General features: G+C 39.1%; 3 protein-coding genes and 1 non-coding gene across 4 annotated transcripts; 1 reads left to right on the top strand and 3 right to left on the bottom strand.

Annotated features, from left to right (window-relative positions):
* Positions 1 to 9,998: 9,998 nt before the first annotated feature.
* On the bottom strand, positions 9,999 to 11,046 carry LOC118909870 (olfactory receptor 4S2-like). The gene has a single exon (XM_036880649.2). It carries the CDS (start codon positions 11,044 to 11,046, stop codon positions 10,108 to 10,110), a length of 939 nt encoding a protein of 312 aa, XP_036736544.2. The 3' UTR covers positions 9,999 to 10,107.
* A 16,363-nt stretch (positions 11,047 to 27,409) lies between these two features.
* LOC118909895 (U2 spliceosomal RNA) lies at positions 27,410 to 27,598 on the bottom strand. The gene has a single exon (XR_005023764.2). It is a non-coding gene; the product is annotated as a U2 spliceosomal RNA (small nuclear RNA).
* A 904-nt stretch (positions 27,599 to 28,502) lies between these two features.
* Positions 28,503 to 29,276, bottom strand: LOC118909884 (olfactory receptor 4Q3). Its single transcript, XM_036880659.2, has one exon. The coding sequence runs from the start codon at positions 29,274 to 29,276 to the stop codon at positions 28,503 to 28,505; it is 774 nt and encodes a 257-aa protein (XP_036736554.2).
* A 30,051-nt stretch (positions 29,277 to 59,327) lies between these two features.
* Positions 59,328 to 60,729, top strand: LOC118909848 (olfactory receptor 11H12-like). The gene has a single exon (XM_036880609.2). It carries the CDS (start codon positions 59,782 to 59,784, stop codon positions 60,727 to 60,729), a length of 948 nt encoding a protein of 315 aa, XP_036736504.2. The 5' UTR covers positions 59,328 to 59,781.
* The last annotated feature ends 11,360 nt before the right edge of the window (positions 60,730 to 72,089 follow it).

The raw sequence follows: 72,089 nt of genomic DNA, 5'->3' as shown, positions 1-72,089 counted from the left end.
CCTCAAGACAAATGCTGGGCATAGAAGCCACAGGGCATAAATATGCAAAGAAGTAAAAAGCTAACCTTTTCAAACAATAAGGCTTCTCTCTCACTTACCAACTTTACATTTCCCTGTATGGCCCCGGAAGATGACTGGTTAGCCAGAGACGGGTAAGATTCCTCAAGGGAGGAACAAGCTAAGACAGGCACAGTCGCAGAGGGGCCATCAGGTGAGAAATTGGGGATCAACAGAGGTGAGGCTTAGAACCTAACCCCCCCTGTTCTGAGAGAAGTCTTCTGCATACGTGGATGTTTTATTGCCCTTGTCTAGCTTGGACTAACACACAGTCTACAGGCACACACCTGATCATCTACATTTGCTCTCTTACTATGTTTTCTACCTTTATTTTGTATCTACCTACCACTTCAGCATTTTATTAAAAATAATAATAAAGAGAGAAATATGGTATCCACATATAAATCAAGTATAAAAATCAAATGAGTATTCATATTTGAACTGACTGTTTATAGTTCATAATGCATGAGCAAAACCGAAAGTTTCTGTGATGAATGCCCTTGTAGTGTTCACCATGTAACTTATTCTCTATGTAAGAATTTGTTCTCCATGTAAGAACTTGTTCATTATGCTTCAGAAGTTTGGAGACTGACAAAAATTAGGCTTGGGGTGGATTAATGATTGTGCATTGAGCATTGACCCCCCTATACAGAATTTTATTGTTGTTAACAACCATTTGATCAATAAATATCATAGATGCCCTCACACACAAATATATATATATATATATATACACACACTTCCAATTGTAAAATAAATAAGTAACCGTGATGTAATGTATAGCATAAGGTATATAGTCAAAATATTGGAACAATTGGTATGGTGTAGCTGGTACCTAGAATTATCATGTATATAAATGTTGAATCACTGTGTTGTACACCTGAAACTAATGTAATACTGTGTGTCAACTACCCTTCAATAAAAAATAATTATCTAAAAAAGAGAAAAAAAACCATAATGAGATGTCACTTCAGACCTGTTAGGAGGACAATTTTCAAAAAGACAAAAAGGCAACAAGGGCTGGCAAGGGGTGTTGAGAAAAGGGAACATTGTTGGCAGAAATGTAAACTGGTAAAAAAAGGTACACACTTTCAATTATAAGACAAATAAAGTCTGATGATTTAACATATAACAAGGGGACTATAGTTGATAACACTGTATTGTGTAATTAAAATTTGCCGAGAGTAGAACTTCAGTGTTCTCACAAAAATAAATAAATAGTATATGTTATTTAACTTGATTACAGGAATCCTTTCACAATGTATCCACATATCAAATCATCACACTAAATTCTTGATATACCACTGCCCCCTTTTACTTAAATACTTTTTGCTTTCTGTAAGAATTTACATTGCAATGTCATGCTTTTATTAAAGATCTACCATAAAAAAGCACCAAGCCAAGATGGTCTCACAGGGACAATCTCACAGAGACCATTTGAGGGTTCTACCAAACCCTTAAAGTACAGTTAATGCTCTATCGATTCTTTCAGAGCAGCAAAATGAAGGAAATCTGCATATTATCATGTAAAGCAAGTTTAACATTGATACCTAAACTTTATGAAGGTTACACAAAGGACTAAAATTAGAAAATTATGACCTATGACTATTTATGCAAAAATCCTAAGTAAAATAATTAATTTTGGTTAAGAATTAACCACATTAAGAAAGTAATCACCATGATAAAGTGAGATTTATACCAGGAACACAATTATGGGTCAGGATTAAGAAACCTATTAACATAATTCAACATATTAATAGGCCTAAGGAGAAAATATGTACAATTTTCCACATAGATACTGAAAACTTTAGATAAAATCTCTCATTCATTTTTATAGAGCTAGATAAGCATATAAAATGTTCATTTGGAAAAATTAACACTCTAAAATAGCTAGAAAAACACTGAAAAAGATCTTGAGTGAATAACTCTATCAAATATTAAGCTACAAAGCTTCTACAATTTAAAACAGTGTGGTACTGATATACAAATAAACCGGTAAACCAATTGGAATAGAATAGGAAGCCCAGGAATAGACCCAATTATTCGTAGAAATTTTGTATAACTAAAGATGATATCTCAAATCACTAACAAAGATGGACATTTTACCAAATGCTATTGAGAAAGCAAATTTTTTCAGAATACATTGTTTACCATGAATTTGCCATTGGTTACAAATTGTTGTACATAGGTAATGGTGATATAAGATCTGTGAAGCAGTGATCTATGTATTTTAAGATTTTTTCCACTTTTTTGTGGTAAAATACACATAATGTAAAATTTACCATCCTAACCATTTCTAAGTGAACAGTTCAGTGATATTAAATACATTCATAATGTTGTACAACTGTCACCATCACCCATCTCCACAAATACTTTTCATCTTGTAAACCTGAAACTTGGTGCCCATTAAATAATAATTCCCCATTTCTTACTCCCCTCAGCCCCTGGCAACCACCATTCTATTTTCTGTGTCTATGACTTTGACTACTGTGCTAAGATGTTTATTTGCCAGTTGTTCCTCATTTAAATATAGCTATAAACTATTCTTATTAATTTGGGTATGTTCTTCCAAAAAAAATGCTATTGCTTAACGAAATGTTTATAAAATCTGGGTCTCTTGGTTCTTCTGAAAAGCTCAACAACTTTGCCTAAATGTCCCTGGGAAGTGTTTCCTGTCTCCTGTTTCCCAGTGTTCCAGAAAGCCCAACCTTCCAGAGACTAGAAGCTGGAATTCACAGCTGAAGAAACACAAATGACTAATAAACCTATGAAGTCATGTAATTTTTTTTATCACTAGTAATCAAAGAAATGCACATCTAAGCAGAGATCCCCCATTTTACTCATTAATTTGCAACAGAGAAATAAATAACCTGCAATTAATAATTTATAAATGGTGTCAGCCCACACTTTCCCTTGCTGCTATGGGCTGAGTTTGAAATTGTGTACCCTGTAGCTCAGGATGTTCCTACCCTTTGTCAAAGAAATTTATCTTCTAGAAATATATTCTAAACAATCATCTTGGATATACGAATACATTCTGACAGGTTGCTGATGGCAAAGTTGTTATTTGTGATGTATATATTTGTGATACATAGAAAATAGCCCTATTTATGAGTTCAATGGTTTATCAGTATACTGAAATACTATACAGCCATTAAACATAATTTTATAAAATTTAAAGACATGGAATATTGTTAGTGATTTACTTGTTCACTTTTAAAGCAACCTAAATTTTATTTTACAATTTTATAGGGAGAGAGCCTTGCTTTTTACAGTTTTTAAATCAGTTTAATATGTGTGATAGTTAAAAACATCAAACAAAGTGTTATAATCAAAAAATAGTAAACTTCTTCCCTATCCTCTGCTACTTTTTAAATGATTTCTTCTGGTATTAACTCTGCATTTCTAAATAAAATACCCACATTGTTATTTCTTTTATATTCTTTTTAAATATTATCATCTGACTTCCTGTCATAGAAGAATAAGAATTTAGCTCTTTTTTATAAGAAAGGTTATAAAATATAACCCTTTCCAAAGTCTCTCCATCCTCCCAATATAATCACATCAAAATGTTAATTTAAATAAGTAGTAAGATTAACATTATTATGATATATTTTTCTCTGTAAAGCCAAGTATTGAATGATGGTTATACTTCCTTTTTTGAATGCTTTTTTCTTTTTCTATGTCAGAAATGTTGTGTTTCTTTTGGAAAACATGCTGAAAATCTTCCATTTGCCCCACCAATTCCTCACCCCTCCTCCTCCTCCTGCATTCTGCCCCAGAGGCAACCTTAGCAGATTTCATCAATAGGGCCCCCTGCATCTGGCTTGTGGTTGGTCTCAGCCAGTGGAATGCCTTGGCAGAAGACTCAAGGAAGTAGAATAATTTGGGTTACTTATTCCCTTGACTTCCTGCCAAGTGTCCTTCCACTGAGGATCATTGCTTCTGTCAAACAGCAACATTAAATTTCTCTCCGTTTGGGTTTCTGTACCTACTCCCTCCCCAAGTCCCTTCAGGCATGATGGTGTCCACAACTTTGCTGCTTCTAACCCCTGATTTTGGCCCTGGACCATATGGCTCCTCTGTACCTACAATCTGATAGTCTTTGTGAAGGACTGTCCTTGAATTATCATATTTTGAGTGTGCCATCAATTTTCTGGTGTAAACATAGATAAGTTTCTATAAACATATATTTAAATACATCTACTTGTTCCATTCTATTGACTACACCTTTATAACTGAGATGCTCCAACATCATCTTAGATAATATACACTTTCACCCCCTCTCCTGTTGTCTGAAGCCTTCCTTTCTGGGGCATCTATTCTGGTCTCATTCATCTCCATTGCCCACTGTGTCTTCTGCACAGCTGTCATCTTACATGCTTTGGCCAGCCCCTGCACTGATTTCTTGATCCTACCTCTTCTCTTTTTTGTTTGGTTGGGACACATCCTTCCACACTTTGAAGAAAGGGTACTTAAGAAATAAATTTTATGAGTCTTGCATGACTGAAAATGTTTTGTTATGCCTTCATGCCTGACTGATTATTTTGTTCTGTATAGGATTCTAGGCTGAAAATCAGTGTCAGGCACTTTTCCACTGTATCATAGTGGAGAGACTTTGGAAAGGGTTATATTTTATCACCTTTCTTATAAAAAAGAGCTAAATTCTTACTCTTCTATGACAGGAAGTCAGATGATAATATTTAAAAAGAATATAAAAGAAATAACAATGTGGGTATTTTATTTAGAAATGCAACACTGTTGCTGTTGAGCCCTCTAATGCCTTCTGGATTTTGTTCATTTATTCGTGTCCTTATGTTTCTTCTCTCTCTCTTAATAATTTTATAATCTCCTCAATCTCTAGAGAAATGATATTTCATAATAATGTGCCTTAGTACTGTTTTCTCATCATTATGGACACTGAATAAATAAATCTTTTGTTATCTGCAGACTTAAACCTTCCTGCTGTGAGTTTTCATTGATTTTTAGATTCTGATCCACTGTCTTCTCTGTTCTCTGAAATAGATAAGAGTTGAAAGTGTTACCTCTTTGCTTGATTCTTTGTATTTCCTGTTTTTTCTTTTCTGTTTTCCATTTCTTTGATTTTTTAGATTCTACTTTCATGAAGACGGCTCAACCTTCTGTTCATCTAATTTTATTATTCTTTTTTTTCATTTAGTATGCAAAAATAACTTTTATCCTGTTTATTTCTTTAAAGTATGATATTTTAATTTCAGAATTGGAAATATTTTCTCTCAACAATGTAAAGACATGTATGGTTATGTATTTTTTCCTGTGTTACCTGTGATTCCACTAGATTCCTTTCAGCTCTCCTAAGCCTCACTTTTTCCTTCAAATATCTTATGGATATTAAAGAATTAGACACCAAAAAATTGAGCAAAAGCTCTAGATCAATAGAGTAGTATTTACTGATTGCAAGGCTTCTGATTAGGGTTCCAGTAGACACACAGCCACTCCATTTGTGATCTCCACAGGAAGAATATGAAAGACTTTTCTCTAATATTATTCATTTTCTTAATGCAAAGATGCCAGTATTCTGTTTGTGGAGCTTATGCCTCTGTGAGTATCTGGCAGTGATGGGTGGAAAGAGAGGAATGAATACCAAACCATACCTTCCTCTTTTTTTAAAAATTTTTTATTAAGGTATGATTGATATACACTCTTGTGAAGGTTTCACATGAAAAACAATGTGGTGGCTACATTTACTCATATTATAAAGTCCCCACCCATATCCCAATGCAGTCACTGTCCATCAGTGCAGGAAGATGCCACAGATTCACTATTTGCCTTCTCTGTGCTACACTGTTCTCCCCATGACGCCCCACACCATGTGTACTAAACATACTATCCTCAATCCCCTTCTCCCTCCCCACCCACCATCCCACATCTCTCCCCTTTGGTAATCACTAGTTCACTCTTGGAGTCTCTGAGTCTGCTGCCATTTTGTTCCTTCAGTTTTGCTTCATTGTTACACTCCACAAATGAGGGAAATCATTTGGCATTTGTCTTTCTCCACGTGGCTTATTTCACTGAGCATAATATCCTCCATCTCCATCCATGTCGTTGCAAATGGTAGGGTTTGTTTCTTTCTTATGGCCGGATAGTATTCCATTGTGTATATGTACCACATCTTCTTTATCCATTCATCTACTGATGGACATTTAGGTTGCTTCCATACCTTGGCTTGTAAAAAGTGCTGCAATAAACATAGGAGTGCATATGTCTTTTTGAATCTGAGAAGTTGTATTCTTTGGGTAAATTTCAAGGAGTGGGATTCCAGGGTCAAATGGTATTTCTATTTTTAGTTTTTTGAGGAACCTCCATATTGCTTTCCACAATGGTTGAACTAGCTTACATACCCACCAGCAGTGTAGGAGTGCTCCCCTTTCTCCGCATCCTCGCCAGCATTTGTTGTTCTTAGTCTTTTTGATGCTAGCCATCCTTACTGGTGTGAGGTGATATCTCATTGTGGTTTTAATTTGCATTTCCCTGATGTGGAACATCTTTTCATGTGTCTGTTGGCCATAAGAATTTCTTCTTTGGAGAACTGTCTCTTCATATCCCTGTCTCTTCATATCCTCTGCCCACTTGTTAATCAGGTTATTTGCTTTTTTGGGTGTTGAGGAATGTGAGTTCTTTATATATTGTGGATGTTAACCCCTTGTCAGATATGTCATTTACAAATATATTCTCCCATACTGTAGGATGCCTTTTTGTTCTGTTGATAGTGTCCTTTGTTGAACAGAAACTTTTTAGTATGATGTAGTCCGATGAGTTCATTTTTGCTTTTGTTTCCCTTTCTCAAGGAGACGCGTTCAGGAAGAAGTTGTTCATGCTTATATTCAGAATATGTTTGCCTGTGTTGTCTTCTAAGGGTTTTATGGTTTCATGACTTACATTCAAATCTTTAATCAATTTCAAATTTACTTTTGTGTATGGGGATAAGCAATAATCCAGTTTCATTCTCTTGCATATAGCTGTCCAGTTTTGCCAACACCAGCTGTTGAAGAAGCTGTCATTTCCCCATTGTATGTCCATGGCTCCTTTATCATATATTAATTGACCATATGTGGTTTGGTTTATATCAGGGCTCTCTAGTCTCTTACATTGGTCTATGGGTCTGTTCTTGTGCCAGTAGCAAATTGTCTTGATTACTGTGGCTTTGTAGTAAAGCTTGATGTTGGGGTGCATAATCCCCCTGCTTTATTCTTCCTTCTCAGAATTGCTTCGGCTATTCGAGGTCTTTTGTGGTTCCATATGAATTTTAGGGCAATTTTCTCTAGTTCATTGAAGAATGCTGTTGGTATTTTGATAGGAATTGCACTGAATCTATAGACTGCTTTAGGCAGGATGGCCATTTTGACAATATTAATTCTTCCTATCCATGAGCAAGGGATGTGTTTCCATTTATTGGTATCTTCTTTAATTTCTCTCATGAGTGTCTTGTAGTTTTCAGAATAGGTCTTTCACTGTCTTAGTTAGGTTTATTCCTAGGTATTTTATTCTTTTTGATGCAATTGTGAATGGAATTGTTTTCCTGATTTCTCTCTCTGCTAGTTCATTGTTAGTGTATAGGAATGCAACAGATTTCTGTGTATTAATTTTGTATCCTGCAACTTTGCTGAATTCAGATACTAGATCTAGCAGTTTTGTAGTGGATTATTTAGGGTTTTTTATGTACAATATCATGTCATCTGCAAACAGGGACAATTTAACTTCTTCCTTGCCAATTTGCATGCCTTTTATTTCTCTGTGTTGTCTGATTGCTGTGGCTAGGACCTATTTTAAACAGAAGTGGGGAAAGTGGGCATCCTTGTCTTGTTCCCAATCGTAAAGGAAAAGTTTTCATCTTCTTGATGTTAAGTATTATGTTGGCTGTGGGATTTTCACATATGGCCTTTATTATGTTGAAGTACTTGCCCTCTATACCCATTTTGTTGGGAGTTTTTATCATTAATGAATGTTGAATTTTGTCAAATGCTTTTTCAGCATCTTTGGAGTTGGTCATGTGGTTTTTGTCCTCCTTTTTGTTGATGTGGTGGATGATGTTGATGGATTTTCAAATGTTGTGCCATCCTTGCCTCCCTGGAATAAACAAACCATCCCTTTCTCTTCAAGTCCCTATTACCAGCCCTGAAGCTCTTCATCTCCTTTACCTCATGTCCTGGTATCCCAAACACGTCAGGAATTTTAGGAGTTAAGTCTGTGTACTTCTCCTCTCAGTTGGTACTTTAGAGTTAGCCTTCTCTAGTCCACCAAATCAGTTCCCTCGCCTTTGTCTTCTCTTTGCCAAACATTTGCCGGAAACATTTTTCTGCATCTAACTTCTGCCCTATTTTTTTTGTCACTGTGAATATAAACTCTTTTCTCATCTGTTGCTATTATTATCATTATTATTACTATTATTTCAATTCAATCTTAGCAGAAAAAAGAAAACTAACATAGACTGTCATTTTAAACATCATTTCAGTGTATTTATTTTTTATTTACAAAAATCAGGTTTTTTCAAAAAGGATAAAATAATCCTTTTTGCAGAGGAAAGGTAATATGAAAAATAATTATAGGAAAATGCAACAAAATGTTAATGGTGGTTATGGATGGGAGGGCTAAAGTGCAGAGAAACCATTTTAAAGAGTTTTCAAAAGCCCCACATACCATCCACTGTTAACATCATATTGTCCACCTCCAGCTGCAAAGGAGAGATTTGTAAATGCAATATTTTAGTGGGGTCACCGTAAATAATACCAAGTCTCTGTTATAAGGAGAAAAAGGAACAGTGGATATTGGGGTAACAACCAGTAGGCTCTATAACAAGTGTATTATTTATTCAGCTCTGTGCCATATGTTAGAGTAGAAAAGTAGTAAGGTACATTACTTAGATCATTAATATGTCATTGAAATAAGACAAAATCCATTTTTTAAGAAAACCAGGAAGCAAATATATGTCTGATACCATTTCATAAACTATATATAGGAGTGCTTAAGGCATACAGAAACTAAATGTTGGATGAAGATAATCAGGGCAGAATTTTTGAAAGATAGGAGCCATGAAACAAGGCCTAAAAAGTTCCTCAGAATAAAAATGCCTTTTCTTAAGTATTGAGAATACCCAGCATCTATTCTCCAACTTTACTAAGAACACAACAAAAAAAGAAATGTGTTTAATCCATGCATTCCTTTTTAAAAATTGATAATAATTTTAACTAAAAATGTGTAATTGATAGTAGTTCGAATGTCAATTCACTTTAGTTGCTTTAATTAATCTATTCTGTGTATGTAAAAAAGAAAGATAGATTACTTTCACTAAAAATAATATAATACTGGATGACTGAGAGCGTTCAAATTCTCTAGTAAGGTCTTTAGAAAAATTGCTCCCCACCAAAATATGTAAAATGTCCTGTTTTTTTCCCCCTGTAAAGAAATCATCCTTTGGGTAGTTCATCAATTTATACTAACTTCTTCATTGCACAAGTGAATATTCTATGTCTGCATTTTCTGCATTTGTTATGTCATATTATAATGATCTCCTAATGAATATATTTCTCCTAGTAGATTACGCACTACTGAGAAGAAAAAAATGAAAGAAGAAAGAAAAGAAGGAAGGAAAGGGAGGGAGGGAGGGGGGAAGAGGAAAAGGGGACAATAAGGTAGCTCCTGGGAAGCTGGGCTTCTTTTTTTTAGGAGAGATGATCTGATTCCTAGAAGTATCTTTCTCTTATAACTCCATTCTAAATTATGGAATTACAGCTTTAAAAATTTTTGAATTGAATTGAAGGGATCCAAAGCAGTTAAATGAGATACTGAGGAGGAGTGTTTACCATCCCATTCCAAAGAGAGAGTAAACCTTACCAGTATGGAGAGACTTACATTTAACTCACCTGAAGGTAGAGAAATGAAATAGCCTCAAATTATTCCCTGCCTAAAGAAAAGTTTGTGATAGTTGAATTTTAGAGACTATTCCTTAAAATGATTAATAAGTTAGGGACCATTGAGATATCCGCTAATTCCCTGACTTTGCATTCTCACAAACTACCCCTTCTGCTTTTCCTTCAGGGAGAACTTGCGACTCCATAGCCGTTTCATGGCATTCATTACATCCTCATTCCTCAGAGTATAGATGAGTGGGTTTAGCATTGGGGTGATGGTAGTATAGAACACAGACACAGCCTTATCCAGTGGGAAAGTCGTGGATGGACGGAGATAAATAAAAATACAAGGGACAAAGAAGAAAGTTACTACAGTGAAATGAGACCCACATGTAGAGAGAGCCTTGCGCTGACTCTCTGCAGACTGCTTCCGAAGACTGAACAGAATGACTGTGTAGGAGGCCAGGAGAATGAGGAAACACCCCAGAGAGATGAGACCACTATTGGCAACCACCAACACATTTACCAGGGTTGTATCAGCACAGGCAAGTTTTAGGACTGGATGGACATCACAAAAGTAGTGGTCGATTACCTGAGCATTGCAGAAAGGCAGCTGAAAGGTCAGGAGGGTCTGAACAAAGGAATGACCCAGGGCCCCTATCCAGGAGAGCAATGCCAGAACAATGCAAACGTTGGCACTCATGATGGTAGTATATCGGAGAGGATGGCAGATGGCAGCATAACGGTCAAAAGCCATAACAGTCAAAACAAAAATCTCAGAACAACCAAAAAAGTGGAACGTAAACATCTGAGTTACACAGCCCCAGTAGGAAATGGTCTTTTTCTCAGAAACAAAGTCTGCAATCATTTTGGGTGCTGTGGCTGAGGAATAAGCAATGTCCACAAAGGAGAGGTTACTGAGGAAGAAATACATGGGTGTATGGAGCCGGGGATCAGAAAACACAGTAAGCAAAATGAGCAGATTTCCTACCATGATCAAAATGTAGAAGAGAAGGAATAGGGCAAAGAACAGCAGCTGCATTCTGGGATCTTGAGAAAGTCCTAGGAACATAAACTCAGTGACATTGTTGGCCACTTCCATGGGGACCCAGGTGGGACTGGTTGAATGGCTCTGGTTCTCTGCAAAAATAAATAAATGTTATATTTGGTAGTGCCTAACAGGAACAATCTTATAAAAAGATTTAAGTTATGTTAAATTTAGCAGAGGAAATTCATGTTTCTTAAACATAGTTAATAGATATTTTTCTTACCATTAATTTTTCTTTCCACATTATTGACTCACATTTGATTGTTACACTTAGACAAATAGTTCCTTTCTCCCAAACAAGAATCTATAGAATATAAGGGGGTTTTTCTAATTGGATTTAAAGTTTCCCTCTAATCCTCCCCAAATCCTTTTTCTTTCTCTTGTCTTATCAAAAATTCTTTTGGGGATGAAAAAGCCTAAGTTAAGTATTCAATGGATAAATTAATTTTTGAAACTGAAGATAAAAGCAAGAAGTCAGAATCTGAGATTTGATGTCAAATTTCTTAGGTTAATATTTTAATATAATATACACAGAACAACTTTAGAATAGTGTTCCACTTAAGTGAGGAAGACTCAGTTTCTATATTAGAAGTTTCAATACAATTAAAAATTAAGTCACTTCTATTGGCTAAGAACAACATATTCAGTGGTCTTTTCTTACCAACAACCCATGCTTATGAATTACATTAGGAGAGTTTGAGTCCTAAGCCTTGGCCTGTATGTGAAAATTCCATGTTGTTTACCAGGAAGGAATACATGAGTGGGCAACTTTACCAGAGAAATACTTTTTCTTATCTTGCTCTAAATAATTTAAAATTTAAAAAAAAATGGAGGTTATCATCCTCAGTTCCTTCACCCTGAAAAAGCCCTCTGTCCCTGTTATCATAGCTAAGAATCAGGAATAAAATTTCCCACACAGATAATGCTGTAAGTGGCAGTTAAAAGTAAGTGTCTGGAAGATGGCGGTGTGAGTAGGACAGTGGGAACCTCCTGCCAAAAACATATATATTTTTGAAAATACAACTAATACAACTAATCCTAAAAGAGAGACCAGAAGACACAGGAAAACAGCCAGACTACATACACATGTGTGAGAGCCCAGCGCCTGGTGGAAGGGGTAAGATGCAAGCACCGGCCTGGTGGGACCCGAGTGTTCCTCACCCCAGCTCCCGGCGGGAGGAGAGGAGTCAGAGCGGGGAGGGAGAGGGAGCCCAGGACTGCTAAACACCCAGCCCTAGCAATCCACACCAGAGCACAGACACAGTGCATATGTGGAGAGCTGGAAACTAGGGAAACAGGGCAGCAAGACCTCTGAGCGGGTCCCGAAGCTGATGCCCTTGTGACAGAGAAAAGCGAGTGCTTTCTGAAAGTCTTAAAGGGACAGGGATGCAACAGCTGGATGGAAACAACCCAGATCACAGTCCAGAAGCTGGAAATTCCAGGGAAACCCGGGTGCACTAACCCCCTTGACAACAGCTCTGAGACCCCTCATGGAGGTAAACAGCCAAACAGCCCCCCCGTCCATTACCCCTCCGGGGAGTGCCATAGCAGAGAAGCAGCCTGTGGCTGGCCATGCCCTCAGCAAGGGAGTTTCCTACATACCAGCTGGGCAAGAACAAAAGACCCAGTCTACACGCAATTACCCAACACAAGCCACTAGGGTTCGCAGTTGTCCCAGTAAAGAAATGCCAGTAGAAAGTGGAAAGTTTGGCCCTCCCAGCTGACAGTCAACAGCACCTATCAACATGAAAAGGCAAAAAAATTTGATCCAGACAAGACTAACCCAGACAGCTTCAGCATCTGCTACATCTTCCCCTGAGAAGGAACCTGGGGAGATAGATTTAACCAGTCTTCCTGAAAAAGAATTCAAAACAAAAGTCATAACCATACTGATGGACTTGCAGAGAAATATGCAAGAACTAAGGAAGGAGAATACAGAAATAAAACAAGCTCTGGAAGGAATTTAAAACAGAATGGATGAGTTGCAAGAGACCATTAATGGACTAGAAAACAGAGAACAGGAACTCAGAGAAGCTGATGCAGAGAGAGATAAAAGGATCTCCAAGAATGAAAGAATTCTAAGAGAGCTGAGTGACCAATCAAAATGGAACAATATCTACATTATAGGGGTACCAGAAGAAGAAGAGAGAGAAAAGGGGAGAGAAAGTGTCTTTGAATAATTGCTGAAAACTTCCCCAAACTGGGGGAGGAAATGGCCTCTCAGACCACAGAGGTACACAGAACTCCCATGACAAGGGAACCAAGGAGGGCAACACCAAGACACATAATAATTAAAATGGCAAAGATCAAAGACAATGACAAAGTATGAAAGGCAGCCAGAGAGAAAAAAAAGGTCACCTACAAAGGAAAACCCAACAGGCTATCATCAGACTTCTCAACAGAAACCCTATAGGCCAGAAGAGAATGGCATGATATACTTAATGCAATGAAACAGAAGGGCCTCGAACCAAAACTACTGAATCCACCACAAATATCATTTAAATATGAAGTAGGGATTAAACAATTCCCAGACAAGCAAAAGTTGAGGGATTTTGCCTCCCACAAACCACCTCTACAGGGCATCTTACAGGACCTGCTCTAGATGGGAGCACTCCTAAAAAGAGCACAGAAAAAAACACCCAACATATGAAGAAGGGAGGAGGAGGAATAAGAAGGGAGAGAAATAAAGCATCATCAGACCGTGTTTATAATAGCTCAACAAGCGAGTTAAGTTAGACAGTAAGATACTAAAGAAGCTAACACTGAACCTTTGGTAACCACAAACTTAAAGCCTGCAAAGGCAATAAGTACGTACCTTTCAATAATCACCCTAAATATAAATGGACTGAATGCACCAATCAAAAGACACAGAGTAATAAAATGAATAAAAAAGCAAGATCCATCCATATGCTGCTTACAAGAGACTCACCTCAAACCCAAAGACATGCACAGACTTAAATTCAAGGGATGGAAAAAGATATTTCATGCAAACAACAGAGAGAAGAAAGCAGGTATTGCAATTCTGGTATCCGACAAAACAGACTTCAAAATAAAGAAAGTGACAAAAGACAAAGAAGGACATTACATAATGATAAAGGGCTCAGTCCAACAAGAGGATATAACCATTATAAATATATATGCACCCAATACAGGAGCAACAACATATCTGAAACAAATACTAACAGAACTAAAGGAGGAAATAGAATGCAATGCATTCATTCTGGGAGACTTCAACACACCACACACTCCAAAGGACAGATCCACCAGACAGAAAATAAGTAAGGACACAGAGGCACTGGACAACACACTAGAACAGATGGACCTAATAGACATCTACAGAACTCTACATCCAAAAGCAACAGGATACACATTCTTCTCAAGTGCACTTGGAACATTCTCCAGAAGAGACCACATACTAGGCCACAAAAAGAGCCTCAGGAGAGGGTGGAGCCAAGATGGCGGCTTGAGTAGAGCAGCGGAAATCTCCTCCCAAAACCACATATATCTATGAAAATATAACAAAGACAACTCTTCCTAGAATAAAGACCAGAGGACACGGGACAACATCCAGACCACATCCACACCTGCGAGAACCCAGCGCCTCGCAAAGGGGGTAAGATACAAGCCCAGGCCCGGCGGGACCCGAGCGCCCCTCCCCCCAGCTCCTGGCGGGAGGAGAGGAGGCAGAGGGAGAGGGAGAGAGAGCCAAAGACTGCTGAACACCTAGCCCCAGCCATCTGGACCAGAGCGCAGACACAGTGTATGTGCAGGGCCCTGGATACTAGGGAAACAGGGCAGCAAGAACAGTGAGCAGGTACCAGAGGCCTGGCGCCAGAGGACAAAAGAAAAGCGAGCGGCCATTTTTGTTGTTGTTGTTGTTGTTTTGTTGAGGTGAGTGCTTTTTGGAAGTCTTAAAGGGACAGGGACCCCAATATTAGGAAAACAGGGCAGCAAGACCGGCGAGCGGTTATCGTAGGCTGGTGCATGAGAACAAAAGAAAAGCGAGCGGACATTTTTTGTTGTTGTTGTTGTTGTTGTTTTGTTTTAGCGAGTGCTTTTTGGAAGTCTTAAAGGGACAGGGACCCCAATACTAGGAAAACAGGGCAGCAAGACCGGTGAGCTGGTGCCTGAGGCTAGCGCAGGAGAATAAAGAAAAGCAAGCGGCCATTTTTTATTTTTAATTTTTTTTATTTTTTTATTTTTATTTTTATTTTATTTTTGGGGGAGGGGTTGTTGTTTTGTTTTCGTGGGTCCTGTTGGAAGTATTAAAGGGGCAGGGTGGAACACTTAGTCCACAGTTAGGGAATCCAGCGATCTCAGGGAACTCTAATCCCCTGGGCTGCAGGGAGCACGGAGGCCCCATACAGACATAAATAGCCTCCCTGCCGCTCCCCCTCCAATGCGACTCCACCACGTTGGAGGAGCAGCCAGAGCCAGGCCACGCCCACAGCAACAGCGGAGATAAACTCCATAGCAGCCAGGCAGGAAACAGAAGCCCTGTCTGCGTGCACCTACACATCACAAGCCACTAGAGGTCGCTGTTCTCCCAGGAGAGGAAGGCCACAAACCAACAAGAAGGGAAGTTCTTCCAGCTGTCACTCGTCCCAGCTGTGCAAACTATTCCTATCACCATAAAAAGACAAAATTACAGGCAAACCAAGATCACAGAGATACCAGAGAAGGAGACAGACCTAACCAGTCTTCCTGACAAAGAATTCAAAATAAAAATCATAAACATGCAGACAGAGATGCAGAGAAATATGCAAGAGAAATGGGATGAAGTCCGGAGGGAGATCACAGATGCCAGGAAGGAGATTGCAGAAATGAAACAAACTCTGGAAGGATTTATAAGCAGAATGGATAAGATGCAAGAGGCCATTGATGGAATTGAAACCAGAGAACGGGAACGCATTGAAGCTGACACAGAGAGAGATAAAAGGATCTCCAGGAATGAAACAATAGTAAGAGAGCTGTGTGACCAATCCAAAAGGAACAATATCCGTATCACAGGGGTACCAGAATAAGAACAGAGAGGAAAAGGGATGGAAAGTATCTTGGAAGAAATAATTGCTGAAAACTTCCCCAAACTGGGGGAGGAAATAATTGAACATACCACGGAAATACACAGAACCCCCAACAGAAAGGATCCAAAGAGGACAACATCAAGACACACAATAATTAAAATGGCAAAGATCAAGGACAAGGAAAGAGTTTTAAAGGCAGCTAGAGAGACAAAGGTCACCTATAAAGGACAACCATCAGGATAACATCAGACTTCTTGACAGAAACCCTACAGGCCAGAAGAGAATGGCATGATATATTTAATGCAATGAAAAAGAAGGGCCTTAAACCAAGGATACTGTATCCAGCATGACTATCATTTAAATATGATGGCGGGATTAAACAATTCCCAGATAAGCAAAAGCTGAGGGAATTTGCTTCCCACAAACCACCTCTACAGGACATCTTACAGGGACTGCTCTAGATGGGAGCACTCCTAGAAAGAGCACAGCACAAAACACCCAACATATGAAGAATCGAGGAGGAGGAACAAGAAGGGAGAGAAGAAAAGAATCTCCAGACAGTGTATATAACAGCTCAATAAGCAAGCTAAGTTAGGCAGTAAGATACTGAAGAGGCTAACCTTGAACTTTTGGTAACCACAAATTTAAAGCCTGCAATGGCAATAAGTACATATCTTTCAATAGTCATCCTAAATGTTAATGGACTGAATGCACCAATCAAAAGACACAGAGTAATAGAATGAATAAAAAAGCAAGACCCATCTATATGCTGCTTACAAGAAACTCCCCTCAAACCCAAAGGCATTTACAGACTAAAAGTCAAGGGATGGAAAACATATTTCAGGCAAACAACAGATGAAGAAAGCAGGGGTTGCAGTACTAATATCAGACAAAATAGACTTCAAAAAGAGAAAGTAACAAGAGATAAAGAAGGACACTACATAATGATAAAGGGCTCAGTCCAACAAGAGGATATAACCATTCTAAATATATATGCACCCAACACAGGAGCACCAGCATATGTGAAACAAATACTAACAGAACTAAAGGGGAAAATAGACTGCAATGCATTCATTTTAGGACACTTCAACACACCACTTACCCTAAAGGATAGATCCACTGGGCAGAAAATAAGTAAGGACATGGAAGCAATGAACAACACAGTAGAGCAGATGGACCTAATAGACATCTATAAAACTCTACATCCAAAAGCAACAGGATATACATTCTTCTCAAGTGCACATGGAAAATTCTCAGGAATAGACCACATACTAGCCCACAAAAAGAGCCTCAGAAAAATACAAAATATTGAAATTCTACCAACCAATTTTTCAGACCACAAAGGTATAACAGTAGAAATAAATTCTACAAAGGAAACAAAAAGGATCACAAACACATGGAGGCCTAACAACATGCTCCTAAATAATCAATGGATCAACGAACAAATTAAAATAGAGATCAAGGAATATATAGAAACAAATGACAACAATAACAGAAAGCCCAACTTCCGTGGGACGCAGAGAAAGCAGTCTTAAGAGGAAAGTACATTGTGATCCAGGCACATTGAAGAAGCAAGAACAATCCCAATTGAATAGTCTAACATCACAATTATCGAAATTGGAAAAAGAAGATCAAATGAAGGCTAAAGTCACCAGAAGGAGGGCCATAATAAAGATCAGAGAAGAAATAAACAAAATTGAGAAAAACAAAACAATAGCAAAAATCAATGAAACCAAGAGCTGGTTCTTTGAGAAAATAAACAAAATAGATAAGCCTCTAGCCAAACTTATTAAGAGAAAAAGAGAATCAACACAAATCAACAGAATCAGAAATGAGAATGGGAAAATCACGACAGACTCCACAGAAATACAAAGAATTATTAAAGAATACTATGAAAACCTATATGCCAACAAGCTGGAAAACCTAGAAGAAATGTACAACTTCCTAGAAAAATACAACCTTCCAAGACAGACCAAGGAAGAAACACAAAAGTTAAACAAACCAATTACAAGCAAAGAAATTGAAACTGTAATTTAAAAACTACCCAGGAACAAAACACCCGGGTCAGACGGATTTACCTTGGAATTTTATCAGACATACAGAGAAGACATAATACCTATTCTCCTTAAAGTTTTCCAAAAAATAGAAGAGGAGGGAATACTCCCAAACTCAATCTTTGAAGCCAACATCAACCTAATACCAAAACCAGGCAAAGAACCCACCAAAAAAGAAAACTACAGACCAATATCCCAATTAAAAAATGGGCAGAGGAACTGAACAGACACTTCTCCAAAAAAGAAATACAGATAGCCAACAGACCCCACCAAAAAAGAAAACTACAGACCAATATCCCTGATAAACGTACATGCAAAAATACTCAACAAAATATTAGCAAACCGAATTCAAAAATACATCAAAAGGATCATACACCATGACCAAGTAGGATTCAACCCAGGGATGCAAGGATGGTACAGCATTCGAAAATCCATCAACATCATCCACCACATTAACAAAAAGAAAGACAAAAACCACATGATCATCTCCATAGACGCTGAAAAATCATTTGACAAAATTCAACATCCTTTCATGATAAAAACTTTCAGCAAAATGGGAATAGAGGGCAAGTATCTCAACATAATAAAGGCCAGAAATGCAAGGAATCCAGATTGCTAAAGAAGAAATTAAACTTTCACTATTTGCAGATGACAAGATATTGTACATAAAAAACCCTAAACACTCCACTCCAAAACTACAAAGGAAAAACTGAAGGAACAAAACAGCAGCGGAATCACAGAACCCAAGAATGGACTAACAGGTACCAAAGGGAATGGGACTGGGGAGGATGTGTGGGTAGAGAGGGATAAGGAAGGGGGAGGAAGAAGGGGGGTATTAAGATCAGCATGCATGGGGGGGTGGGAGAAAGGGGAGGGCTGTACAACACAGAGAAGACAAGTAGTGATTCTACAACATTTAGCTATGCTGATGGACAGTGACTGTAAAGGGGTTTATAGCGGAGACCTGGTATAGGGGAGAGCCTAGTAAACATAATATTCTTCATGTAAGTGTAGACAAAAGATAACAAAAAAAAAGAAATAAATAAATAAAAGGGGGATTACTCCATGATATGATAAAGCTAACTGCAAATCAATGATTAATGCATGTTTTAATATCCTTAATTTTGATCGCTTAAAGTGTGTCAGATAATCGGCTATGGAGGTACACTTTTCTGATAATATTCCTTTCTCTTAGAAAAAAAAGCAGTTCCTGTGTGGTGACCTCCAATAAGTTCTACACAATGGTATAAAGGGCATATCAAATTGTGGGCAAAGGGTTTGTTTGTGTTTATACAGAGGATCAAAGCCTAATTTGGCTACCCAGAAAATGAACTACGATACGATATGAAGAAGAACTTCCAACATCAGCACTCTCAGGAAGAATCATACCAGAAGATGATCATCAAGAAAACCTCAACAAAGATCCAGGCAATGCTGCAGTTGTAACTACATTCATCCCACCATTTCCTGGACTTGCCATTGGAATGAAGAAGGAGATATCTAAGCTGGCCTGTGCATACAGTAAAACAACAAATTTGACTGGATCTACACTGTTGTATCTCAACAAAAAATTAGAAGTGCAAGTTGTAGCGCTCCAAAATCTTACAACTACAGACTATCTACTGTTTAAAGAACATATGGGATGTGAACAGTTCCCAGGAATGGGCTGTTTTAATTTGTCTGATTTCTCTCAGACTGTTCAAGTACAGTTGGACAATATCCATCATATCATAGACAAATTTTCACAAATGCCTAGGGTGCCTAACTGGTTTTCTTGGCTTCACTGGAGATGGCTGGTAATTATAGATCTGCTTTGGTTATGTAACGGTATTCCTATTATGTTAATGTGTGTGTGCAATTTAATTAGTAGTTTAAAACCTATACATGCTTAAGTTACTCTACAAGAAGATATGTCAAAGAAATAATCAATCTTCCCATGTTTTCTTCCATCTGCTACCTCTATAGCTCTTCTTCCTTCCTAATTACAACCCTAAAATAGAATTCGTGCCTCATATCGAATTTACCGTGTATCATAATTCCTCCAAGTGGTAAAGATACCTCAAGACAAATGCTGGGCATAGAAGCCACAGGGCATAAATATGCAAAGAAGTAAAAAGCTAACCTTTTCAAACAATAAGGCTTCTCTCTCACTTACCAACTTTACATTTCCCTGTATGGCCCCGGAAGATGACTGGTTAGCCAGAGACGGGTAAGATTCCTCAAGGGAGGAACAACCTAAGACAGGCACAGTCGCAGGGGGGCCATCAGATGAGAAATTGGGGATCAACAGAGGTGAGGCTTAGAACCTCACCCCCCCTGTTTTGAGAGAAATCTTCTGCATCTGTGGATGTTTTATTGCCCTAGTCTAGCTTGGATTAACAGTTAGTCTACAGGCACACACCTGATCATCTACATTTGCTCTCTTACAACACTAAACTATGTTTTCTACCTTTATCTTGTATCTACCTACCACTTCAGCATTTTATTAAAAATAATAACAATAATAATAATAATGGAGAAATGTGGGATACACATATAAATCAAGTACAAAAATCAAACCAATATTCATATTTGTCCTGATTGTTTATAGTTTATAATGCGTGATCAAAACGAAAGTTTCTGTGATGACTGCCCTTGTACTGTTCACCATGTAAGAACTTATTCACTATGTAAGAATTTGTTCATCATGTAAGAACTTGTTTGTTATGCTTCAGAAGATTGGAGATCGATGAGAATTAGGCTTGGGGTGGATTAATGATTGTGCATTGAGCATTGACTGCCCTATACAGAATTTTATTGTTGTTAACAACCATTTGATCAATAAATATGAGAGATGCCCTCTCAGAAAAAAAAAAGTGACCCCATTTCACAAATTATATACAGGAATGTTTAAGGCATACAGAGAAAAATATTGCATAAAACAATCAGGGGAGAACTCTTGAAAGAGGTGAATCATGAGATGGGCTCTAAAGTTTTCTTGGAATAAAAATGGCTTTTCTGAAGCATTGCAAGTTACCAGCTACCCTCATCTCTACTGGAAGCATCTCTTTTCTGCACAGATAGTACAAGTGGAGTGATTTGAGTCTAAGCACCCTCACTAACTGGTTAACTTTGTGTTAATCTGTTTATTTTCTCTGAATCTCAGTTTTCCTATCTGTACAAGATGAATGAGGTTATTTTACTTTATAACTGTTACAGAAATAACATGAGGTTATCTATGTGACTCTTTTAGTATTTATGATGTATTTCACTTTATAATTTTACTTTATCATAAATAATACAAAGTGGGACATTTCTAATAAGTAGAAATTATAATTTGATTTATGCAGCTCTTATACAAAATTTGTTTAGACAAAAATGTAGAAAATATTAAAGTTCATGAGATAATAAACTATAGTATCTTCCTTTATAGCAGTAACATTTATATTAGTTAACATTTACTAAGTACTTTATTATGTGCAGGATTGTATGCTAAACAAAAAAATGATTTCTTAGAGTCCTAATTTATCCTGTGCCTTTGATTATCCACAACTGAGGAAGCAATTTACTAGCCCTTTGTAGAGCTGAGAGATAAAGACTAGTAATTTGAGCAATTAAAGTCTTGAAAAAAAACTGCAAATGTGTAATATAATGTAGACCAAGACATATCTGTAACATCTTCTATATTTCACATAGCACCAGTCTTTATTTATCCTTAGCTTAAATATTTATTAAGCATATTCTCTGTGTCTAGTACAATGCTGTGAATATAAAAAGATGAGTAAAATCTGATTCCTGTGACTTTATTCATTCATCTAACCATTGGCAAAACAAATGAAATGCAGAGAGGAAATTGAATTATCCAGGTTTCACTGTTAGTGATAAAACTAGGACTAAATTCCTGCTAAAATAATTTTGATACACACTTTAAACTGTAATAAACTATTGTCTTAATTGCTCAATAGAATTTTTAGAACAGATGTTATAAAGTGGGCAAAGTATTTAAAGATTCCTCTTTATCCTTGAATATGACTCGAGTCAATGAACATTATCTTTCCTCTCACTGATTGCTGTCTTGTCATTCCAAATAGGACACTTACTCTGACGGTCTTCTTGAGTGTGGTCCCAAGACATGGATTTGAACAACCTGAGATCTTCTTGGATCAATAAACCTTCTGAGATAGAAATGTGATCTATATCTAGATATTCCAGTAAAAGGTTGAGATATATATAGTGATACTTCTCTTATGTATGTGTCACATTGCACAAACAGGATTATATCTACAGCCAAGAAGAGGTCCTGAGTTTGTTCATTTGTTCTGTCTCTCTCTCTCTCTCTCTCTCTCTCTTCTCTCTACTCCACTCTTTTCCTCTCTCTCTTATGATTTTTTAAGTATATAATCAATCATGCCATGGTTTCTGATCTTGGTCTGCAAGAGTGTCTATTCATATTCTGGCTGCTAAGAGAGACTGTCTGCAATCTTTATGCATCATCACACCCCCAGGGAATTGTCAGAACAGCAATTGGGTAGCATCTGGAGAGTATTGTTAGGCAGAGAAAATCCAGGTGCAATCCCATTCAGTGAGTCCCTGTAAAACTATATTGAAGGCTACTTGATAAATAACTAGTTAATGAATATTCAGGCCATTTCCTCAGTTTTGGAGAACTTACTCTAAGTTGGGACAAAAGAAGAGAGATGGTGACAGTATCACTATATTGGACCACTAACCGAACAACAAAATAGTGTATCTGCTCATAAAACTATTAATTATTTCACTTCACTTTAAAATTTGCTGAAGCTTAAGGAGACAAGCAAGATTTTAATTCAGTGGGATTGTGCAGATCCTGCCCTAGTCCTAATATGACTTCCTAAGGGATTTAGGTCAAGGAGGCCTGAGTAGCACTGTGGATTACACCTCTGAAATCTAGTATAAAATTTATCACTGAATTACAGTGTGAACTTTCAGGTCAAGCCTAAAGTTTGCCTGCTCAAATGGCTACCATAACAGGAAAAACAGAGTAACCAAATAGCATTCACCTTGATGAGAAAGATCTTCTGAGGCAGAAAGGATTACCATATTGCCGAGTAAATGCTTTTTGTCCTTGTTGGTAACTCTTTAAAGTTCTATGACTCCCCAGGTTATATATAAAGGGGCTGTTCAGACAGGAAAGAGCCAATAGTGGCAGTCCTAATTTTGCTGAGTTGCTCATTTGAAGTGAAAGACTGTCACATGCTTCTCTCTTCTTTCCTCCTCATCTTGTTCTGGTCTTTCTTTCTTTCCTAACTTCCTTCCAATGTTCCTTCTTTTATTTTCTTCATTTTCTTCCTTCAACAAACCATTTAGCCAAACAAAGACAAATACTGTATGATACCACTTATATGTGTAATCTATAAAAGCCAAACTCATAGAAACACAGAATAGAATGGTAGTTGCAGGGGTGAGGGTGCAGGAATCACACGGATGTTGTTGAAGGACACAAACTTGCAGCTATTATGAATAAGTTCTAGAGACCTAATGCACAGCATAGTGATTGTAGTTAATAATACTGTATTACACACTTCAAAGTTGCTAAGAGACTAGATCTTAACTGTTCTCATTTGAGAAAAGAAATGATAATTACATGGCATGATAGAGATGTTAGCCAAAGCTGTGGTGGTAATCATATTGCAATACAAATGTAGCAAATCGACACATTTTACACCTTAAACTTACACAATGTTATAGGTTAATTGTATCTCAATTTAAAAAAAATGCATCAAGCACTTACAGCTGGGCACTGTGCTGGATACTTCAGATACAAAGACCACTAAACAATGAGGCAGCCCAATAAGTGAGAAGAAAATTGCAGTAAATATGGTATCTGTGATGCTGACTAAAGATATCGTAACATGCCGTGAGAATTCATATGAGGGGATCAGTTAATCAGCTCTACAAGATCAGAGATGACTTCCACGTAGAATCTTAATCTGAGTATTGAATGTAAAAAACGTCAGTAAGGAAGCAAGAGGAAGAGGAAGCAGATGAAGCAACGTGTTGAGGCATAAAGGTATGGGGAAACTATAAATAGTTCAGAGGTTAATGCAATGGGAAAACCTGGAATTAGAATGGAGACTTGGTCTCAGAACAAGCCTAGCCACTTATAACTGGGCCCAAACTCTAGAGTGGTACTATAGCAAAGTCAGTAATATGTGGACTCCTAGGTAATATCCTCGATTTTCTTATCCTCACACATATCCCAAATTGCTACAGATTTCCATGATATTTGTACCAGAGTCTGAGAAAGGATAAAACTTGCAGATAAAAAACTGTATACTTAAAGGAAAAAAGTGGAAGAGATTAATAAGGATAGGAAACAGTTAACTTAAGAGATAGTAACCAGATTGCATTGTATCTACTTTACAGATTTTACTATTTCCTCTAAAAACAGAAGCTATCCAGATGCTTGTTTGTTTATGGAATAACTACAAAAAGCTTCTTGGGAACATAAAGAGTATAAGGACAATAAATCAATTACCAGCATGATAATAAATCAAAAATAGATAAGCATACTCATTAAGGAAAAACTATTAAAATCTAAGTAAATTGTGTAGTCTACTTATAACAATGTATCAGGATTGGTTTCTTCTGACAAATATACTGTGGTACTAAGATGTTAACAATAGGGGAAATGGTGTAAGGTACACAGAAACTGTACTATCTTTGCAACTTTTCTATAAATTTAAACTGTTCTAAATTATTTAAATTTTGAAAAGGATGGTATAAAAGCCTTGAAGGTATGATGTTAACCAGAACGTTTTTACAAAACACTTAAAATGTGATTTTATACATAATTTTGAGGGTGCATATATCATGAATATGGATTGTGTGTTGAAGCTGGCTCAATACGCATGGGGAAGTTATTAGGAATTTGCTGTCACATGGCAGGTCCAGAGCCAAAAGCTCTAGTTCATCTTTCTGTCCTGTGATTCTCTGATCAAATGATTGTACAATCTGCCTTTGTTTACTTCTTAATTTAACAGAACAATTAGTAATAACAGTAACATCAGCTGTAAATATTTATTGAGTTCTAACCACATGTAGACACACTTATTAAGATGTATTATTTTGTTTAGTTTTCCTGAGAACCTTTTGAAGTGGATACCACCGCTGTCATTGTACAGATGAAGGGGCATTAACAAGGTAACTCAGTTGCACTCTGGTAGGTGGTGGAGCTGGACATGATGAAGCTGCCTGACTCCAGAGTCCATACTGCTGACCACTCTACTCTAGTACTGCCAATTATCTGGACTCATGCATTGTCTTAGAATGCTGTTCACCTCCTCTGATGCATACTGAAAGACTTTACAATGAGATATTTGGGTGATCTATTGATGCTTGGTGGCAAGATGTCTGTCACATGTTTCCAGGCACATTATAGGCACCCAGCAAGTAGTTATTAAATCAGTGAGTGAATAATAAATTAACAATGAATTAATAAATGAAAAAGTATTATAAGATCCAAAAATCTGTAGGATTTATTTATTAGAGAAATATCTCCCAGAAATTGTTTTTTCTACTTTAGTAGTAAATGTTGTGATGGCCTGATGATTTCTCTCCAATAATACGTCTCAATTATTAAATTGAGAAGGGTTCTTAAAAGGAGAACTTTGGCAATGGAATGAAAGGTTTTCGGACTCTCATTGGCCCATTCACAATGTGTGCTTTGGGGCTAGACTACACAAATCTGCAGTCTTAGTTCCTGTGTGTCCTGGAAATATGAAGTCAAAAACTCTCCCATGGTTTCATGAATCAGACTTATCTTTGTCTACTTTCAACTATTTCAGTACCCCGAATGGACACAAATGCTGGAACAAAGGGGCAGACCTTCCCAAATACCTGTGGGATCTCGAGCAAAACTACAAATGGAACCCATGTACCATCTCTAAAGGCTATTAATCAGGGTAACAAAATTTAAATAATTTTTTTAAATGTCATACTCAGAGAATAATGCTATCACACTCTTATAATTACTGAAAGACCTGTTTCAAGTTTAAAATCCTTAGACTCCTTGAATTTCTACATCAGACATGGCAGTGTGGAAACAAGCTTTGGCCCTCAGTTCCCTGTCCACCTCTTCTCCTGGTTCCAAATCCCAACACAACAGGTCTCTCTGGTCTGAATGCAGACTCTGCAGCCCAGATGTCAGGTTCGTCCACACACTTTGCACACACTGCCCTTCAGCCTAAAGAGCAAATGCCAGGGGTATGACCAGCCCTCAGAAGGACAGACCCAAAGAAGAGGCTCAGACAGGCCATGGAAGTGGGCTCAGGGCATTTGAGCAGGTAACTCTGGAGAAAATACCAATCATGTCCAATCTGAAAAGCAAAAATGTTATCAGCTTATGTTTGACAAAAAGAATTTTAATATAGACGATTGATCAAGTATTGGAGCACTGAAAATGGAAAACGGAATACACAAAGTTCTTGCTTTTGTGAATATAGTGTTACCAATCCCATTATCAAGAGGACATTTAAAATGATTTCTCAAGACCTTAAGTTTTGCTATGAAAGAGGAACATTATAAAAAGGGGAAGTTGCAGCCAGCTGATACAAAAAGAAAGCTGGGAGCTTCATATCCCTGCAATGTGCGTGGCTGACCCACAGCACCACTTAAACCTTCCAGTCAATCCATATACTGCCATCTAGCGGGCAGTCTCTCCGCTCCTGCTCTTCGGAATATTCCCTGTAGGCACCTCTGTGGAAACGTAGAGAGGGAAGGAGGACAGTGTGATCTGTACCAAGGAAGCCACTCCCACCTTCATTTATCCTTCCTTTTAAGAAATCATCTAAGGTCCTACATGACCAGGGCTATTGAAAGTTACCTAATAAATCCAAATATTAGGTGGGGTTGCAGACATTTTTTTCCCCTGAGATATTGTTTACAGCTAATTAATCAAAAGAGCCTCTCCAGAGCAGATGGCTAGGAAATAAAATGAGAAAAAAAATTAAAATATTGATAAAAACCTTCATATATTATTACTTAGTAAACAGATATCTTTCCATAGCCATAAAAAGTTGCAAAGATCCTTATGTCAGAAATAACCTTAAATATAAATGTTTAAGTGCATGTTTTTAGGGATCTCCCAGCTCTGCAGCTTCTATATCTATTTAGTAGAAAAATAAATCATTAGTCCGTATAACTGGGATATATAATATTTCTGGAGAGAAAAATATTAGCTTAATCTTAATGACCTAAAATTACTAGCTTTCTTGGTTGATTATACTTTTCCTGACAGATCTTGGACAAGTCACTTAACAAATCCGACTTTATAAAAATGGAGCTGAAAAATATTACCTATGCCTCAAAGTATTTTTTTTTTTTTGGTGCACAGTTCCCAGAAGTACTGCAATACCAGTTCAATGCATGGAGTGGACGGAGCAAGCTCCTAATTCCATCTCCCTGCTCCAAAAATCCATTTAATATATTGTCCTCAGATAGAGGACGTATCAGATATTAAACTGATAAGAGATACTACACTTGATCTTAGCCAAAAGGCCGAGAAGCGATTCAAAGAACTTTTGAGACTCAGGAAACAACTATGAGAACTTTAAACCACAGCTCATTTTTTTCTCTTTTCTTTGAGAGTTCAGAGCTCTTCAATATTATGATCAGTTGAGCCAGCCAACCAACTCACCCCCACTGTAATCCCACTCAAGGTAAAATTGGAGGTAAAATGGGACCCCTCCCCTGGAGGAGCCTCTGAGGCAGAATGCCGAGCACTCCCAGATCCCCAGAACTCCAGGCTTCCTTTCCTTCACTCGTAACTTTGCTAAGAGCATATGTTCATCCAAATGAACTGAATTCTTGCATTTCTAAAATTTGGCACAATACAGAACCCAATTCCTGGGTGACCACTAATATGTAAGGTGGTTAGTGCTGTTTTAGGCTTTGCTAGAGACAGAACAAAAGGGTTTCGCTGCCCCAGAAGAGACTGGTGAGACATCAGAAGGAACTTCCTGACCCTACGAGTCCTTACACCTTGGAGGAGCAGGACAGAAAAGATGTCACGTCATCTCACAATTGAGAATTTAAAAGTGAAGTGAATTAAATAAATGAAAACTACTTGTAAACAAACTGATAGAAGGGCTGATCTTTCAAGGTGTTCCCTTGGCCCTAGTACTTAATTATTTTCTGTTATTGTATGTGGGCCAATAAACATTCCTGACTTCCCTAACCAAGGGAAGCCACCTGTGTCTCACAACTATAATCAATAGCAATGCATTTAATTTTTATGCTGGTTTCTCTTTTATACCAAAGTCACCAAACTGGTTCTCATGCATGTACTCATGTACAAGATAAGATTGTCCCATGAAAGAGTATGTTCTCTAAATCCCCTCTTCCTGTTCACCCTTTAATATGGCAGAAGGATGACACATGCTTTGTCCTCAGCTTCCTCATGGCTGTCTTCATGTCAGTATTTCTGAGTGTGTAGATGAGGGGGTTCAACATAGGGGTAATCACTGTGTAAAAGACGGAGTACCTTATCCATAGAAAAGCTGCAGAATGGCCTCAGGTAGACGAAAACACATGGCACAAAGATGAGGCTGACCGCTGTCAGGTGGGATGCACACGTGGAGAGTGCCTTGCTCTGGCCCTGGTGGAAGCAAGTTCTCAGAGTGATCAGGATGACAGCATAAGAGAACAGCAAAACCAAGAAGCAGACAAGAGAGAGAAGACCACTGTTTGAGATCATCAGCACCTCTACCACATATGTGTCCATGCAGGCTAGTTTGATGACCTGTGGGACATCACAGTAGAAGTTGTCCAGTTCATTGGGGCCACAGAAGGGCAGCTGGATGACCAGGGTGACCTGTGTGATAGAGTGGATGAAACCCCCACACCAGCAAGCAAAAACCAGCTGAAAGCATAGTGGGCGGTTCATGACCGTTGGGTAGTGCAAAGGGTTACATATGGCGACATACCTATCATAGGCCATGACTGTCAGCAGAAACATCTCACTGGCTCCCAGAAAGTGCAGGAAGTAGATCTGGGCCAAGCATCCTGAAAGTGAAATGATCTTGCCCTGCTGCAGGAAATCCCCTAACATCTTGGGCACAGTAACACAGCTCAGGCAAAGGTCAATGAAGGAGAGATAGCCCAAAAAATAGTACATAGGAGTCTGGAGCAGGTGAGCATCAGCTCTCACTGTTAGCACTATCAAGATGTTTCCCAGAATAATAGCCATGTAAAACAAAAAAAATATTAAGAAGAGAAATAGTTGCAGCTGCCAGGAGGATGATAGGCCCAGAAGAACAAATTCAGTCACTTTAGAATTATTTTGTTTTCATCAAGTCAAGAATACCAAGTGACCTAGAGAAAGAATTAAATTGGAACCAAAGAGGTTAAAGTTAGACAGCAGGCAAAATATTATATTTATATACATGTTACCATATTTTGAGTCTGGTTTTTATAGACTCATATTCAAAAATGAAGAAAAGTTAAGCAAGTTCTGTGAGATGGGAAGTATGCATTCCTATACAGACAGAACAAAGAACATTTTATTGCTCTTCTAATTCTTTATTCCCATAATGCTTTTAAGTTGCATTTACAACAAACTAGGAAGTGAGACAATGACATGGGTATGACGTGATGAGAACATGAGAGTCATTCCATTTTCTTTAATAGAATTATATCCTTTAAGGACAAGAGCTCTGGAATGAAGTATCTAGATGCAATGCCCAGCTCTACCACTCACCAGTCAAGTAGTCTCAAGCAAGGTATTAAACCTGAGTGTTATTCTTTCTTTATTCAGCCTAATGTAGGGCAGTAATATTCCCCAAGGTTGTTTTGAGAATCAAATGTAATCTGTTTATGAGAAACATACTCTTAAACAAAAAATGATTAAGTCCCTTAAAGTGAGGGAATGTTTCTTATTCATTCTGTACTCATACTACAATGCTTACTGCATAATTTATCAAATTATTGATTTGAAGGAAGAATGCTCTGTACTATGAATTGCTATGTTGTACAAAGGTTAGTAGCTATTATAAATGCATGTGTTTTTAGGAAAATATTATTGAGGAAGGATTCAAATAAGCTAATGTTCTTTGTCTTTATTTATTATCCCAGGTGACAGAGGTCAGGAAGTTTGTAGAGATTGAGAAAGAAGAAATAAAATCTTTACCTTTAAAGTTTAGGGAAGCATCAGACTCAGGATGAGTAGGACAGTGCTGGAACACACTAATCACCGAAAGAAGAGACTAACTAAGGGCAATGACCCATATCGCTGAGGCATGTATAGAGGCTCAACTTGACCCATTTTGTAGGAAAGATAATTAAGGAAATCAGAACTATGCTGTTTTTGAACTTTTCAACAACCATAGGTACACTTAAAAGAAATAATGGATACACTAAGATATTTTTCTATCCATTTTCTCTTGCTCTACACTTACATTCGCCCCCAACATTGAGTAGGCATATCTTGGATTACAAAGAAAAAATCAGGGAACATTGATACATTTCTTCCCTTGAAGTGGTTAAAAATTAACAGATATCTCTCTGTCTAGGTTAGAATATCTTTAATCTAGAACTAGTTCTTGGAAAAATATGAAGTGACATATAATTTGTGTTTTTCTGTTCCCACTCCAAGTGATCTGTTCTATGATGCATTCGATTCTTTCAAATCATCCAGGGAAAGTTATCCTACAGTTATTCATGTCAAGGATTTATATTTACACTTGCAGAAAAGTACCTGAGTTCCAAACAGAAAAATTCTTAAAACCAAAAAGTTTATTTCTGTACATCATTTTAAGATATGTGAGCAAGATAGAGATTTGGGGTCCAAGGAACCTTTGGATGTCTCTGTCATACCATATATGTGACCATCCTCTTCAGTTGCCTGTACAGCCATATGCATAGATACATCTAATTCCACAATCTGGTAAGTAATGGAAGGAACCACTTCTTTCTGGAATCATTTGGAAAACAAAACAAGACAGGATACCATTTTCTGTCATGTGTATAGCCCTACTCAAGCTATGGTACATTGTAAATTTTCCAATTTGCTTGGGATATAAAGGATTATAAATTTCCATGTGGGAGGGCATTCTCATGTTCTTTCCAGTTATCTAAAATATCTAATTAGCAAAGGTCAAACTCTCATCAAAATCCAGGATCTAATTTTAAACCTCATCTTGGGAAAACTAGAAAGAGTCTGAGAAAGAACAACCAAAGTTATGAAGATTGAAAAGAAGTTTCTGAAACCTGGGGGTGGGTGGGGGGTCAGACAAATGGGAAAGCAAAATCCAAAACATTCTTATAATTTATGGCTTAAAAACATTGTGATTATTTACTAAATAAAGACATAATATGCAAAGGGTAGCCATCTGTATTGTGCACTTATTATTTCACAGGACATAATATAAAGATGAGCTTATATTAAAACAGACAATATTAAAATTAAACTAATCAGAAGAGTAGATGTAATGAGAGTGCATATAACCAGATTACCATAAAACATTTTTAAGTCCTACCTCTTTAAAGTAATATTTAATACTGGGGAACTTCAGTAAAATAGACATTTTTGGATAGTTCCTGGGAGATTAGTGTAATAGGAATTGACTAATAATGATATCAAAATCTTTAAATTTCATAAAACAAAAATAAGCAACCCTGTGTCTTAGGTATTTGAGTTGTAATTCATATGGGATGGATTCTGATTATTCTTAGATTTTCTTACTGACTGAAGAAATTGCCTTCACATCATGACAACCAATAAGTTCACTTTCAGTGTTAATAAAATTGCCATGTTTGGTAGAAACATTTCCAGCTTCTGTATTTCTGAAGTCTCTGATCACAATAAGAAATTCAGCTGCTGAGTGTTCTGTGAACAGTGAAAAGAGCACTACACCCACCAGCATGAAGGGAAGTCCATCACCTAAAACCACCTTCCACCACAGCACAGCTGCCCAGCCAAACCCTGGCTGGGGCCTGGGAAGCGGTGCTCAGAAATGCCATCTCCGTTATCTATTGGGAGCTGTGTGTGTGTGATCAGGCCCTGTCAAGTACTTCATGATTCATGTCCTAAGAATAATCTAAGAATTTGTATAAGTCAATAAAAATGATTTTAAATTGACAAAATGAGCCAAAGCAATTGAGAAACCTTAATGAGAAATGAAAGTCTTATTGGACGAACTCAATACAGCATAGAGGGAAAAGGATAAAATCAAGCTTTTTAAATAATCATGGGTTATTTATGGACAGCTGAGCAGCTACACTCAAGTTTTTCAAAGCAAGGAACCAGAGAGAAAAATACTAAATAATACTGGAGGAAATACTAAAAGGGGGAGTAAAGTCTTCCTCATGGAAGTTGTTATTTTCAAACAATAGAGTATATCATGTTTTTCTCTTTTGTCTATTTCCATCTGTGTTGAAGTACAAGCATTCTCAGAAACTTGACCACAGTAATGATGGCAACTCCTTTGCTAATTGGAGTTAAAATGCCATGTGAACTCCTTTTGGGGGTGTCTGATGTGTTTGCTAATTTCTCCTGAGACACCAAGAAATGGACAATATTCATTAGATAGTACCCATGATGGTATTTCCTACTGAGAAAAGCATAATCTTTCTGCTCTAACATTTTTTGCTTTGTTTGAAGTATTGCATTTCACATTTCATTTGAGAGAGGTGAAGAAGATTGAGCAAAAAGCAACTGAAATAATTCAAGAAATGAAAAATAGGATCCATGTAGAATTAAGTGGTCCTAAAACAATGTTACCATGAATCCAGTGCCTTCTGTTAAATAAAGATCCTATCTTGTCCAAACCTTGAAACCCCCTTCCAAGATACCACCAAGTACTAGAATTCCCAGATGCTATGGAAATTTCATTTTTCTGTGAATGCTTCTAAGTATATAAAACTAGAACAATAAAACCCAAATGATTTCTTAAATTTAAAGATGGAGAAGGTGGGGCGGAAGATGGCGGCGTGAGTAGAGCAGCGGAAATCTCCTCCCAAAACAACATATATCTATGAAAATATAACAAAGACAACCCTTCCTAGAATAAAGACCAGAGGACACAGGACTATATCCAGACCACATCCACACCTGAGAGAACCCAGCGCCTCGCGAAGGGGGTAAGATACAAGCCCCGGCCCCGCGGGAGCCGAGCGCCCCTCCCCCCAGCTCCCGGCGGGAGAAGAGCAGGCAGAGCGGGAGGGAGACGGAGCCCAGGACTGCCGAACACCCAGCCCCAGCCATCCGGGCCAGAGTGTAGGGCCCTCGATACTGGGAAAACAGGGCAGCAAGAACAGGGAGCAGGCACTGGAGGCTGGGCGACAGAGGACATAAGAAAAGCGCGCGACCATTTTTTTTTTTTGCTTTTTTGCTGCTTTGTTTTGGCGAGCGCTGTTTGGAAGTCTTAAAGGGACAGGGACCCCAATATTAGGGAAACAGGGCAGAAAGACCGGTGAGCAGAGGCCTGAGGCTGGCACCGGAGAATAAAGAAAAACGAACGACCACCTTTTTTTTTTTTTAAATAAAAATTTTTTTTTTTTTTAATTAAAAAAATTTTTTTTCTTGTTTTTTTTTGTGGTCGTTGTTTTGTTTTGGCGGGTGCTTTTTGGAAGTCTTAAAGGGGCAGGGCGGGCCACTTAATTCAGAGGTAGGGAATCCGGTACCTCTGGGCACCCTAACCCCTGGGCTGCAGGGAGCAGGGAGGCCCCTTACGGAGATAAATAGCCTCCCAGCTGCTCCTGCTCCAACGCGACTCCACCATTTTGGAGTAGCTGCCCGAGCCAGGCCACGCCCACAGCAACAGCGGAGATTAACTCCATAGCAGCCGGGCAGGAAGCAGAAACCCTGTCTGCGCGCAGCTGCGCAGCACAAGCCACTAGAGGCCGCTGTTCTCCCAGGAGAGGAGGGCCACAAACCAACAAGAAAGGAAGTCCTTCCAGCCGTCACTCGTCCCAGTTCTGCAGACTATTCCTATCACCATGAAAAGGCAAAGCTACAGGCAGACAAAGATCACAGAGACAACACCAGAGAAGGAGACAGACCTAACCAGTCTTCCTGACAAAGAATTCAAAATAAGAATCATAAACATGCTGACAGAGATGCAGAGAAATACGCAAGAAAAATGGGATGAAGTCCGGAAAGAGATCACAGATGCCAGAAAGGAGATCGCAGAAATGAAACAAACTCTGGAAGGGTTTATAAGCAGAATGGATAGAATGCAAGAGGCCATTGATGGAATTGAAATCAGAGAACAGGAATGCATGGAAGCGGACATAGAGAGAGACAAAAGGATCTCCAGGAATGAAACAATATTAAGAGAACTGTGTGACCAATCTAAAAGGAGCAATATCCATATTATAGGGGTCCCAGAAGAAGAAGAGAGAGGCAAAGAGATGGAAAGTATCTTAGAAGAAATAATTGCTGAAAACTTCCCCACACTGGGGGAGGAAGTAATCAAACAGACCACGGAAATACACAGAACCCCCAACAGAAAGGATCCAAGAAGGGCAACACCAAGACACATAATAATTAAAATGGCAAAGATCAAGGACAAGGAAAGAGTGTTAAAGGCAGCTAGAGAGAAAAAGGTCACCTATAAAGGAAAACCCATCAGGCTAACGTCAGATTTCTCAACAGAAACCCTACAGGCCAGAAGAGAATGGCATGATATATTTAATACAATGAAACAGAAGGGCCTTGAACCAAGGATACTGTATCCAGCACGACTATCATTCAAATATGACGGTGGGATTAAACAATTCCCAGACAAACAAAAGCTGAGGGAATTTGCTTTCCACAAACCACCTCTACAGAACATCTTACAGGGACTGCTCTAGATGGGAGCACTCCTAGAAGGAGCACAGCACAAAACACCCAACATATGAAGAATCGAGGAGGAGGAACAAGAAGGGAGAGAAGAAAAGAATCTCCAGACAGTGTATATAACAGCTCAATAAGCGAGCTAAGTTAGGCAGTAAGATACTAAAGAGGCTAACCTTGAACCTTTGGTAACCACGAATTTAAAGCCTGCAATGGCAATAAGTACATATCTTTCAATAGTCACCCTAAATGTTAATGGGTTGAATGCACCAATCAAAAGACACAGAGTAACAGAATGGATAAAAAAGCAAGACCCATCTATATGCTGCTTACAAGAAACTCACCTCAAACCCAAAGACATGTACAGACTAAAAGTCAAGGGATGGAAAAACATATTTCAAGCAAACAACAGTGAGAAGAAAGCAGGGGTTGCAGTACTAATATCAGACAAAATAGACTTCAAAACAAAGAAAGTAACAAGAGATAAAGAAGGACACTACATAATGATAAAGGGCTCAGTCAAACAAGAGGATATAACCATTCTAAATATATATGCACCCAACACAGGAGCACCAGCATATGTGAAACAAATACTAACAGAACTAAAGGGGGATATAGACGGCAATGCATTCATTCTAGGAGACTTCAACACACCACTCACCCCAAAGGATAGATCCACTGGGCAGAAAATAAGTAAGGACACGGAAGCACTGAACAACACAGTAGAGCAGATGGACCTAATAGACATCTATAGAACTCTACATCCAAAAGCAGCGGGATATACATTCTTCTCAAGTGCACATGGAACATTCTCCAGAATAGACCACATACTAGGCCACAAAAAGAGCCTCAGAAAATTCCAAAAGATTGAAATCCTACCAACCAACTTTTCAGACCACAAAGGCATAAAACTAGAAATAAACTGTACAAAGAAAGCAAAGAGGCTCACGAACACATGGAGGCTTAACAACATGCTCCTAAATAATCAATGGATCAATGACCAAATCAAAATGGAGATCCAGCAATATATGGAAACAAATGACAACAACAACACTAAGCCCCAACTTCTGTGGGACACAGCAAAAGCAGTCTTAAGAGGAAAGTATATAGCAATCCAAGCATATTTAAAAAAGGAAGAGCAATCCCAAATGAATGGTCTAATGTCACAATTATCGAAATTGGAAAAAGAAGAACAGATGAGGCCTAAGGTCAGCAGAAGGAGGGACATAATAAAGATCAGAGAAGAAATAAATAAAATTGAGAAGAATAAAATAATAGCAAAAATCAATGAAACCAAGAGCTGGTTCTTCGAGAAAATAAACAAAATAGATAAGCCTCTAGCCAGACTTATTAAGAAGAAAAGAGAGTCAACACAAATCAACAGTATCAGAAACGAGAAAGGAAAAATCACGACGGACCCCACGGAAATGCAAAGAATTATTGGAGAATACTATGAAAACCTATATGCTAACAAGCTGGGAAACCTAGGAGAAATGGACAACTTCCTAGAAAAATATAACCTTCCAAGATTGACCCAGGAAGAAACAGAAAATCTAAACAGACCAATTACCAGCAATGAAATTGAAGAGGTAATCAAAAAACTACCAAAGAACAAAACCCCCGGGCCAGATGGATTTACCTCAGAATTTTATCAGACATACAGGGAAGACATAATACCCATTCTCCTTAAAGTTTTCCAAGAAATAGAAGAGGAGGGGATACTCCCAAACTCATTCTATGAAGCTAACATCACCCTAATACCAAAACCAGGCAAAGACCCCACCAAAAAAGAAAACTACAGACCAATATCCCTGATGAACGTAGATGCAAAAATACTCAACAAAATATTAGCAAACCGAATTCAAAAATACATCAAAAGGATCATACACCATGACCAAGTGGGATTCATCCCAGGGATGCAAGGATGGTACAACATTCGAAAGTCCATCAACATCATCCACCACATCAACAAAAAGAAAGACAAAAACCACATGATCATCTCCATAGATGCTGAAAAAGCATTTGACAACGTTCAACATCCATTCATGTTAAAAACTCTCAGCAAAATGGGAATAGAGGGCAAGTACCTCAACATAATAAAGGCCATCTATGATAAACCCACAGCCAACATTATATTGAACAGCGAGAAGCTGAAAGCATTTCCTCTGAGATCGGGAACTAGACAGGGATGCCCACTCTCTCCACTGTTATTTAACATAGTACTGGAGGTCCTAGCCACGGCAATCAGACAAAATAAAGAAATACAAGGAATCCAGATTGGTAAAGAAGAAGTTAAACTGTCACTATTTGCAGATGACATGATACTGTACATAAAAAACCCTAAAGACTCCACCCCAAAACTACTAGAACTGATATCGGAATACAGCAAAGTTGCAGGATACAAAATCAACACACAGAAATCTGTGGCTTTCCTATATACTAACAATGAACCAACCGAGAGAGAAATCAGGAAAACAACTCCATTCACAATTGCATCAAAAAAAATAAAATACCTAGGAATAAACCTAACCAAAGAAGTGAAAGACTTATACTCTGAAAACTACAAGTCACTCTTAAGAGAAATTAAAGGGGACACTAACAGATGGAAACTCATCCCATGCTCGTGGCTAGGAAGAATTAATATCGTTAAAATGGCCATCCTGCCCAAAGCAATATACAGATTTGATGCAATCCCTATGAAACTACCAGCAACATTCTTCAATGAACTGGAACAAATAATTCAAAAATTCATATGGAAACACCAAAGACCCCGAATAGCCAAAGCAATCCTGAGAAAGAAGAATAAAGTAGGGGGGATCTCACTCCCCAACTTCAAGCTCTACTATAAAGCCATAGTAATCAAGACAATTTGGTACTGGCACAAGAGCAGAACCACAGACCAATGGAACAGACTAGAGAATCCAGACATTAACCCAGACATATATGGTCAATTAATATTTGATAAAGGAGCCATGGACATACAATGGCGAAATGACAGTCTCTTCAACAGGTGGTGCTGGCAAAACTGGACAGCTACATGTAGGAGAATGAAACTGGACCATTGTCTAACCCCATATACAAAAGTAAACTCAAAATGGATCAAAGACCTGAATGTAAGCCATGAAACCATTAAACTCCTGGAAGAAAACATAGGCGAAAACCTCTTAGACATAAACATGAGTGACCTCTTCTTGAACATATCTCCCCGGGCAAGGAAAACAACAGCAAAAATGAGTAAGTGGGACTATATTAAGCTGAAAAGCTTCTGTACAGCAAAAGACACCATCAATAGAACAAGAAGGATCCCTACAGTATGGGAGAATATATTTGAAAATGACACATCCGATAAAGGCTTGACGTCCAGAATATATAAGGAGCTCTCACGCCTCAACAAACAAAAAACAAATAACGCAATTAAAAAATGGGCAGAGGAACTGAACAGACAGTTCTCCAAAAAAGAAATACAGATGGCCAACAGACACATGAAAAGATGCTCCACATCGCTAATTATCAGAGAAATGCAAATTAAAACTACAATGAGGTATCACCTCACACCAGTAAGGATGGCTGCCATCCAAAAGACAAACAACAACAAATGTTGGCGAGGCTGTGGAGAAAGGGGAACCCTCCTACACTGCTGGTGGGAATGTAAGTTAGTTCAACCATTGTGGAAAGCAGTATGGAGGTACATCAAAATGCTCAAAACAGACTTACCATTTGACCCAGGAATTGCACTCCTAGGAATTTACCCTAAGAATGCAGCAATCAAGTTTGAGAAGGACAGATGCACCCCTATGTTTATTGCAGCACTATTTACAATAGCCAAGAATTGGAAGCAACCTAAATGTCCATCAATAGATGAATGGATAAAGAAGATGTGGTACATATACACAATGGAATACTACTCAGCTATAAGAAAAGGGCAAATCCAATCATTTGCAGCAACATGGATGGAGCTGGAGGGTATTATGCTCAGTGAAACAAGCCAAGCGGAGAAAGAGAAATACCAAATGATTTCACTTATCTGTGGAATATAAGAACAAAGGAAAAACTGAAGGAACAAAACAGCAGCAGAATCACAGAACTCAAGAATGGACTAACAGGTACCAAAGGTAAAGGGACTGGGGAGGATGGGTGGGTAGGGAGGGATAAGGGGGGGAGAAGTACGGGGGTATTAAGATTAACATGCATGGGGGGTTAGGAGAAAAGGGAGGGCTGTACAACACAGAGAAGGCAAGTAGTGATTCCTCAACATTTTGCTATGCTGATGGACAGTGACTGTAAAGGGGTTTATAGGGGAGACCTGGTATAGGGGAGAGCCTAGTAAACATAATATTCGTCATGTAAGTGTAGATTAGTGATAGCAAAAAAAAAAAAAAAAAAAAAAAAGGGCAGTTCCTGTGTGGTAACCTCCAACGAGTTCTACACAAGGGTATAAAGGGCATATAAAAGTGTAGGCAAAGGGTCTGTTTGTGTTTATACAGAGGATCAAAGCCTAATTGGGCTACCCCGAAAATGAACTAAGATACGATATGAAAAAGAACTTCCAACATCTGCACCCTCTGGAAGACTCATGCCAGAAGATGATCATCAAAAAACCCCAACAAAGATCCACGCACTGCTACAGCTGTAGATGCACTCATCCCACCAGTTCCTGGACCTGCCATGGGAATGAGGAAGGAGATATCTAAGCTGGCCTGTGCATACAGTAAAACAACAAAATTGGACTGGATCTATACTGTTGGAACTCAACCAAGAATTTGGAGAAGTGCAAATTGTAGCGCTCCAAAGTCTTACAACTACAAACTATTTATTGTTAAAAGAACATATGGCATGTGAACAGTCCCCAGGAATGGGTTGTTTTAATTTGTCTGATTTCTCTCAGACTGTTCAAGTTCATTTGGACAATATCCACCATATCATAGATAAGTTTTCACAAATGCCTAAGGTGCCTAACTGGTTTTCTTGGTTTCACTGCAGATGGCTGGTAATTACAGATATGCTTTGGTTATGTAACTATACTCCTATTATGTTAATGTGTGTGTGCAATTTAAGTAGTAGCTTAAAACCTATACATGCTGAAGTTACTCTACAAGAAGATATATCAAAGAAATAATCAATCTTCCCATGTTTTCTTCCGCCTGCTACTTCTATAGCTTTTCTTCTTCCTTCCTAATTACAACCCTTAAATAGAATTCGTGCCTCATATCAAATTTACCGAGTATCATAATTCTTCCAAGTGGTAAAGATACCTCAAGACAAATGCTGGGCAAAGAAGCCACAGGGCATAAATATGCAAAGAAGTAAAAAGCTAACTTTTTCAAACAATAAGGCTTCTCTCTCACTTACCAACTTCACATTTCCCTGTATGGCCCCGGAAGATGACTGGTTAGCCAGAGACGGGTAAGATTCCTCAAGGGAGGAACAACCTAAGACAGGCACAGTCGCAGGGGGGCCATCAGGTGAGAAATTGGGGATCAACAGAGGTGAGGCTTAGAACCTCACCCCCCCGTTCTGAGAGAAATCTTCTGCATACGTGGATGTTTTATTGCCCTGGTCTAGCTTGGATTAACACATAGTCTACAGGCACACACCTGATCATCTACATGTGCTCTCTTACAACACTAAACTATGTTTTCTACCTTTATCTTGTATCTACCTACCACTTCAGCATTTTATTAAAAATAATAATAATAAAGAGAGAAATGTGGTATCCACATATAAATCAAGTATAAAAACCAAATGAGTATTCATATTTGAACTGACTGTTTATAGTTCATAATGCATGAGCAAAACCGAAAGTTTCTGTGATGACTGCCCTTGTACTGTTCACTATGTAACTTATTCATTATGTAAGAATTTGTTCTACATGTAAAAACTTGTTTGTTATGCCTCAGAAGATTGGAGACTGACAAAAATTAGGCTTGGGGTGGAATAATGATTGTGCATTGAGCATTGACTCCCCTATACAGAATTTTATTGTCGTTAACAACCATTTGATCAATAAATATGAGAGATGCCCTCACAAAAAAAAAAAAAAAAAGGACAGACTTCCAATGGTAAAATAAATTAGTAACCGGGATGTAAGGTATAGCATAAGGAATATAGTCAAGATATTGTAACAGCCTGGTAGGGTGATAGCTGGAACCTAGAATTATGTATATAAATGTTCTACCACTGTGTTGTACACTTGAAACTCATGTAATGTAATACTGTGTGTCAACTACCCTTCAATAAAAAATAATTATTAAAAAAAAAAAAAAAATTTAAAGATGGAGAGTGTTGGTATGTAGAGAAAAAGAGTATGGACAACAGATGTGTAAAGATGGTTGCAGAAACAGAAAGAGGAACAAGGCTGGTAAGTGGAGCTTTGAATAAACATATCTGAGAAACTTACATCATTGCATGTCAGGAGCTATGTGGGTTGAAGGAAGGAATATATTACCCTGCTATTCATCCCACCAGTCCCTTCTTCATCATTTCAGGACAGCAAAATGAGAAATTCTCAGATGACCATCAGAGACACCCAGTCTGTACCTTAACTGCTTCCTTATAAATCAAGTACTAGTTGAGGGCTGGCAGTATGGATGGGAAGGATCTCTTGTCCCTAGAGTTCTGGGTGTGTCTGAGACTTATATGGTTCTTAACCACTGCTAGCCTACAGAGCCCTGGGATTCTCTAGGCTGCTCTCTGAGTTGTCTGAATCTCAGTTCTTGCTAGAAAGCATTGCAGGCTCTGAAACAGTCAGAGCTTCTTCAACATACCACCCGCCCATTTTACGTACTTTGGATTGGTTAATTTGGCACTACATATGCTAACGGCTTTCCCTGCATCAGTCTATACCTAAGTAAAACAATTCTCACTGGTTTCTGTCTCAGCCATGCTTCCTGAAGTAGGCTACACTGAATGACATAGATGAAGTTATCACTGGAAACTAGAAGCAGAAACACTTCATTCAGAGTGTTATAGAGCCTTAATAAAACACCTTAGTCTCCTGATGACGCCACAAGAAACTTAATTAGTGCCTCTGTATGGTTCTTAAACAGAAATCATAGCTGTTGTCATTAGTAATTGAATTTTTTTTTTAAAGTTTGCTGTCAAAGTATACTTTTTTAATGCTGCAAACATAATTCTGAAAGAGATGATAAACACATGTCAAAAAAATGTATTTATGATTTTCAGAGAGGGGAGGAAGATGGTGGCGTGAGTAGAGCAGCGGAAATCTCCTCCCCAAACCACATATATCTATGAAAATATAACAAAGACAAACCTTCCTAGAATAAAGACCAGAGGACACAGGACAATATCCAGACCACATCCGCACCTGAGAGAACCCAGCGCCTCGCGAAGGGGGTAAGATACAAACCCCGGCCCGGCGGGAGCCGAGTGCCCATCCCCCCAACTCCCGGCGGGAGAAGAATAGACAGAGCGGGAGGGAGATGGAGCACAGGACTGCCGAACACCCAGCCCCAGCCATCCGGGCCAGAGTGCAGGGCCCTGGATACTAGGAAAACAGGGCAGCAAGAACAGTGAGTGGGCCCAGGAGGCCGAGCGCCGGAGGACATAAGAAAAGCAAGAGAAAAATTTTTTTTTTTCTGTTTTGTTTTGTCAAGCACTTTTTGGAACTCTTAAAGGGATAGGGCCCCCAATACTAGGGAAACAGGGCAACAAGAACAGTGAGCGGGCACCGGTGGCCTGGCACCGGAAGACACCAGAAAAGCAGCAACCTTTTTTTTTTTTTTTGCTGTTTTGTTTTGGCGAGTGCTTTTTGGAAGTCTTAAAGGGATAGGGACCCCAATACTAGGGAAACAGGGCAGCAAGACCGGTGAGCAGATGCCTGAGGCTGGCACCGGAGAATAAAGAAAAACGAGCGGCAACCTTTTTTTTATTAATTTAAATTTTTTTTGTGTGTGTGTGTGTGGTCGTTTTGTTTTGGCGGGTGCTTTTTGGAAGTCTTAAAGGGGCAGGGCGGGACACCAATTCAGAGGTAGGGAATCCGGGGATTTCTGGGCACCCTAAACCCTGGGCTTCAGGGAACAGGGAGGCCACTTACGGAGATAAATAGCCTCCAGGCCGCTCCCCCTCCAACGTGACTCCACCACTTTGGAGCAGAGGCCTGAACCAGGCCACGCCCACAGCAACAGCGGAGATAAACTCCATAGCAGCGGGGCAGGAAGCAGAAATCCTGTCTGCAAGCAGCTGCACAGCACAAGCCACTAGAGGTCGCTGTTCTCCCAGGAGAGGAGGGCCACAAACCAACAAGAAGGGAAGTCCTTCCAGCCATCACTCGTCCCAGCTCTGCAAACTATTCCTATCACCATGAAAAGGCAAAGCTACAGGCAGACAAAGATCACAGAGACAACACCAGAGAAGGAGACAGACCTAACCAGTCTTCCTGACAAAGAATTCAAAATAAGAATCATAAACATGCTGACAGAGATGCAGAGAAATACGCAAGAGAAATGGGATGAAGTTCGGAGGGAGATCACAGATGCTAGAAAGGAGATTGCAGAAGTGAAACAAACTCTGGAAGGGTTTATAAGCAGAATGGATAGGATGCAAGAGGCCACTGATGGAATTGAAACCAGAGAACAGGAACGCATAGAAGCTGACATAGAGAGAGATAAAAGGATCTCCAGGAATGAAACAATCTTAAGAGAACTGTGTGACCAATCCAAAAGGAACAATATCCGTATTATAGGGGTTCCAGAAGAAGAAGAGAGAGGAAAAGAGATGGAAAGTATCTTAGAAGAAATAATTGCTGAAAACTTCACCAAACTGGGGGGGGAAATAATCGAACAGACCACGGAAATACACAGAACCCCCAACAGAAAGGATCCAAGAAGGGCAACACCAAGACACATAATAATTAAAATGGCAAAGATCAAGGACAAAGATAGAGTTTTAAAGGCAGCTAGAGAGAAAAAGGTCACCTATAAAGGAAAACCCATCAGGCTAACATCAGACTTCTCGACAGAAAACCTACAGGCCAGAAGAGAATGGCATGATATATTTAATACAATGAAACAGAAGGGCCATGAACCAAGGATACTATATCCAGCACGACTGTCATTCAAATATGACGGTGGGATTAAACAATTCCCAGACAAAAGCTGAGGGAATTTGCTTCCCACAAATCACCTCTACAGAGCATCTTACAGGGACTGCTCCAGATGGGAGCACTCCTAGAAAGAGCACAGCACAAAACACCCAACACATGAAGAATCGAGGAGGAGGAATAAGAAGGGAGAGAAGAAAAGAATCTCCAGACAGTGTATATAACAGCTCAATAAGCGAGCTAAGTTAGGCAGCAAGATACTAAAGATGCTAACCTTGAACCTTTGGTAACTACGAATTTAAAGCCTGCAATGGCAATAAGTACATATCTTTCAATAGTCACCCTAAATGTTAATGGGCTGAATGCACCAATCAAAAGACACAGAGTAACAGAATGGATAAAAAAGCAAGACCCATCTATATGCTGCTTACAAGAAACTCACCTCAAACCCAAAGACAAGTACAGACTAAAAGTCAAGGGATGGAAAAACATATTTCAAGCAAATAACAGCGAGAAGAAAGCAGGGGTTGCAGTACTAATATCAGACAAAATAGACTTCAAAACAAAGAAAGTAACAAGAGATAAAGAAGGACACTACATAATGATAAAGAGCTCAGTTCAACAATAGGATATAACCATTCTAAATATATATGCACCCAACACAGGAGCACCAGCATATGTGAAACAAATACTAACAGAACTAAAGGGGGAAATAGACTGCAATGCATTCATTCTAGGAGACTTCAACACACCATTCACACCAAAGGATAGATCCACTGGGCAGAAAATAAGTAAGGACACGGAACCACTGAACAACACAGTAGAGCAGATGGACCTAACAGACATCTATAGAACTCTACATCCAAAAGCAACAGGATATACATTCTTCTCAAGTGCACATGGAACATTCTCCAGAATAGACCACATACTAGGCCACAAGAAGAGCCTCAGAAAATTCCAAAAGATTGAAATCCTACCAACCAACTTTTCAGACCACAAAGGCATAAAACTAGAAATAAACTGTACAAAGATAGCAAAGAGGCTCACAAACACATGGAGGCTTAACAACACGCTCCTAAATAATCAATGGATCAATGACCAAATCAAAATGGAGATCCAGCTAAATATGGAAAAAAATGACACCAACAACACTAAGCCCCAACTTCTGTGGGACGCAGCAAAAGCGGTCTTAAGAGGAATGTATATAGCAATCCAAGCATATTTTAAAAAGGAAGAATCCCAAATGAATGGTCTCATGTCACAATTATCTAAATTGGAAAAAGAAGAACAAATGAGGCCTAAGGTCAGCAGAAGGAGGGAAATAATAAAGATCAGAGAAGAAATAAATAAAATTGAGAAGAATAAAACAACAGCAAAAAATCAATGAAACCAAGAGCTGGTTCTTCGAGAAAATAAACAAAATAGATAAGCCTCTAGCCAGACTTATTAAGAAGAAAAGAGAGTCAACACAAATCAACAGTATCAGAAACGAGAAAGGAAAAATCACGACGGACCCCGCAGAAATACAAAGAATTATTAGAGTATACTATGAAAACCTATATGCTAACAAGCTGGGAAACCTAGGAGAAATGGACAACTTCCTAGAAAAATACAACCTTCCACGATTGACCCAGAAAGAAACATAAAATCTAAACAGACCAATAACCAGCAACAAAACTGAAGCGGTAATCAAAAAACTACCAAAGAACAAAACCTCCGGGCCAGATGGATTTACCTCGGAATTTTATCAGACATACAGGGAAGACATAATACCCATTCTCCTTAGAGTTTTCCAAAAAATAGAGGAGGAGGGGAAACTCCCAAACTCATTCTATGAAGCTAACATCACCCTAATACCAAAACCAGGCAAAGACCCCACCAAAAAAGAAAACTACAGACCAATATCCCTGATGAATGTAGATGCAGAAATACTCAACAAAATATTAGCAAACCGAATTCAAAAATACATCAAAAGGATCATACACCATGACCAACTGGGATTCATCCCAGGGATGCAAGGATGGTACAACACTCGAAAGTCCATCAACATCATCCACCACATCAACAAAAAGAAAGTCAAAAACCACATGATCTTCTTCATAGATGCTGAAAAAGCATTTGACAACGTTCAACATCCATTCATGATAACTCTCAGCAAAATGGGAATAGAGGGCAAGTACCTCAACATAATAAAGGCCATCTATGATAAACCCACATCCAGCATTATATTGAACAGCGAGAAGCTGAAAGCATTTCCTCTGAGATCGGGAACTAGACAGGGATGCCCACACTCTCCACTGTTATTTAACATAGTACGGGAGGTCCTAGCCACGGCAATCAGACCAAAAAAAGAAATACAAGGAATCCAGGTTGGTAAAGAAGAAGTTAAACTGTCACTATTTGCAGATGATATGATACTGTACATAAAAGACCCTAAAGACTCCACTCCAAAACTACTAGAACTGATATCGGAATACAGCAAAGTTGCAGGATACAAAGTCAACACACAGAAATCTGTGGATTTCCTATACACTAACAATGAACCAACAGAAAGAGAAATCAGGAAAACAACTCCATTCACAATTGCATCAAAAAAAAAATACCTAGGAATAAACCTAACCAAGGAAGTGAAAGACTTGTACTCTGAAAACTACAAGTCACTCTTAAGAGAAATTATGGGGGACACTAACAGATGAAAACTCATCCCATGCTGATGGCTAGGAAGAATTAATATTGTCAAAATGACCATCCTACCCAAAGCAATATACAGATTTGATGCAATCCCTGTGAAACTACCAGCAACATTCTTCAATGAACTGGAACAAATAATTCAAAAATTCATATGGAAACACCAAAGACCCCGAATAGCCAAAATGATCCTGAGAAAGAAGAATAAAGTAGGGGGGATCTCACTCCCCAACTTCAAGCTCTACTATAAAGCCATAGTAATCAAGACAATTTGGTACTGGCACAAGAACAGAGCCACAGACCAATGGAACAGACTAGACAATCCAGACATTAACCCAGACATATATGGTCAATTAATATTTGATAAAGGAGCCATGGACATACAATGGTGAAATGACAGTCTCTTCAACAGATGGTGCTGGCAAAACTGGACAGCTACATGTAGGAGAATGAAAATGGACCATTGTCTAACCCCATATACAAAAGTATATTCAAAATGGATCAAAGACCTGAATGTAAGCCATGAAACCATTAAACTCGTGGGAAAAAACATAGGCAAAAACCTCTTAGACATAAACATGAGTGACCTCTTCTTGAACATATCTCCCCGGGCAAGGAAAACAACAGCAAAAATGAATAAGTGGGACTATATTAAGCTGAAAAGCTTCTGTACAGCAAAAGACACCATCAATAGAACAAAAAGGAACCCAACAGTATGGGAGAATATATTTGAAAATGACACATCTGATAAAGGCTTGACGTCCAGAATATATAAAGAGCTCACACACCTCAACAAACAAAAACAAATAACCCAATTAAAAAATGGGCAGAGGAACTGAACAGACAGTTCTCCAAAAAAGAAATACAGATGGCCAACAGACACATGAAAAGATGCTCCACATCGCTAATTATCAGGGAAATGCAAATTAAAACTACAATGAGGTATCACCTCACACCAGTAAGGATGGCTGCCATCCAAAAGACAAACAACAACAAATGTTGGCGAGGCTGTGGAGAAAGCGGAACCGTCCTACACTGCTGGTGGGAATGTAAGTTAGTTCAACCGTTGTGGAAAGCAGTATGGAGGTACATCAAAATGCTCAAAACAGACATACCATTTGACCCAGGAATTGCACTCCTAGGAATTTACCCTAAGAATGCAGCAATCAAGTATGAGAAAGATCAGTGCACCCCTATATTTATCGCAGCACTATTTACAATAGCCAAGAATTGGAAGCAACCTAAATGTCCATCGATAGATGAATGGATAAAGAAGAAGTGGTACATATACACAATGGAATACTACTCAGCCATAAGAAAAGGGCAAATCCTACCATTTGCAGCAACATGGATGGAGATGGAGGTATTATGCTCAGTGAAATAAGCCAAGCGGAGAATGATAAATACCAAATGATTTCACTCATCTGTGGAGTATAAGAACAAAGGAAAAACTGAAGGAACAAAACAGCAGCAGAATCACAGAACTCAAGAATGGACTAACAGGTACCAAAGGGAAAGGGACTGGGGAGGATGGGTGGGTAGGGAGGGATAAGGGTGGGGGAGAAGAAGGGGGGTATTAAGATTAGCAAGCATGGGGGGTGGGCGAAAGGGGAGAGCTGTACAACACAAAGAAGACAAGTATTGATTGTACAACATTTTGCTATGCTGATTGACAGTGACTGTAAAGGAGTTTATAGGGGGGACCTGGTATAGGGGAGAGCCTAGTAAAGATAATATTCATCATGTAAGTGTAGATTAGTGATACCAAAAAATAAAAAAGTAAAAGGTCAGTTCCTGTGTGGTAACCTCCAATGAGTTCTACATAATGGTATAAAGGGCATATAAAAGTATAGGCAAAGGGTCTGTTTGTGTTTATACAGAGGATCAAAGCCTAATTGGGCTACCCCGAAAATGAACTAAGATACGATATGAAAAAGAACTTCCAACATCAGCACTCTCTGGAAGATTCATGCCAGAAGATGAACATCAAAAAACCCCAACAAAGATACACGCACTGCTACAGCTGTAGATGCACTCATCCCACCAGTTCCTGGACTTGCCATGGGAATGAGGAAGGAGATATCTAAGCTGGCCTGTGCATACAGTAAAACAACAAATTTGACTGGATCTATACTGTTGGAACTCAATCAAGAATTAGGAGAAGTGCAAATTGTAGCGCTCCAAAATCTTACAACTACAGACTATTTACTGTTAAAAGAACATAAGGGATGTGAACATTCCCCAGGAATGGGTTGTTTTAATTTGTCTGACTTCTCTCAGACTGTTCAAGTTCAGTTGGACAATATCCACCATATCATAGATAAGTTTTCACAAATGCCTAAGGTGCCTAACTGGTTTTCTTGGTTTCACTGAAGATGGCTGGTAATTACAGGTATGCTTTGGTTATGTAGCTATACTCCTATTATGTTAATGTGTGTGCTCAATTTAAGTAGTAGCTTAAAACCTATACATGCTGAAGTTACTCTACAAGAAGATATGTCAAAGAAATAATCTATCTTCCCATGTTTTCTGCCGCCTGCTACTTCTATAGCTTTTCTTCTTCCTTCCTAATTACAACCCTTAAATAGAATTCGTGCCTCATATCAAATTTACCAAGTATCATTATTCTTCCAAGTGGTAAAGATACGTCAAGACAAATGCTGGGAATAGAACCTACAGGGCATAAATATGCAAAGAAATAAAAAGCTAACCATTTCTAACAATAAGGCTTCTCTCTCACCAACTTTACTTTTCCCTGTATGGCCCCGTAAGATCACTGGTTAGCCAGAGACGGGTAAGATTCCTCAAGGAAGACAACCTAAGACAGGCATAGTCGCAGGGGGGCTCATCAGGTGAGAAATTGGGGATCAACAGAGGTGAGGCTTAGAACCTCACCCCCCCTGTTTTGAGAGAAATCTTCTGCATCTGTTGATGTTTTATTGCCCTTGTCTAGCTTGGATTAACACATAGTCTACAGGCACACACCTGATCATCTACATTTGCTCTCTTACAACACTAAACTATGTTTTCTACCTTTATCTTGTATCTACCTACCACTTCAGCATTTTATTAAAAATAATAATAATAAAGAGAGAAATGTGGTGTCCACATATAAATCAAGTATAAAAAAAAGTATTTATCTCTTTAATTAGATGGACAGCAGGATGATGGAGCCAGTTCAAAAGAGAATATAAAATGTGACTTTTTATAATCAGAGTCTGAAAAAGAACACTAAAATAAAATTTTAAGTTATTTGTAAACCGCTTAATGTCCTACAGGACACTACAACATTAACCTGTGGGGTTTTCATTTCTACCATGCTAAAAAGAAAATTACCACAATTTAGGAGTTTTCTATTACATCAAACTATGTAATTGTACATCTGAGTTCCCATAAATAGTAAATACTAAGTTAAACAAAATTATATCCCCCTAGAATTAGATTACCCTTAAGTGGGCTTGTTAAACAATATTTTAACATGACTAAAAGGTCATATTTATTCTTGGATTTCACTTTTGGATAAGGGCAGGAAGTTCAGCATGCCAGCAGGATAGTGTCAGACATTTCTCTTTAGAGAAGATGTTCTCATGTCTGTCCAGCTGTAAGACTTTCCTTTCCCCTGCAAAGTGGTGGCTGGGGAGAAAAGATGAGATAAACACAGGAAGATGTAGGATCCACTTTGGCTTAGAAGATTCAGGCCCTATAGGAGTTAGAATCTCCTGTCACAACTCTGTCAGCATAGCGTCCAGGGTCCCTCACAGAAACACGTCCCGTCACTGAAATCATTGCTCTCGGGAAAACCCAAATCTATGGCTTCTCACTAAGAATTAATAAGTCATCCATCATCTTCTTATTCCAGACAACGATTCACCAATCAACTAATCTTTGCACTAATAAACATTTCCTAGTAGAATAATTGACATTAAAACATTACTTTTTTTAAGAAACAGCTACAAAATTAACCCAAGATAAAATTCGTCATTAGAAAAAAATTTTGCAGGTACATTAAGTCAAATAAAGTTTCCTCTCCTTCAGACTTCTATAACTTTCTGTTTCACCTCCAGTTTTACCTTTTATCATCTTAATTCACATCCTGGAAATGACATTTATATTTTAAAACCAATTACTCTTCATTGCATGCATTGCTCTAATGTTTATGCTTAAATTAAAACATAAAACAAAAACACGTTCGTTATCTTGTATATACATTTGTATTTCCTTGCCACCTATGCTTTTAATAGAATCTCAGCAACCCATATTAATTACAACTTTCAACCAAAGTAATTGCTATAGATTGAATGTTTGTACCCCTTCAAAATTCAAATACTGAAACCTACCCTGCAATGTGATGGTATTTCAAAGTGAAGGCTTTGGGAGGTGATTAGGTCACAAGAGTAGAGCTCTGATGAACTGGATTAATACCAGCATTAAAACAGATCCCAAAAGCTCCCTCACCCCTTCCTCCACATGAGGATTGTTTATGAACCAAGATACGGGTACTTGCTAGACACTAAATCTGTTGGCACTTTGATCTTGGACATCCAGCCTCAAGAACTGTGAGAAAAAAATGTTTTTCATTTATATATGCCACCCAATCTATGATATTTTTGTGACAGCAGCCTGAGAAGACTAACATAAGAATTATTATTTCTTCACTGGGGTGAAACATGTTCCCAGCCCAGGGCAAATTGCCTTTGAAGACAAAATCAGTCAAAGAAATAAAGTGGGAGAAACCCATTTATTGCTCACAAGCAGCTGTCCACTTCTGCTCTCCTGTGTCTGCGACCCAGCTGCAAAAAATGGTCACCACCTGACCTCTCCAGTCCAGATATGCCTTCACTCCCCCTTGTAATCACCTATTAATATGGAAATGGACTACTCCACTCAACCTATTGATAAGGAGATGCACTAAGGCCAGGCGAGAGATTCTAGAAATACTGCAGTTTTACCCACAGCCCATCCCTCCAAAAATCTCACCTCACAATCTACTCACTCCCCATCTTCCACAGTGGGCTCTGTGCAACAGATCTGGAGCTCTGTAACCAGACTAATTACTTAGAATAACAACCACAATAAAATCATGATAATTCTCAAGCCAGAGGATTCAGCTAGCTTCAAAGTCCTACTGAGGCTAAATCCATAGCTTGCGCATTCCACAGGTGCCACTAGCTGAATGGGTAAGGAGTTCAGAGCAATCATCACACAGCAGCTGCAGCCAGAGGATGGTCTGGGCCACAGGCACTATAGAAAAAAATTACCTTAAGGGCGATAAGATACCTGTTTTAATGATGCCAGCATAGGCAAATCTTGTCCATCAGGTAGGATACATGCAAGAGAGTGGTCCTGTGATAGGACAGTGGCAGGAATGGGATCTCTTCCTCTTCCTCCACACCAGACCTTCACTCTTTCCCTGTGGGAGTTACACATTGGTCAATATATAGGGCTATAAATACACTGGCCATAAAGATAAAACATAACTTCCCTTGTAAAATGCTTTTACTTCCCAGATGTTTTGGGTATATTATCATGATCTGTGGGGGCCACTCTGCTGTTACTCCAGGAACACACAGGAAACCAGCTTCCAGGCCTCATCCCCAAGGTACCAGAAGGGCCAGTCATCGCCATATTCACCCAACAGAATCTCCAGGGCCACATCCACTCAACAGAGTCTCCAGGGTTTAATGCATTTGGGGCTGGCAGCAGGATGTTTCTCTGCTGGCCATAGCCTGGTTTGCACATACAGCTGTCTAGGAGAGGTAACAATGTGTGTAAGCATGTCCACAGGGCTCAAGGCTCCTTTTCCGGGCTTCTCATTCAAACGCTGTAGCACTGTCCATAAGTGAACTGACCAGATCCATAGACTATTAGTGTCTGACTTCAGGCCAGATTTCAACAAACCATTGTACCTCTTATCATACCTGCCCTGGTATGGTTATATGGTACATGAAACTTCCACTTTATTCCTAATTGCTGCAGCCATTCTTGTATCACATGTCCAATAAAGTGGGTGCCTAGATCACTCTCAATCACCTGTGGCCAGCCATAGGCTGCAAAGAGACACTCTAGGCCCCACTTGGTGGTTTGCTGATCTGCCCGACATGCAGGCAAAGCAACCAACAGGCCAGTAGCTGTGTCCATACAAGTCATGGCATATCGATATCCTTCTGATATGGGCAGAGGCCCAATATAGTCTATCTGCCACCTGACATGAGGTATTGACCCCTTTACTATTGTCCCATGTTGCTGCAGGACTTGGTATAAGTCCCTCTGAGAGCACACAAGACACTCCTTCCAGGTTCTGCTGACTTCAACGGTCAACAGCAAGCCCCACAGATGAGCTACAGCCCACACTGTCTTTGACCTGCATACAACAAACACTGATGCAATCATTGGGCTACATCAGAGGCAGGCTTTCCTCCTAGCCAACGCACCTGGGCCATTATGTCTGCTTCATCATTCCCTGGGGATGCCAAAGGCAAATGACCAGTCACACAATATATGGTAACTGTCTTAGTCTGACCAGAGACCCATAGGTCTTTCCACAACTCTTGCCCCAAAGGGGCTGATGACCAACAATCCAGTTGGCATGATACCATGTCGGTAGCCACAGGGTCAAGCCCCGATAGACGGCCCAACTGTCAGTGCAGACAACTATAGGGGAGGGCTCCCGGGTGATCATGAGACATACTGCGTGCAACTCAGCCCATTGGCTGCTCTTCCCCTCTCCATCCTCCATCCATATTGTCTCAGTCTCAGGATGGAAAGTCACAGCCCTCCACATCAGGGACTGCCCACAACTGGAGCCATCTGTATACCAAGCACCTTCAGATATAGGGGCTTTTACCTCCTGATAAGGACTCTTAGCTACCAATGACTCAAAAACAAGTTCTTCCTGCTTTCCACTGGTATATGTCACTGGCCCCAATAAGTGTTGGAGTTCTCCACTTAAGGGGCTATTGCAGAGGGTGCTATGCTGCTCTAAGTATGCACCCCATTTGGCCAGTGTTGGCATCTGTGCCATGCAACTCTGTGGCCTTTGGGTCCAATCTTGCACCCACCCCACGATGGGATAGGTGGTTATTACCTTGGTTGGAGCTGTTCCAGTGATGGGCTCTGTAGCCAGCAAGGCGTGGTACACAAAAGCCAGTTGCTTCTCTATCAAGGTGTACCAGACTTCTGCTCCTTTCCACAGTTGTGACCAGAATCCAATTAATTGGTGGGTCCATTCAAGCCACTGCAAAGGGCTCCATCCATAACCATCTTCAGTTACATGAACATCCAACTCACAGGGCCTTGATGAGTCCATTACACTCAAGTCCTGTATGATCTTGACTGCTCGCTTATCAGCATTAAAAGCAAATGCACATTTCATCCCAGTCTCACTAACACTCTTTTGTACCAAACAGTATAAGAGCTTCAGAATTTATGCCAAGTGCAGGATAAACACTCTCCAGCTGCCCAAAACACCCAAACACTTGTAATACTTCCACAGTGGTAGGGGTAGGGAAAGCCTGGACCTTGTCTATAACTGTTTCCAGGATAACTTTAGTTTTACCTGACCAGACAACCCCCAAGAACTTTACTGACAAACCAGATCCCTGAACCTTGGTGCTGTTCACAGCCCATCTTTTCTCCTGTAGATGTTGCAGCAGTCTAGGAACTGCCCCTTTTAAATTGGAAAGAGAATCAGATGAGCATAATATCATCAGTGTAGTGATACAGATGCACCATTTTCAGTTTCTTCTATGTGGTCAAGTCCTGCACTACAAGTCCATGACAAAAGGTGGGACTGTAGAGGTGTCCCTGTGGAAGGACAGTGAATGTCCACTGCCAGCCTTCCCACGTGAAGGCAAACTGTTCCTGACTTTCCTGTGCTGTCAATAGAGAAGCATTAGCAAGGTTCACAACATAATGATACATCCCTAGTTCATAACTGAGGGTGTCCATAGGACTGCTATAGAGGGAACAGCAGCATGCAAAGGGGGTATGACTTTATTCAATTACCTGTATTCCATGGTCATATGCCAGGAGCCACCTGGCTTTTTCACTGGCCACACTGGGGAATTAAAAGGACTATGAGTGGGCTTTATGATGCCCACCTTCTCCAAATTCTCTAGAGATTCTACAATGTCATTGTGACCCCAGGAAATTTATACTGCTTAGTATTTGTCAATCACTGAAGTACAGGCAGAGGTACAGATGGGTGCTTAGCATGACCCCTAAGAACTGCATTTACCACGTGTCCTCAGTCTGAACTCACCTGCAATGGTCTGTAACCACAGGCCCTGCAGGATATCCACCCCCAAAATATATTCAGGGATAGGAGAAATATACACAGTATACTCCTTTGGGGGTAAATGCCCTATCCCCAATGGGACTTGGGCTTTCTTCACTCTAATTGCCTTACCCCCATAGCCATCTATCACAGCAGGGGTTCCAGAAATATGCTCAGGGTTGCCATAAATTGAGAACATTCAGCTCCTGTGTCCACCACTACCAGGACACATTGTACATTCACGGGGGACAAATGAGTTGCTAATTCTACACGTAGCCTTCAGCCCCCACCATGTCCCTCAAGGTGGGGGACTTGACCCTCCGTCTCGGTCAAACTGCAGTGCCAGTCTTCTCTACCATCTCCCAGGATGAAGGCACAGCTCCTGGCTCCCCCTCCCACATGGCCTCCTGCAATGCAAATCTTCCTACTCCCTCCTTCCTCACTACCAATGTATCTTCCAGGAGTGCAACGTGTCTTCTCAATAACTGTCTCTCTTTCTTAAAGGCATCCCATAAGTTATTGCCAGCTCCTCCAAGCAATGCCAAAGTGTGTCTCTTCAGTAACCCTTTCTACTATCTCAAGAAACAGACATCCCACAACCCCGGCTGCTACACAGCCACTCATGGCCTCTAGGCAGCCTTCTATCTCATGGAGGGCTAATTCCACAGCTTCCGGTGTCTCCACCCTTCTAGGAGGTGCCTTACCCTAGACCAGTTTTCCCACTAGGGACTCCCCAAGTGGAAACCCCACAGATGGGGGGGATCCCAAGTGAAGCTGCACCATCCACTGCTGCTGGAAGGAAGGGTGAGTCATCACCCCCCACTGAAGCAGCCACTGGGACATCCCCACCACCCACAGGGGAGTTTTATCCAGGTTATCTCCCCACCAGCTCTAGGGGCAGCCCACCCAAGTGTCACATCCATGAAGTCAGATTTGGGGTTCAGAGGTCTTGCTGACTACCACCAGGTGTAACTCTGGGGGGAAAATATGTTGCCAGCCTGGGGCAAAGAATCTTTGAAGCTGAAATCAGTCAAAGAGAGAAATAAAGTGAGAGAAACCCATTTATTGCTTATAGGCAGTCATCCACTTCTGCACATCCATGACTCTCGTGTCCCAGCTGCAAAAAAAGGGGTTCCACCAAACCACTCCAGTCCAGATATGCCCTTGCTCCCCCCATGCTTGTAATCACCTATTGATATGGAGATGGACTAAGTTTAGGCGAGAGATTCTAGAAATAGTGCCATTTTACCCACAGCTTCCATTGCCAATCACCATGTACGTATTGTGGTTCTGCTACCCCAAACTGATTCTTGATCCTCAGAATACCCACATTGCACTATAATGGCCAATACTTCAAGTATTTTTTTGCTCAACCTCTCCCCATCCATAGAAGTAAGGCATTAATGCACTAATTATATTATTCTGATATATATACTATATCTGACTTCAAAAATTCTCTATAAAGGTATTTAGATGGTAAGATCTTAAATAAAATGTAGAAAACATGTTAGGGAAAATACTTTTGGATTATGATTATTTTGGCTCCTTACACTTATCAAAGAATATAACTCATTTTTTATACATACACACAAAAAAGCTTGGGAGATATTGAGAATATTTTCAAGAATCTTGAGAAATCATCATGCTATGACAGTACAGAGCTAGTAAGATTAGACCATTGATTCTGAAGAAAATCAAAAATATACTATAATGGGTTTACTTCATGACCTAGAGACAAAGGTCCCATATTCTATAGGTTGCTCCTTTTTTCTTCCTCACAACAGAGAAGTATCTATTTTTTTATTTTTTACACCTTTCTGGGGACTAACTATATGACTGTCATCTTTCCCTAGAGGAACCTTGGTTTTACAGTGTAAAGGACAATTCACAATTAGTTTTGAGTTCAAGAGATAGCGCCACATGTTTCACAACACTACTTATTTTTCCTACTTCCCCTCCCAAAGGCATCTAACCACAGAAGGTAAAGGGAGATGATGGTCTGGGAGACCAGCCTGCCCAATGGACTACTGAGTAGAGAAGTAGAAAATGAAGTCCTCTCTAGAACTCTATTTCTAGATTAAAATTGTTTTAAAGGTGATACTTGAATCCTTTCTTCCAAATTAAAAGTTGGAAACTACTCCCAAAGTCTACATCATCTTCCAGACAGCTCCCCAGACGAGACTCTTGGCAGTCATTACACAGTTAATTGTACAAAAGGGGGTTTGTTTTTCAGCGAAGGTCATGGGAATCCACACTTTTGAGACTGAGGCTGAGAAAGGACACAGCTGAACCAGGTCCTCCCAGGCATAGTTGGCAGGTATGTAAAAATCACATCATGTACCTGCCCCTTTTTCTCTAGAGAAATAACCTTAATTTTTTGTTGTTCTTGGTATTCTTGATGAAAGATCTGAAGGACAAAATCCAAAAAATCTTCAATTCCTTGGCAAAGTTGTGGTGTTTGTCATTAACTGAGGTAAGTACAGATGAATCTGTCTTCTAAAACATTAATTTTCTAGCTTTTCCACAACTTCTACATAGAGTATGCTCTTTTCTAAAAACAAGAAGAGTTCAGTTATGACTAATAATCTATAGATGATAATGTTAAACAGGATTGAAAATATTGTTTCCCTGGTTCTATTTTAGAAGTTGTATCTGCACATCCTTACAGGGTTCCAAAGAGACACAGAACTGAAGACAAAAGCCACAGTAAGCAATTACCACCTACTTCCAGGTTTTGGAATTAGGAAAAACAAACTACTTCTGGGATGCTTCATAAATGCATTTCAAAAGTTAAAGAACGTTAGGTCTTCATGTTTGGTTTTTACTTACATCTACTTATAATTGTTTAACTCATGACTAGCCACAGATAGAGAAATCAGAGTAATGCTTCTATCTGGTAAAACAGATTTCATGACATCACTGCAAGCTGAGAGAAGCAGACCCAGGTACAAAACCTGGCCATATCAAAGTAACAGCCCAGTGTAAATAAGAATTCTTCTGAAGGGTGTTTTGGGCATAAGTGTACTCTATAATAATACCAGAATGCTCCTTGGGAAAAGTGAAGTATTTCCTTACCTCATGTGAAGAAACCAAATTAAACTATTTTAGGTCCTTCTTTTCCCTAAATTGCTATTCATTTTCTTCATTAGACTGATCAGAAACCATATCATTAAATGTTTTGGAAAATCACCAACTCAATCTAGATCAGAGTACAACCCCTATTTCTTCTTAAATATTAAGTTAATCTGTCTCACTGGCTGCTTCCTCCAGTTGTATTTCCCTTTGTCCAAGGGTTTCATGGAGAATTTCCTTCTATAATATTTTTAGAGAAATTTGAATTAAAGTAGCAATTGCCTGAGTGGGACCACCAGAGCATAGAAAAGTAGAGTTGCTCAAGGGAAACATTCTGGGTCCAGAAGTGTTGTATTACTGAGTGATTTAATCTGAAGAATTATCAGGGCTACATCTCCTCACCCTAAGACCTTGACTGTGTATTTCCACACAGCTTATGCATCTGGTGTGTGGTCTCAGCTGACAACTATAGTACTCAGACTGCTCAGAACGTCAAGCAGTCCTGGGAAAGCACTTTCTGCTGCCCCTTGTCATGACTCCCAAGTGTCTTCTCGGCACTTCAGTGTGTCCTCCCCATGCTCTCATGAGTCACACTAGGTCCTTTCCTTTTTCTCTATGGACAACTGAGAAAAGGGAATGGACTTCAATAGGATCCACAGGTACCAGTGCATATACATTTCTGAGGTAGTCTGAGTCAGTTTCAGGATCCCATATAGGGTGACCAACCACCCCTGTTTCCCTGGACCTGATGGGTTTCCTGAATGGCAAGATGTTCAGTTCAAATTGGGGCAGCCCCTGACAAATAGATCCATTTGGTTACCCTAATCGTACACCATACTGGTCTACCACCTCCTCTTTTTGGCCTACCCTTGCTCCTACAACCTCCCTCCTGGCTTCAAGGTCCAAAGGAATGGTTCTTTCCTTGTATAAGTAAGGAACTCCTTGAAATAAGTAAGGCTTTCAGGTAGAAAGTTAACTAAATTAATATTTATTCATTTAACAAACAATTATGAAGTACATATTGCCTAAAAAATAATGCATTAGGTACTAAAAAAGAATAAAAGATAATTGACACTTGGCCTCTGTTCTGTTTATAGTCCAGTAAATAAAGACATGTAAAAAAAATACCCATGATACAAAGTATAATGTATACCTTAATGTATAAAAATACTGTAGCTTTCAGAATGTTACTTTTTATTCCTTTTAGCTTAAAAAACAATGATTCACTTGTTTAAAGTTGATTCAGCGAGCATGTTGGTACGTCTATGAAGTGGACTATAATGTGCTAGGCATTGGTAATGGAGAAATGAAAAATACAACTTCTGCCTTCATAAAGTTCACAGACTGGCAAAGAGATAGAAAAGTGACCAATTACAATAGGGCATAGTATAAGCTTACACACACATGCATTTGATGCTATGGCAAACAAAGAATTAGTACATGATAAGGAGTCTAGCAAAACTTCATGAAAGAGGCAATTCATGAACAGTGTGAACTACAAGTACAGGTTACCCAGGCCAAAAAAAGTAAATATGTAAGTAAAAAGGAGAAAGAGAAAGGAAGGGGCACAGAAAGATGGGCAAATGGATAAAGAGAAAAGGAAAGAAAAAAGAAGCAACAGACATCATAGGTAGGAAGAGCAGCATATCATTTAGTGGAAGTACAACTATCCTTCCTTACTGGAGTACAGGGGCACAAGGAAAGAGATTAAGTTATATGAGTAAATAAATATCAGATCAAGCAGGACCTTGAGTGTTATGCTCAATTGTTAGGATTTAGTTTCATGGTAATAATGCTTCATTGCAGCACAGCTTACAGACTAAATGAACATCACTGGATCAGAACCCCATTCTGAGTCTGTGAGTGAATTCATCCTTCTGGGTCTCCCCTGCAGCAGGGAGATTCAGGTCGTCCTGTTTATGTTATTCTCCATCATCTACCTCCTGACTCTCTTGGGAAATGGAGCCATCATCTGTGCTGTGTGTTGGAACCAGCATCTCTGCACCCCCATGTACATCTTGCTGGGAAATTTTGCATTCCTGGAGATGTGGTATGTCAACTCCATTGTTCCAAACACACTGGTCAACTTCCTCTCAGAGACTAAGTCCATCTCTTTCACAGGCTGCTTCCTTCAATTATATTTTTTCTTTTCCATGGGCTCCACTGAGTGCTTCTTTCTCTCAGCAATGGCTTTTGATCGCTACTTTGCCATCTGTCATCCTCTGCATTATGCCACAATTATGATGGGACACCGTTGCTTCAACCTAGTGATTTCCTGTTGGGTGTGTGGTTTCCTGTGGTATCTGGTGCCTGTTATTCTCATCTCCCAACTGCCTTTCTGTGGCTCTAATGCAATTGACCACTTTGTATGTGACTCAGGCCCACTGCTGGCCCTTTCGTGTGTTCCTGCCCCTATGACTATGCTTGCCAGCTACACCTTAAGCTCCCTTGTCATCCTCCTTAGCTTTCTTTTCATCCTCATCTCCTATGTCTTGGTTCTACTTGCTGTGATTCAGTTGCCCTCAGCGTCCAGTCGGCACAAGGCCTTTTCAACCTGTGGGTCTCATCTGTCTGTGGTGCTGCTGTTCTATGGGACCATTATGGTGATGCATGTGAGCCCTGGATCCAGCCATTCTACCTTGATGCCAAAGATCATGACTCTGTTCTATGCAATGGTGACACCACTCTTCAACCCTTTGATTTACAGTCTCAGGAATAAGGAAATGATAAATGCTCTCTGGAAAGTTCTGGAAAGTTTAAAATGTCTTTAAAAGTCTTTGGCAGTATGTCCTTGAGGAATGTGGAATAATCTAGTTTAGTGTAATATGGGCAAAATAACCACCTTTTATTTTCACTGATTTGTATAGTCATTCACTCAATAATCACTGGGTGCCTCGTCCATGTTAGACACTGTGCTTGGCCCTGGATTATGAAGATAAACATGCAGATAAGTCAGACACAATCTCTTCCCTCAAACAACAATCAAGAGAGATAGCAGGTAAGAAAATAATTACCACAAAATACAATAAATGTTTGAATTAATGTATGTACTAGTTGTCACAGAAACACAGAAAGAAACACTTAATTTTGCCTGGGATTGTGTGGGGTAGGGACTACTGTTAAGGAAACTTCAATCAACACAATACTGGACATGTGTATTTTGTGGTGAGGAGGGAGAAAACCTTGTATTTCTGTTCAACTTCTACCAAGATCTCTTTTTCAATCTTATTGTGTTATCTTTGAAAGAATATGGGACTTTAAATCAGAAGATCTGGATAGGAACTCAATTCTTCCATTAATCAATTATACAAATTTGGCATGTTATTTAATTTCAACTAAAATTTGAATGGTATTTCTTACTCCAGAGAACAACTAGCATGAGGTTTTTATGAGATCATGAGTATAAATGCTGTAAAAACCCCTAGCACACAGAAAACATGCAATAAATTTTAATTGAATATGAATGCTGATGAATTCTGTTTTCATGTTTTATATCAGATTTAAAAGAAATCTCAGACCCCCATGAAAGTCACCATCTATTACATTTGGCAAAGCCCCTCTACAACAGATCTCCTTCTCAATTTTGAGATAGATAGCAGGATATGTTTCCTCCATTTATACCCCCAAATACCCTGTGGTTATTTTTGTTTGGTTTGGTTTGGGTGGTATTATGTGTGAACAATATTCTAAAAAATTAGGTCTCTAACTGGGTTTTGTATACCCCTGGGATACATGAAGACTTTCCAAGACAGCATGGATAGTTCCAGATCCTCCACTTCCTTTACGTACACTCTACTAAAGCTGCTGTGCCTAAGAACACACTTGCTGTTGAATCTTCAGGACTTATTCACACATCCTCTCTCACTATTTGTTTTCTCCAACTTCAGATATGAAGCTTACATTTCACCTATTCTGACCTCAATATTCTATATTTCTCAAAGATGTAAACTTCTATTTGGGGCACTAAATGAATAATTTGAAATACTGATCTTGCCTGTGAATTTAGCTGTCAGACACTAAATCCTTTAGTGGTCTACAATTATTTGTCTCCAACACAATTGTTTTGTCACAAAAGAACTTGAGGCAAGGACTTGGATACAGTTAGCTTATCAGGAAGTGGTTTCAGGAAGCTGGAATGAGGAATAAGAAGTTACTATAATCAGTAAGGATTTGATTCCATTAAAGCCTCTGAGAATTGTCCATCTGAATGGCATTGTGGCTAAGGCACTTATCAACTAACTGGGGTTGCACATGGAGACGTTAGTTCCCTGTGTTTCCAAAATGCATTGGCTTATATGCCAAGCTAGCAGCTATAACTTCAGAAAAGGCCCCGGAAAGAAAGCAGGAAGACACATGGAAAAGACTTGAGGTGAAACAGCTGCGTTAGACTGATTCTGAGCTCCCAAGGGATTGCCTACCACCTCTGGAGCTAAAATTAGAGGTGGGTGAGGAGTCTTTATATATACTTCCATCACCTCATATTTAAAGTAGCAATAACAATAGAAGTTTCTTCATAGTGCTGTTGTGAGGATGAAATGAATTAGCTCATCAGAGACCCTAGCAAAGAGTGAACACTAAAATACCTCCATCATTATGATATTTCATACTTTTATCAACAAGAATCCATTCTCAGTATAGTTTTTAATTTGGAAGTAAATTTTCTGCCCCACCAAAATGCCCAGTACTACAATGGGAATTTTTAGCTGAAAACATGGGTATTAGAACAAAGAGTTAACTAGTCAAAATACTACACTCAAATTAGAGAGAAAGGATACAAAGTATACCAATAATATAGACATTCCTAAATCATGAAGCAGAAATGTTAGTGTGTTGAAGAAAAATCAGGCTTTCTGAAAAATATGACTGACAAAGACTATCTTAACATGAGTTGTCAGCAAATGCACATGCAAAATGAAACACCTGTACCAAAAAAAACACAATGTCCTTGTGTAAAAACATAGGACATGCAGGAAATTATTAGCATAGTCAAGACACTGATAAATAAATATATTTCAGAACAAAATATATTACTATGTGTTATTATAACCACTAATTTCATGAGAAGGAACTAGTACTTAGTATCATATTTCCACTTCATATTGTGTAACACCTGTAGTTTATTGCACACATTCTACCTAATATCATATTTAATCTGTATCTTCTTCAAATTCCTAAGTAACTGCTCTACTTCAAGTATTACTACAGATCATTGATGTTAAACTAGAGAATATGTCAAAATCATACCTTCTTTACAAATTATACATGCCTGATCCCTGTCCCTGGAGACTCTAATTCAGATTAATGATGGGTCTTTTGCATGAAAACTTTGTAACAAAATCTCTACAGATGAGTCTTATATTCACACACCCCAGTTGAGAAATGCAATTCTTGGCAGATATACAACTATGATTTACTGGAATTTTCAGATCAAGATCCTGATACACAGAGTGAAAAGGTCAGGTAATGAGCCTCCTTATAGGATGCTGCCTAGCCAGGCTGATTTGTATCTAGATCTACACTTTTGAATTTAATATTCAGGCCTTGTGAAAATTGAATAATATGTTATACACACACCCACTCCAATTCCAGTAACTTAAAAGTCAGAGAATAAGGCAGGATATATATATATGTAAAATGTAATGCATCATACCAGAAACAGCTCTGACTTAGCCACCTTTTTGTCAGAGGAATGCCTAGTCTATGTACTCTTGGAAACAAATAAGGGGGCAATTGTCAGCTCTGGCCCATCTAAGTCATATTTCTGTCTGGAATGATTCTTTTAGCATGAAAATTCATAGTGTTGATAAAAAGGCTAATTTAGATTCACTAAATCTCCACCATAAATGAACTATATGCTTTTTACCAAACAGTTATTCTAAGCATATTATAAATACATATTTTTAAAAACTATGCGTTCTGTACTCTACAAGAAGATATGTCAAAGAAATAATCAATCTTCCCATGTTTTCTTCTGTCTGCTACTTCTATAGCTTTTCTTCTTCCTTCCTAATTACAACCCTTAAATAGAATTCGTGCCTCATATCAAATTTACCGAGTATCATAACTCCTCCAAGTGGTAAAGATACCTCAAGACAAATGCTGGGCATAGAAGCCACAGGGCATAAATATGCAAAAAAGTAAAAAGCTAACCTTTTCAAACAATAAGGCTTCTCTCTCACTTACCAACTTCACATTTCCCTGTATGGCCCCGGAAGATGACTGGTTAGCCAGAGACGGGTAAGATTCCTCAAGGGAGGAACAACCTAAGACAGGCACAGTCACAGGGGGGCCATCAGGTGAGAAATTGGGGATCAACAGAGGTGAGGCTTAGAACCTCACCCCCCCTGTTCTGAGAGAAATCTTCTGCATACGTGGATGTTTTATTGCCCTTGTCTAGCTTGGATTAAAACATAGTCTACAGGCACACACCTGATCATCTACATTTGCTCTCTTACAACACTAAACTATGTTTTCTACCTTTATCTTGTATCTACCTACCACTTCAGCATTTTATTAAAAATAATAATAATAAAGAGAGAAATGTGGTATCCACATATAAATCAAGTATAAAAACCAAATGAGTATTCATATTTGAACTGACTGTTTAGAGTTCATAATGCATGAGCAAAACCGAAAGTTTCTGTGATGACTGCCCTTGTACTGTTCACTATGTAACTTATTCATTATGTAAGAATTTGTTCTACATGTAAGAACTTGTTTGTTATGCCTCAGAAGATTGGAGACTGATGAAAATTAGGCTTGGGGTGGATTAATGATTGTACATTGAGCATTGACTCCCCTATACAGAATTTTATTGTCGTTAACAACCATTTGATCAATAAATATGAGAGATGCCCTCACAAAAAAAATAAATAAATAAATAAATAAATAAGTAAGTAACCGGGATGTAATGTATAGCATAAGGAATATAGTCAAGATATTGTAACAGCTTGGTAGGGTGATAGCTGGAACCTAGAATTATGTATATAAATGTTCTACCACTGTGTTGTACACTTGAAACTAATGTAATGTAATACTGTGCATCAACTACCCTTCAATAAAAAATAATTATTTTAAAAAAAAAAAAAAACTATGCGTTCTGAAGTTAAGTGTTGACTCCTTCTCATCAAGAGATTGTGGAAATCACAGCTGGGTATGGCCAAGAATAAAACTCTTCCCTAGTCCTGTTCAAATCCTCTTCTTCCATTATTCTCCTCAGGTGTTCTCTGCTGACCCTCTGCTCTACCTGCACTGTCCACACTCCCACCAGCTAAAGTCCCGGTGGTTCTTCTTCAGTACAAAGTTAATGCAATAACTGAAGACAAAGACTAATTACTCCATTTACTACTACTACAATTTAAAATTCTCTACAGAATCCTAAGCTATATTTCTATAATTCTTATTTGCTGCTGTTCTTAAATTACTATTAAAATCTATGCAAAAGATGGCACTCAAAGAGTGCATTCTCCTTAAAGGCTCTGAGAAATTATAGACTGCAGTTACCATAATCTGAGAGTGGTCTCAGTCTCTTCCCCCTCCTCTCCTCTCCTTTTACCACTCTCCCTTTCTCTTCGTCTCCACATATTCTGCTCTGCTTCTCAAGGATCACACACCTTTCTGGTTTTTGATAGGAAGAGAATTTGCCTTCATGTCAGGTAGTTCCTAATAATAGTGTTCTCACTGTACAGGCACTATTCATTCTGTTATAATTTTGTTGCTTCACAATTGAACTCTATTGTGGTTATGGCAAGCCAGAGTTCTAGCTAATAATACCGTGCTCTTTATAGAAATGCTCCTACATATCAAAATGGAAACTCATTGTTTGTCATTTATGAATCAGTTATTTTCACTGCTAAGTCTGAAAAGGATCGTTTTTGAGTAGGGGAATATGAATTCCTTTGCCCTGGAATCCTTACAATTTTCATGCTATAGGCTTAATGGTTATGTTCCCCAAATTCTTATTTTGAAACCTAATCTTCAAAGGGATGGGGTGGTATAGCAGGTGGGGTCTTTGGGAGGTCATTAGATCATGAAAGTGGAGCCATAATGAATGAAATTAGTACCCTTTTAAAGGAGGTTCCAGAAAGCTTCCTTCCACCATGTGAGATTAACAGTAATAAAACAGCCATCTGTGAACAGGAAGCAAGTCCTCACTAGACTCTGAACCTACTGGGGCCTTGATCTTGTATTCCCAGCTTCCAGAACTGTGAGAAATAAATTCCAGTTGTTTACGTGCCATTCAGGCTATTGTATTTTTTTATTATAGCAGCCCAAACAGACTAGACACATTCAAAAACTTCTACTTCTTGGCCTTTCCAAACCTAAACCTCCTCACAAGCAGTCTGGTTCTCATACAAGGACAAAACCACTTCACCTTGGCAACTTTGTGCTGTCATAAAATACATTGGGAATTACAAAACTCTCTGTCTTGTCAATGGGTTTCAGCCCCGGGCAAGGTCGCTATAGATTCAATGTGACCAAAGAAATTGACAGCAAAACATTCTTGGGGTGAAAGGGTTATACCCAACTTTATTTCCAGGTGGCAGGTCAGTCACTAAAATCCTTTTCACTCAGAGTGAGTCTGCAGGCAGCCAGTCTCTGCCTCTGGGCCCCTCTGCCTGCACAGCCCTCCTGCACAGCCATTCTCCGGGCCTCTCTGCACAGTCATCCTGCACAGCCATCCTCTGGGTCTCTGTCCTCTGTGCTGCCACCACTCCAGCCTCGGCTCTGCTCTCCTGCAGCCTTGCAGACCTGCCACCGTGTCATGCCCAGAGCACTGGGCGGAGCTCTTTATATAGACTCAACAACCATGTATTGCCCACTGGTGAGCTAGTCAACCACGGCCAAGTGAGAATCCTGGCCACAGGAACTCTCATTTTATCCACACTCTCTACAGTTTTGGATATTTCCCTGCTAGGTACTATGACCACAGTAATGAGAGCATTTGCCAAATGATGAGTAATCATTGCTGAACCATCTTTAATATTATAAGATTTACATTGCATTGAGTCACAGGTTCTTAACAGTAGAAAGAAACTTCTACATAATCTCATTCAGCTATACATCTAGTGGGCCATCCCAACAACTGGTTGCCTAACCTATTGAATTCACCCGAGGTGGCAACCTCATTTTCTTCACAGGTCACCTATTGCATATTTTGAAAATTATTTGATTTCTGCCAAGACAATAAGATACTTCTACATATTCATTCCATTATTAATTAAACAAATTTTTATAGAGTTTATAAAATGTTTCAATAGTCATGAGATAATAGATCTGAATAATACACAAAAAATAATCCATGGAGGAAATAGACAAGTAAATCAATAATACGTTGTGCTTTTTTGGTTTACTTGTTAAGGGGCAGAGACTACTCAGTCTCTTCTCCATATGCCTCCACCTTCTGCCAAACTCTCTGGGCAACTTCCCAAGGGAAGAGGAGTCACTTTGACTAATCTGATTTGTCGAAACCTGATTCATTTGGAACCATGCTTTACTATAGAAGCAGGTTATTAAGTCCTAAAATTCTGGATCTTCCTCCTGGTCTTAAACTTCCTGTTTCCATAAAATATGAAACTCTTGCATTACCCATTCATGGGAGGAACATCACCTTTTCTATTTCACTTCTCTTTCACTTCCTATCTTCACCTGAACTGGGTCTCTCCTCTCAGCTCTGCCTCCCTATTCTGGCTTCGCTGGGCCTGCACCAGTATGGCTTTTTAAGCAAAAGATCTGAGTCACAGACCCAGCTGACTTAGATTCAAGGGAGAATTTTAAAATATCCACCTGTCCTAAATCTGAACCAATGTCTTCAATGACTATAACCTTGCACTCACCAGCTACTTTTAAAAATGGCACCTCATCTCCCATTTATCTGTTGTTCTTTGTGCAGATAATTCCATCAGTAAGAGGTCTCCTGAGGAAGGGAGAGTGACCCCCAGAGTTTATTAAAATCCAACTCAGTCTTAATATCATGTATTCAAACATGGATGGAGACTTTAGTAGGTACCAGGCATGGAACTCTGTAATATGCTCAGAATCTGTTCTCATAGAGCTTATAACCAGTGGATGACACAGAAACAGGCAAATAATTTCTGTATAATGAGGAAAATGCTGTGATAGGGAAGTACAAATGCTATGGGGTCACGCAGAGGGTGTACATTGGCCACCTATTCTGGGCTTTCAGAGTAAGGGACACCAAGCTAAAACTAGAGGGATTAGAAGGGAAATGATAGAAAGATAAGGAATAAGAGGAAGAATGTTCCAGGCAGAACACATGGAGAGTGCAAACACCTGGAGGTGAAATAGAACACAGAATGTTCAGGAAACTGAAAGTTCTTTGGAGTAATGGGGACACACAGGATAATAGTGAGAGAGAAGGCTGACCTCCTTAGGTACTTGAGGTTTCTATAAGCACATACCACAGGCAAGAGAGCTCAGGGAGAATTTCCCTATAGGCTGTTGAACATTCCTTCCATTGGTTTTAGTTCCACCACTTGTGGTCACACATAAAAGTTGAATTTCTCTTCCACTTAAGATTCCTTAAAATATTCTAAGCCAGATGCCTTGTTAACCACAAGGTGCCTCTTCTAAACTATATCATCTCTAGTTTTATATTTTTTATAAAAATCCTCATATAACATACTCACATCCATATCTACATTCAACTCTGTATCTCTACCTATTGTACATAAAATACATATGTAGTTTTTCTTCTGGCATAGTAAAGTAAGCTCCTAAAACATTAACCATACCTCTGATAGCAGCTATAATCTCTGGGAGAAAAAATACCAAAAAACTACTACCTAAAAGCCCTAGAAAATAAACCAAAAATTTTCAAAGAATGTCAAAATTTGAGAAGGGACAGACATGAGGTAAGTCACACATTTTTATGGTTTTCACATGAGAGCAGGTTACAGTCATAATACAGCATGAAGTAACTAACGTTTCCAATAGGAAACACACCATCTTTCAGTTCTGAAGAACAGGAGGGCAGACCCCAGAGCAACCACCACCTCCAGGACTGGAGAAGGAAATCCTGAAAAGAGACAGCTAAAGAAAAGGAACATCCCAAAATCCATGTAAAAACTCTACCCAGTTCTCCAGTTGAGTCTCACACATTCAGACTCAAAGCACCTTGTTGCTAAATTTAAAAGACTCAAACTAAGACTTGGGCTGTCACCCATCACAGGCAAGACAGAGTGTGCAATTTGGGTTTACCAAGTCAACTGAAAGCTAAAAAGCTTTTTAACTACTCAAAGATATTAAATAGTCCAGAGTCTCTAGAATATTTACAATATCTTAGATAAAATCCAAAATTATTTGACATAAAAAGAATCAGGGAAATGTCATACTTTCATAAGGGTGATCAACACAACAAAGACCATTATGTGAAATAAGCTATATTTTAATAATTATAATATATGGACTTTAAAGTAGCTATTACAACTGTTCAAAAAGAAAAAGAATATATGCTTATAATGAATGAAAAGATATTAAACCTTAGCAGAGATATAGAAAATATAAAAAAGAACCAAATAAACATCTAGACCTGAAAAATGTAATACTTAAAATTTTTAAAAAATCACTTTATGGGCTTCATAGCAGGATGAAGCTAATAGAAAAATCAGGAAACTTAAAAATAGATCATTAAAATATTTAATGAAAGTAAATATCCTTTTATTAAACAATGACAATGACCATTCAATGAACAAAGAATGGAAAGAAACCCTCAATATTTTAAAGGCCACATGACATAAACTCAGCTAACATCATTCATCATGCTGAGAGACTGAAAGCTTCTCCCTGTGATCAGAAATAAGAAAAGAATGGTCACTTTCTCCACTTTCCAACAGAGCATGGCAAGTTCTCACCAGAACAATTAGGCAAGAAAAAGATAAAAAAGACACTCAGATTGAAAAAGAAGTAAAACAATCTCTGTTCACAAATGACATTTTCTTATATGTAGAAAACCCTAAAAAATCCACAAGAAAATGCCTAGACCTAATAAATTAAGCACATTTATAAGATCAACACATAAAAATCATTTGCAGAGGTGGATCCAAGATGGCGGCATGAGTAGAGAAGTGGAAATCTCCCCCCAAAACCACATATATTTTTGAAAATACAACAAAGAAAACTCTTCCTAAAAGAGAGACCAGAAGACACAGGACAACAGCCAGACCACATCCACACCTGCTAGAACCCAGCACCTCGCAAAGGGGGTAAGATACAAGCCCTGGCCCAGCAGAACCCAAGCACCCCACACCCCAGCTCCGGGTGGGAGGAGAGGAGTCAGAGCGGGGAGGGAGAGGGAGCCCAGGACTGCTAAATAGCAAGCCCTAGCCATCCTCACCAGAGCGCAGACACAGTGCATGCATGAGGTGCTGGAAACAAGGGAAAAAGGACAGTAAGACCTATGAGCAGGTCCCTGCAGATGGCGCACCCGGGACAAAGAAAAGTGAGTGCTTTTTGTAAGTCTTAAAGGGACAGGGACCCCCCCCCAGCCAGACGGAAGTGTCCTGGGACACAGTCCAGCAGAAGGGAATCTGGGGAACTATGGGCACTCTAACCCCCTGGGAAGCAGGGAGCACAGAGGCCTCTCACAGAGATAAATAGCCTCCCGACCGTACCCCCTCCAACGAGGCTCCACCATATCGGAGTAGAAGCCTGAGGCAGGCCACGCCCACAGCAAGAGCGGAGATAAACTCCATAGCAGCCAGGCAAGAATCAGAAGCACTTTCTGCATGCAGCTGCCCAGCAAAAGCCAATCAAGGTCACTGTTCTCCCAGGAGAGGAAGGCCACAAAACAATAAGAAGGGAAGTTCTTCCAGCCGTCACTCATGCCAGCAAGGCAAACTATCTCTATCACGAAAAGGCAAAATTACAGGCAGACCAAGATAACAGAGTCAACTCCTGAGGAGACAAACCTAACCAGTCTTCCTGAAAAAGAATTCAAAATAAGAATCATAAACATGCTGATGGAGATGCAGACAAATATACAAGAGCTAAGGAATGAAGTCCAGAGGGAGATTACAGATGCCCGGTAGGAGACTACAGATGCCAGGAAGGAGATTACAGAAGTGAAACAAACTCTGGAAGGATTTATAAGCAGAATGGATAAGATGCAAGAGGCCATTGACTGAATAGAAACCAGAGAACAGGAACACATAGAAGCTGACACAGAGAGAGATAAAAGGATCTCCAGGAATGAAACAATATTAAGACAACTGTGTGACCAATTCAAAAGGAACAATACACGTATTATAGGGGTACCAGAAGAAGAAGAGAAAGAAAAAGGGATAGAAAGAGTCTTTGAAGAAATAATTGCTGAAAACTTCCCCAAACTGGGGGAGGATATAATCGAACACACCATGGAAATACATAGAATTCCCAACAGAAAGGACACAAGGACAACACCAAGAAACATAATAATTAAAATGGCAAAGATCAAGGACAAGGAAAGAGTTTTAAAGGCAACTAGAGAGAAGAAGGTCACCTATAAAGGAAAACCCATCAGGCTATCATCAGACTTCTCCACAGAAACCTTACAGGCCAGAAGAGAATGGCATGATATATTTAATGCAATGAAACAGAAGGGCCTTGAACCAAAGATACTGTATCCAGCATGATTATCATTTAAATATGAAGGAGTGATTAAACAATTCCCAGACAAGCAAAAGTTGAGGGAATTTACTTCCCACAAACCACCTCTACGAGGTATTTTTAGAGGGACTGTTCTAGACGGGAGCACTCCTAAGATTAAACAGATGTCACCAGAGAAAATAAAATCACAGCAAAGAAAGCAGACCAACCAAATACTAACTAAAAGCAAAAAATAAAATCAACTACCCACTAAAAGCAGTTAAAGGAAACACAATAGAGCCAGAATAAAACAACCAACAAATAAAGAATGGAGGAGGAGGAATAAGAAGGGAGAGAAGAAAAGAATCTCCAGACAGTGTATATAACAGCTCAATAAGCAAGCTAAGTTAGGCAGTAAGATACTAAAGAAGCTAACCTTGAACCTTTGGTAACCACAAATCTAAAGCCTGCAATGGCAATAAGTACATATCTTTCAATAGTCACCCTAAATGTAAATGGACTGAATACACCAGTCAAAAGACACAGA

This window comes from Manis pentadactyla, chromosome 11 (genome assembly GCF_030020395.1).
Source record: "Manis pentadactyla isolate mManPen7 chromosome 11, mManPen7.hap1, whole genome shotgun sequence".
In the NCBI taxonomy this organism is placed as follows: domain Eukaryota; kingdom Metazoa; phylum Chordata; class Mammalia; order Pholidota; family Manidae; genus Manis; species Manis pentadactyla.
The sequence above is the reverse complement of the archived record's forward strand: the minus strand, read 5'-3'. Positions and strand labels throughout refer to the sequence as shown.

What these genes read in the sequence shown, in the direction of transcription:
- LOC118909870 (XM_036880649.2), bottom strand. Translation starts at nt 11,046, where the DNA reads ATGGAAGTGGCCAACAATGTCACTGAGTTTATGTTCCTAGGACTTTCT.
- LOC118909884 (XM_036880659.2), bottom strand. Translation starts at nt 29,276, where the DNA reads ATGGCTATTATTCTGGGAAACATCTTGATAGTGCTAACAGTGAGAGCT.
- LOC118909848 (XM_036880609.2), top strand. Translation starts at nt 59,782, where the DNA reads ATGAACATCACTGGATCAGAACCCCATTCTGAGTCTGTGAGTGAATTC.